The following is a 72,089-nucleotide window of genomic DNA, read 5'->3' as shown; positions in this document are numbered from 1 at the left end:
ATGCTCTTCTCCTTCATGGCCTTTACCTCCTCCACAGTACCTCTCAGCAACACCATTTCATTTTTTAACAAAACTTTTGCTTTCTCCACAGCACCTTGCAGCATTTTTATGCTGCTTCCTCTCATATCAACACCATTTCAGTCTTCAGTGAATCTACAGCAGTTCACAGCTTGCATTCTCATGCTGCCATTTCTTGTGTCTCTTTCAGGAGCGTGTCCTTCTCATCTGTAAACCTTTTCAATACTGTGAGAAACATCCAACCCACAGATCCTGCTGCCTCATTGGCACTCTGTTTCCTAAAGCATTTCAGTATTATACCTAGGGTCACCCCTACTGCCTCAGGTGTCACCTCCACCTTCCTCCAGTCTTGGGGTGGGGCCCAGCCCTCTAGGAGGCAAGCCACCTCAGATCACATGCCCGCTGGGGACACTTGACTGTCTCCCTATTTATAGGGGGAGCCCGCTGAAGTGCCGCTCCCACAAGGGCAGCCTGTTCTGTTCCTCAGTGAACAGTGAATCCTGCTGACATTGCCAATTGTCTTGCCTATGGGTTTCAGCCCCTGGGCAAGTACACTGTGGATTCAGTGAGACTGAGGAATGACAATGGAACATTCATGAGGTGAAAGGGTTTATTACCTGGCTTGTTCTCCTGGCGATAGGTTGAGAAATAGAATTACATCTGCATTCAACAGTCTGCAGGTCTGAAATCCTCCTTTGTCTCTGCCTCTGCCAAGAGCACTGGGCAGAGCTCTTGATATATAGTGACTCAGTCAGTAATAGCTTACTGCCTGTGGGTGTGGAAGCAGTAGTCTAGCAGGAGGCCAGTTAAATCATTAAGTAGTTCAGGTTCATGTGAAGATCCTGGCCATAGGAACTTCAATTTGCCCCTTGCTCCCTAAGATCAGCCCTCTCAACCTGGCACACAAGTCACAGAACTTTGTCCCTGCCAATATTTTCTTCTCTAGTCTTACCTGCAGCTTCTTATGCCCTGAATTTTCTCTCTATTAATTCTAAGTTATTCTCAATTCACCACTGAACAGCTCCTGCTCTTCCCCTATTTCATGGGCCCTTTTCCAGTCCCATTCTCACCTTCTTTGCCTTTTTAATTCTTAATTATTATTTTATACATGGCTATGATGTCATCTCTTCTAGGGGGCATTCCTTTAATTCCCATATTGTGTCAGTGGCCATTTCTTAGCTTTCTGTGTGAATCCCTCCCATGGATTCACTAAACTGGATTGTATTTATCTGCTTATATTCAGCCTTCCACACTAGACTGTGAGTTTCTCTAGTTCAATGATTGTATCTGGTTCATCTTTGTATCCCCATAATGTATTTGTTTTGTAGTATTTCTCAGAAACATTTGTTAAGTTGAAAAATGAAATTGACCATATAAAGAGGATATTAAGTATGAAAGATGCCCAGGGAACTGGTTAGTACCTACAGAATGTCATAAACTGAGGAAATGCATGCGCATCCAGGAACTGCTCCCCCATAAGAACAAAATGTTGCTTGGTAAATGTAGTGGAGACTGTTAGCTGCCTACTGGGCATCATGTTTCCCTTCTTTCCCACCAGCCAGGTCTCCATTCGTCATCTATTCATTCCCTTGCCTCGGCACTTCCAGCTACAGAGCTGCACATGCTATATTAATCCATCTGCTTTGCCAATGACTGATTCAGGAGTGGCCGTGAGGCTCATTTGGGACCATGGACATTGGAGGAGAGAGAGGTTTCTGCATTATTCAGGGTGGACTTGAAGAGCTTATTCTTTCTCTCCCTACGTAAGGCCCTTCTTCCTGCTGAAGCCATTTATCCTGTTGTCTCAGCTTGGGGATAAAGATCATACAGCAAGGAGAGATTAATATTGAGGATCCTGAGGAAAAAAACTGGAATTGTACCCCACCCCTGTACTTCCAGATATGCAAGCCAATTAGATGTCTATTGCTATACTGTTTTGAGATATGAAAACATCATAATTAGTTAAGTAAGCCAGAAATCACCACAGGAAGACTCATCCACACCACTCTTGTCTCTTTGGCCTTCTTGCCATTCCTCAAACCACTGTTGTGGGTTGAATTGTATCCTCTAAAAATTCATATGTTGAAGTCCTAACCTCTAGCACCTTAAAAATGTGACCTTATTTAGAAACAATATCATTACAAATGTGATTACTTAAGCTAAGATAAAGTCATCTGTAGTAGTGTGGGCCTGTAATCCATTGTGACTGGTTTCCTCATAAAAGGGAAATTTGGGCACAAATCTGTACCCATGCCACATGAAATTGAAGGCAGAGATCACGGTGATGTTTCCACAAGCCTAGGAATGCCAAACATTGCCAAGAAACCACCAGAGGCTTGGAGAGAGATATGGAACAGATTCCTTCTCTCCGTCCTCCGAATGAACTAGCTCTGCTTATCTTGGACATCTAGCCTCCAGAAACATAGGACAATAAATTCCTATTGTTTTAGCCAACCAGTTTGGTGGTACTTTCTTATAGCAGTGCTAGAGAACTAGTACACCAATATAATTTCCAAGTTGGGACTTTTGTACTAGCTGTTCATACACTTAGAACACTCTCATACCTGATCTTTTCATTCCTGGTCCCTTCTTAGTTTTCAGATCTTAGCTGAAGAGTCCCCTCCTCACAGACACCTTCCAGCACTACCCAGTCTAGAACAGCTACACTTGTTACTTTTTATTATCACCCTACTTTCATTTTCTGCTCATCATTCACCACTCTGAAATTTTTCTTACAGATTTAATTGTGTGTTGATTGTGTTGGGGAGGAAAAATTTTCCTATTACCCTTCTAGGTTCTTTAGCTGGTCTAATAATTAAATTGACATAAAACAGGTCAACAGGAGAAAAACAAATTTAATTTCATACATATACAAACCCCTATAAAAATGTGAGATCCAAGGGCAAGTTGGGCAGTTGAGGCCTATGGCCATCCTGTGCGAAGAACTGGGATGGGGGCCTGGGCTTCCAAGGGGAGGACAGTAATTCACAGGACAGTAAGAGGAGCAGATGCTTGGTGATTAATTGTTTTCCCTGACTTACAGATGGGTCACACAGACAGAAGTTGTATCTGGTAATAGCCATCTCTGAACCATGTCTCCATCTATATTCTTTTTGGGTAGTTAAGGAGAGAGAAAAGTTCTTGAGTCTGGTGGGTCCTGATTGCTTTCAGCTCAAAATAATCCACATGCCAAAGTGGCATATTTTAGGGTCACACATTCTGCCCCCCTTCAATTGTCTGCTTCATTTGTGAAGTAGTTCAGGATATACCACCCCAAAATATGCACTTTGATACATTTTTAAAAATTTTGAGCTGAAGTCACTTAAAAAACAGCAAATGCAGGGAGAGGCTTTCTCTGAACTCTCCTTATCTGCCTAAAGTCCAAGCCTCTGAAAGGGCCTCAATTATATCACAAATCCCCTCCCTGGGAGTTTCATCAACCAAGAAGGATTGATTCCTATCAGAGAAGAGGAACCCTAGCTAGACAAACCTTGTTACACACTACCGCACCTCCCATCTATTCTCCCCAGATTCCATTCATCTTCATTTCCTGGAAATCATGTACTCTCCTCCGAGCTGTCTACATCCCTGTTTCCCTTACCCATCAGATGGTACATAAATCCTCAAATCTCACCTTTTTGGGGTATTCATATTTTTTTCTGTGATGCCCTTGGATACATTGTATTAAAATTTAAATTTGTTTACTTTTATCCTGTTAATCTGTCTGTAATTCGTTAGAGAGTGCACAAGAAACTAGTGTACTTGCCCTATTGGTTAATGTTACAAGTGGCTAATGAACGTACCTGTCTCAGTTGATCAGAGGGTCCTCTCACCTTGGGAGGTGATTGATTTGTTAGAGATGCTCCAATAAGCACTTAGTTTGAACTTCCTATATCCGGAACAAAATTATGAAAATGTTATGCAGTTGGCTGTCATTATTATTGTCCATTTCAGAATGATCTGTAATACTACCCCAGCCTATGAATCCAATAACCAATAGTCACTAAGAACTCTTCACTTTACTCTATACCATATACCATCAGAGGCAGGTAGCCAACTCTTCTTGAAGTTCCTTGAATTACACTGAGTGCTCCATTTGACATACTCCTATTTTGCTTAGGCCCTCATTTATTTTATTTATCTATTTATTTTATTTATTATTTTTAAAATTTGATATCAATAATGTACAATTACTTGAACAACATTATGGTTACTAGACTCCCCCTATTATCAAGTCCCCCCCACATACCGCATTATGAGGTTATTACCTACAAACACGGGTATCCTATAAGATCAAAGGTGAATTGCCTGAGATTAAAGAAAACTTACCTTATTGAACAAATAGACTCAAACAGAAAGGTGAATATGAGTTAGTAATTGTGATAATTTTTGGTGCCACAATCAATGGACTTCTTGAAACTATTAATAGATAAATAAGTGTGCCATGAGAAGGCTAAGCTAATTCTTTTAAAGACAAGGCCTGGTAAAATGGAAAGCTGGGATTTGGGAGTTGGCCCGGCCTACGTTTAACCCAATTCATTAACTCTATGCAATGTTTGGAAAGTTTCCTTCTTGATAAAAATGAAGATAAAAATAACCATATTTCAGTTGAAACTTTAGAAATAGTATGCAAAATACCTAATAAATTACCTAATACATAGTAGGCATTCCATTAGTTTATAAGCAGCGATTTTTAGAGTTGTTTATGTCGGCTTTTGCTGTCTAACCAACTACCCCAATACTAAATTGCTAAAAGATAAAAACTGTTTCTCATGTCGTTAGCTGGGCATTTTTCTGGTTTGGGTTACAGTGGGCCTAAATTATCTAGGGCCTCAACTGGAATGTCTAGGAAGCTAGGAAATTTTCTCTCCTCATGGTCTCTCATCTTCCAGGATAAGAAGGCTTCCAGGAGGCAGAAGGCTTCCTAGCAGCAATAAAGGGCAATCCCCAATAAGTAAACATTATTTATGTGTCTTCTAACATTTCACTGGCAAAAGCAAGTTACAAGGCCAAGCTCAGATACACAAGGCTGAGAAAAAGTCTTTACCTCTTACTGGGAGAAGCTATAAAATTACATTGCTAAGGGCATGCATAGGGGGAAAGGAGGAATTTCAGGTCATTTTTTGCAGTCTAACACAAAAGCCAATGAAAAAAATATAGCTAATTGATATAAGTTCACTAACTCCAGGCATGACTAGAAAAAACTTGGAAAAAATGTATATATAAATATATAAATCTCTATCAGATAGTTCATTCAGAAAAAAGGACTTCTTTGGAGAATCAACTTATTCATGTGAGTGAACACAGCTAATTCTAAACTTAATAGGACCCTTGTGTGTGCATCTAAGAGCAGAATTTGGCCCACTGTGTATGCCACTCAGTGCCTTTATTTACATCATAAATTACCACGTTTTATTATGTCTACTCCCATACCATTTCCATTATAGTCTATTATTTTAATATATGTTAAAATGGAATTAGCAATTAAATTACTACACCATTATTCATACAACCTAAAGTGTTTGACCTCAATCTCTAGAAGCAGGGGGATTTGTAAATGACTAAATCTCTGTCTATGTGTGTATGGACTCTTTTAATTGTACATATTTTCTTAGTGTTGATTGTGGCCAGAAATTCTACTTTAATTCTATCCTTTTCTCATGAGGGCAACTGAGTTATATTTGGGATATCATTTGAGTTCTTGTTTAGATTAACAGATTTGAGTGTGCCCCAAAGGTCCCTGTACTCCATTATATTCAAGTATCTCCACCGTGTTTTCTTAATTTGTTATATTATAAATACATATATATATGTATACTGTAGTTTCTACCACATGTTCATCAAAAAGTAGCATGTTGTTCATTATCCTTGTTAGTTCATGTACATATCCATTGGAAGCGCTTGTGAGGCAAGGGCCAGTCTTTTTATGTTGTTGCATTTCATACAATGTCAGTCAATCTGCTAAGTGCCTAGAATAGGGACGGCTACTATTAGGTCTTTAGGGTTGCTGTAATAAAGTGCCACCACCTGGGAGGCTTAAAACAATAGAACTGTATTGTCTCATAGTTCTGGAGAAGAGAAAACAAGAATCAAGGTGTTGCAGGGCCGTGCTCCCTCTGAGACCTGTTGGGGAATCTCTGTGACTCTCCCCAGCTTCCAGCCCTTTGCCCGCGACCTTGGGTGTTCCTTGGTTTGCAGCTGCATAGCTCCAATTTCTGCTTTACTCAGCACATGACTGACTTTCTCCCTATGTGTGATGTTTTTGTTTTTGTTTTTGTTTTTTGTCTCTACAAGGCTGTCCTCTCAGAAGGCCACCAGTCATTTGCACCAGTAAAATTTCATCTTAACAAATTATATCTGCCATAACCCTTTTTCAAATCAGGTCACATTCTGAGGTTCTGGAAGTTAAGACTTCAACATATCTTTTTTGAGGGCACCCAGTTCAATCCATATTTGTAGGTAAATAACAAATATTTGTGGAATAGTCAATAAGCATGGAATTTTGCTAGTGTTCTTTGTGCATTTCTACCAAGTCTCCAAAAGGAGTATTGATCCAGGGAGGGGATGAGGGAAGGAGAGCGTCAGAAAAATAGCAAAATAATTGACAAGGTCACACATTACAAAAGCCTACAGGGAAATATTCAACTTCACTAATAGGAAATGATACATAAATTAATACCACTATCATAGGCATCAGAAATTTGATTCCACAACATGGAGGATAAGAAATATCACATTCCTATTTCCTTTGAAATTTCAGCTTGACATTCTAGGGAAGTTTGTCCTGATGGCTCTTTGTGGGTTATCACTTTCTACTCTAGTGGTTTATGGACCAACATGTTCTTTTCATTGATTAAAAACTTGCTACAGGGTTGAGTCAAGATGACAGCGTGAGTAGGACAGTGGGAATCTCCTCCCAAAAACATATATATTTTTGAAAATACAGCAAATACAACTAATCCTAAAAGAGAGACCAGAAGACATAGGACAACAGCCAGGCTACATCCATACCTGCGAGAGCCCAGCGCCTGGGGAAAGGGGTAAGATACAAGCCCCAGACGGTGGGACTGAGCAACCGCTCCCCCCAGCTCCCCGCGGGAGGAGAGGAGTCAGAGCGGGGAGGGAGAGGGAGCCCAGGACAGCTAAACACCCAGCCCCAGCCATCCGCACCAGAGCACACACACAGTGCACGCATGGAGGGCTGGAAACTAGGGAAACAGGGCAGCAAGACCTCTGAGTGGGTTCCGAAGCCGGTGCCACTGTGACAAAGAAAAACGAGTGCTTTTTGAAAGTCTTAAGGGGACAGGGACGCCACAGCTGGATGGAAACAACCCAGGTCACAGTCAGTCCAGCAGTTGGAAAGTCCAGGGAACTCTGGGCATACTAACCCCCTGGGCAACAGCTCTGAGACCCCTCATGGAGGTAAGCAGCCAAACAGCCCCCCGTACATTACCTCTCTGGGGCATGGCCATAGCAGAGCAGTGTCTGAGGCTGGCCATGCCCTCAGCAAGGGAGCTTCCTCCATACCAGCCCGGCAAGACACAAAGACCCAGTCTACACCCAATTGCCCAACACAAACCACTAGGAGTCGCAGTTGTCCCAGTAAAGAACGGCCAGTAGCAAGTGGAAAGTTTGGCTCTCCCAGCTGACAGACAGTCAATAGCACCTGTCAACATGAAAAGGCAAAAAGATTTGATCCAGACAAGACTAACCCAGACAGCTTCGGCATCTGCTACATCTTCCCCTGAGAAGGAACCTGTGGAGATAGATTTAACCAGTCTTCCTGAAAAAGAATTCAAAACAAAAGTCATAACCATGCTGATGGACTTGCAGAGAAATATGCAAGAACTAAGGAAGGAGAATACAGAAATAAAACAAGCTCTGGAAGGACTTCAAAACAGAATGGACGAGATGCAAGAGACCATTAATGGACTAGAAAACAGAGAACAGGAACACAGAGAAGCTGATGCAGAGAGAGATAAAAGGATCTCCAGGAATGAAAGAATTCTAAGAGAGCTGAGTGACCAATCAAAATGGAATAATATCCGCATTATAGGAGTACCAGAAGAAGAAGAAGAGAGAAAAAGGGATAGAAAGTGTCTTTGAAGAAATAATTGCTCAAAACTTCCCTGAACTAGGGGAGAAAATGGCCTCTCAGACCACAGAGGTACACAGAACTCCCATTACAAGGGATCCAAGCAGGGCAACACCAAGACACAAAATAATTAAAATGGCAAAGATCAAAGACAAGGACAAAGAATAAAAGGCAGCCAAATAGAAAAAAAAGGTCACCTACAAAGGAAAACCAATCAGGCTATCATCAGACTTCTCAACAGAAACTCTACAGACCAGAAGAGAATGGCATGATATACTTAATGCAATGAAACAGAAGGGCCTCGAACCAAGAATACTGTATCCAGCACGATAATCATTTAAATATGAAGGAGGGATTAAACAATTCCCAGACAAGCAAAAGTTGAGGGAATTTGCCTCCCACAAACCACCTCTACAGGGCATCCTACAGGGACTGCTCTAGATGGGAGCACTCCTAAAAAGAGCACACAACAAAACACCCAACATATGAAGAAGGGAGGAGGAGGAATAAGAAGGGAGAGAAATAAAGAATCATCAGACCGTGTTTCTAATAGGTCAATAAGTGAGTTAAGTTAGACAGAAAGATAGTAAAGAAGCTAACACTGAACCTTTGGTAACCACAAACTTAAAGCCTGCAATGGCAATAAGTACATACCTTTCAATAATCACCCTAAATGTAAATGGACTGAGTGCACCAATCAAAAGACACAGAGTAGTAGAATGGATAAAAAAGCAAGACCCATCCATATGCTGCTTACAAGAGACTCACTTCAAACCCAAAGACACTCACAGACTTAAAGTCAAGGGATGGGAAAAGATATTTCAAGCAAACAACAGAGACAAAAAAGCAGGTGTTGAATACTAATATCAGACAAAACAGACTTCAAAATAACATAACAAAAGATAAAGAAGGGCATTACATAATGATAAAGTGCTCAGTCCAACAAGAGGATATAACCATTATAAATATATATGCACCCAACACAGGAGCACCAACATATCTGAAACAAATACTAACAGAACTAAAGGAGGAAATAGAATACAATGCATTCATTCTGGGAGACTTCAACACACCACTCACTCCAAAGGACAGATCCACCAAACAGAAAATAAGTAAGGACACAGAAGCACTGAACAACACACTAGAACAGATGGACCTAATAGACATCTACAGAACTCTACATCCAAAAGCAACAGGATACACATTCTTCTCAAGTGCACATGGAACATTCTCCAAAATAGACCACATACTAGGACACAAAAAGAGCCTCAGTAAATTCCAAAAGATTGAAATCCTACCAACCAACTTTTCAGACCACAAAGGCATAAAACTAGAAATAAACTGTACAAAGAAAGCAAAAAGTCTCACAAACACATGGAGGCTTAACAACACCCTCCTAAATAATCAATGGATCAATGACCAAATCAAAATGGAGATCCAGCAATATATGGAAACAAATGACAACAAAAACACAAAGCCTCAACTACTGTGGCATACAGCAAAAGCAATCATAAAAGGAAAGTATATAACAATCCAGGCATATTTAAGGAAGGAAGAATAAATGAATAGTCTAATGTCACAATTATCAAAAATGGAAAAAGAAGAACAAATGAGGCCTAAGGTCAGCAGAAGGAGGGACATAATAAAGATTAGAGAAGAAATAAATAAAATTGAGAAGAATAAAACAATAGCAAAAATCAATGAAACCAAGAGCTGGTTCTTTGAGAAAATAAACAAAAAAGATAAGCCTCTAGCCAGACTTATTAAGGGGAAAAGAGAGTCAACACAAAGCAAGAGAATCAGAAACAAGAAAGGAAAAATCATGATGGACCCCACAGAAATACAAAGAATTATTAGAGAGTACTATGAAAACCTATATGCTAACAAGCTGGGAAACCTAGGAGAAATGGACAACTTCCTAGAAAAATACAACCTTCCAAGATTGACCCAGAAAGAAACAGAAAAGCTAAACAGACCAATTACCAGCAACGAAATTGAAGCAGTAATCAAAAAACTACCAAAGAACAAAACCCCCGGCCCAGATGGATTTACCTCAGAATTTTATCAGACATACAGAGAAGACATAATACCCATTCTCCTTAAAGTTTTCCAAAAAATAGAAGAGGAGAGAATACTCCCAAACTCATTCTATGAAGCCAACATCACCCTAATACCATAACCAGGCAAAGACCCCAACAAAAAAGAAAACTACAGACCAATATCCCTGATGAACATAGATGCAAAAATACTCAAGAAAATATTAGCAAACTGAATTCAAAAATACATCAAAGGGATCGTACACCATGACCAAGTGGGATTCATCCCAGGGATGCAAGGATGGTACAACATTCGAAAATCCATCAACATCATCCACCACATCAACAAAAAGAAATACAAAAACCACTGATCATCTCCATAGATGCTGAAAAAGCAATCGATAACATTCAACATCCATTCATGATAAAACTCTCAACAAAATGGGTATAGAGGGCAAGTACCTCAACATAATAAAGGCCATATATGACAAACCCACAGCCAACATTATACATAACAACAAGAAGCTGAAAGCTTTTCCTCTGCGATCGGGAACAAGACAGGGATGCCCATTATCTCCACTGTTATTCAACATAGTACTGGAGGTCCTAGCCACGGTAGTTAGACCAAACAAAGAAACACAAGGAATCCAGATTGGTAAAGAAGAAGTTAAACTGTCACTATTTGCAGATGACATGATACTGTACATAAAAATCCTAAAGACTCCACTCCGAAACTACTAGAGCTAATATCGAAATTCAGCAAAGTTGCAGGATACAAAATTAACACACAGAAATCTGTGGCTTTCCTATACACTAACAATAAACTAATAGAAAGAGAAATCAAGAAGACAATCCCATTCACAATAGCATCAAAAAGAATAAAATACCTAGGAATAAACCTAACCAAGGAAGTGAAAGAACTATACCCTGAAAACTATAAGACACTCTTAAGAGAAATTAAAGAAGTCACTAACAAATGGAAACTCATCCCATGCTCTTGGCTAGGAAGAATTAATATCGTCAAAATGGCCATCCTGCCCAAAGCAATAGACAGATTCGATGCAATCCCTATCAAACTACCAACAGCTTTCATCAATGAACTGGAACAAATAATTCAAAAATTCATATGGAAACAACAAAGACCCCGAATAGCTAAAGCAATCCTGAGAAAGAAGAATAAAGTGGGGGGGATCTCACTCCCCAACTTCAAGCTCTACTACAAAGCCACAGTAATCAAGACAATTTCGTACTGGCACAAGAACGGATCCACAGACCAATGGAACAGAAGAGAGACTCCAGACATTAACCCAAACATATATGGTCAACTAATATTCGATAAAGGGGCCATGGACATACAATGGGGAAATGACAGTCTCTTCAACAGATGGTGCTGGCAAAACTGGACAGTTACATGTAAGAGAATGAAACTGGATCACTGCCTAACCCCATACACAAAAGTAAATTCAAAATGGATCAAAGACTTGAATGTAAGTCATGAAACCATAAAACTCTTAGAAAAAAACATAGGCAAAAATCTCTTAGACATAAACATGAGTGACCTCTTCTTGAACATACCTCCCCGGGCAAGGGAAACAAATGCAAAAATGAACAAATGGGACTGTATCAAGCTGAAAAGCTTCTGTACAGCAAAGGAAACAATCAATAGAACAAAAAGGTATCCTACAGTATGGGAGAATATATTTGAAAATGACAGATCCGATAAAGGGTTGACATCAAAAATATATAAAGAGCTCACACACCTCAACAAACAAAAAGCAAATAACCCAATTAAAAAATGGGCAGAATAGCTGAATAGACAGTTCTTTAAAGAAGAAATTCAGATGGCCAACAGACACATGAAAAGATGCTCCATATCACTTGTCATCAGAGAAATGCAAATTAAAACCACAATGCGATATCATCTGACACCAGTAAAGATGGCTACCATCCAAAAGACAAACAACAACAAATGTTGGTGAGGTTGTGGAGAAAGGGGAACCCTCCTATACTGCTGGTGGGAATGTAAATTAGTTCAACCATTATGGAAAGCAGTATGGATGGTCCTCAAAACGCTCAAAATAGAAATACCATTTGACCCAGGAATTCCACTCCTAGGAATTTACCCTAAGAATGCAACACTCCAGTTTGAAAAAGACAGATGCACCCCTGTGTTTATTGCTGCACTATTTACAATAGCCAAGATATGGAAGCAACCTAAATGTCCATCAGTAGATGAATGGATAATGAAGATGTGATACATATAGACAATGGAATATTACACAGCCATAAGAAAAAAACAGATCCTACCATTCGCAACAACATGGATGGAGCTAGAGGGTATTATGCTCAGTGAAATAAGCCAGGCGGAGAAAGACAAGTACCAAATGATTTCACTCATATGTGGAGTATAAGAACAAAGGAAAACTGAAGGAAGAAAACAGCAGCAGCAGCACAGAACCCAAGAATGGACTAATAGTTACCAAAGGGAAAGGGACTGGGGAGCATGGGTGGGAAGGGAGGGATAAGGGCGGGAAGAAAACAAAGGGGGCATTACAATTAGCATGTATAGTGTTGGGGGGGCCACGGGGAGGGCTGTGCAACACAGAGAAGATAAGTAGTGATTTAACAGCATCTTACTATGTTGATGGTCAGTGACTGTGAACGGGATATGGGGGGGACTTGGTGAAGGGGGGAGCCTAGTAAACATAATGTCCTTCATGTAATTGTAGATTAATGATAACAAAATAAAAAAAATAAAAAAATAAAAACTTGCTACAATTGTGATTTAACATTTATTTGTGTGAATATTTGATTATTGCTTTCACCAGTGAAACTTAAGCTCCAAGATGACTCTGTCTATTGCCATTCTTCTTTATATCTGCAACACTTAGCATGGCTCTTGATAGGAGGTACTTAAGAATGTTGTGTTGATTGGTTGATTGACTAAATGAATAGATGAATTGGTGAGATGGGTGGAAGTTTACCTTTTCAGTGGCTGTAGAAAATATTTGGTACTGCATTTTTGTTATAAATTGCTATATTCTTACATAATGTTACTATATTCTAAATGTATAAGTTATTATGCATTGTTACAATGTTTATTCAATATTCTTAAATAAAATATGAGCAAGATTGCCAGGGCAATGTTTATATACTTAGGTAAACAAACTTTGTTCAAGCACTTTACCAGCACTCCGTTGCATACAAATATTTAGTATGCTAATTACAATTAGTAATTATGTATTTATTGTAGGAACTCTTTCTCTTGGAAGGACTATAAGTAATCCCAATTTAAATTACAATATATACTTGAAAATTATGATGCTAAATTTTGTATGTACATTTTATTACATTAGTTTTTTTAAACTTCTGTTGGCTTGTTTCTTCCCTATGCAGTGCAAGTTAGTGTTTTCATATACTTTCAAATTAAAATAGGATGTGCTTTTACACAAGCGCACACACACACACACACACACACACACACACACACACACACACACGCACACAAGCATGCCAGGGCCAGAGTGACGCTAATTAGTCCTCCTCAGTTCCAAGTAAATCATATTCTCCTTAGGATTTATGGATCCTTCCTAATCCTTGCTGTTAAAAATGAATTAACTTGCTCTGATATTTTAAAGAATGTCTAATTATTTAATTATCTCCATTATGTGAATAAAGCTTTGGTGAATTCCCTTCCTAGAATCATCATGTGCTTCCTCCGGGCCAAATCTCATTTGAATGTACAACAAGTACACACACATACACACACACACACACACACACACACACACACACACACACCATGGTGATAAGACATTACAAGCAATTCTAATTAAAATTATTGAGACTACGTTGTATTTTAAGATCATCTTCCTCTGAGAGTAACATAAAATGGTGATGTATATACTCCAGCGAGAGACCCAGTACATGTGAGCTTTCAGTCATTTTCCTGAGACCAGGCAAGAGTTCATCTCCAGTCCCTGGTTGGCCTCTTGTGGGAAAAGAAATACTGCGCACTTGGCTTGACATCGGTGCCATTTCCAAATGTTACCATGGTGATCACCTATGCAGTATCACTAACCCTTCTCACAACAACTCAATTTGAGATTCAAGTTTCACGTTTCCATGATTATGGGAAGGTAATTAGTTCATTACTCAAGGGAAGAAGATTTAAGTGCTAAATAGCTCTTCATTAAATCTTAAATGATTCTAGTTTTTTGAGACACAGAAATGCCAAATATTAAAGTGATGAAATTCAAAGAGTAAAACATGACTGGGAATTGAAAGAAATTCAATTTTTGTGCAGCATAACCATAAATATTTTTCCTCTAGTGAAAACATCTTGCATAAAGTAAAAGTATATTGTGTCAATAATTCATGATTTAAAATAATTTCCATGTAAAATAAATGCATGGAAATGTTTGTGGGTATACTTGAATAGAAATGCCTATAAAAAGAGGGATTTTATGAACTGAACTGAGAGGAGGTAGTGTCATGTTTTATAAGGCATACTTTTTTCTATACATCTAAATAAGAATTTCATTGTAAAAGAAAGGATTTTCATTGTACAGATTATCCTTTTATAAAGAATGTTGCCTTTATTTCCTGTTAATGAGGATTATGGAGTTGAAAATAAATATTAATGTGTGATATTTTCAAAATATCTTTGATTTTATTAAATGTCACAAGGTAGTTGTGAATTAAAGATCCTTGGATTCTTAAATATAGAAATAAGTGGCCATTTAGGCTGCTTTGCCCAACTGCAGTGCAAGAGGATGCCATGTGCAACTTAACCATCCAAACCATGACTCCCCTGGAAGGGACTTTGAAATGACAGGGAATATTTTAGGCCAAAAATGTTTGGCTGACCTATACTGCATTTTACTTAGGTTATGTCTACTACAAGACAAACACTTCTAGCCACACCATGTTCTTTTTAAGATGATTTTTCTTTTTTTCTGTTCCCTTTTTGATTGTGTTGCTTCTGAAAAAAAGTCCATTAAAGATTTTCAAAGAGAATTAAAGATACTAAGAAGGTTGACTCCTGTATTTGACAGAGGATGTGCAGTTCAATAGTAGTGCATACATCAATCCTGTAGATGTATGACTGAGAGAGGACAAGGACGAATTCAAACATAATTATTTTCCCGAGGAAAGACTGTTTTAAGCCTATTTTCTCCTTTCTTGGTCTTTAATATTTCCTAATGCTGCATTAATTTACTTATAGTGGTGACAGGCTTTTTTTTCCTTTTCTTTTTTTTTTTTTTTTTTTGTTTAGTGGAAGGAAAATTAGTCAGAATTGATTGTTGGAAGGCTCACTGATTGAGTAATTAATTAATTAAAAATTATTCATTCATGAACGTCTGGAGAGGTGGAATGAGAAGGTTAAGAGGTTCAGAGGGGCTACAGTCATCAGTGCCTCTTTGCTTGGTATTCATATAAAACTTATTAAATCATTAAAAACTTATCAAAGGAATTCCAGCTTGCACACCTCTTAGTAGATAGAAATTGGAAGATGGACAGGCACAAACAAGACCTGTACACTACCAACAAAGTCATGCAAGTCATGGAAATATCCAATAGATATTAAGTTTTCAAAAGCTAGATCCAGTATTCTAATGTGACAGAGTCTTCCTGAAATTTGCAGACCACAGCGGGGGATCACAGTCAAGCGTAGAACAGGCAACATCTTAGAGCGGAGCCTGATGAACTGACTATTCCAATGGTTTTCATTCCTTGTCTTTACCTGGAATTTGTCATGGTCCTCAGTCTTCTCACTGAATTTTACTTTCTGACACTCACAAGTGCCTTCCCCCGACTCCCTCCTGTTCCCCCAGTCCCAGGGTCCAACTGAATGGACATTAAAAATTCCAGTCACTTTTTAAGCAAAGCAATTTAGAAATTTGTCCAAATGCTGTGTGTCTGTGTATGTGAGGGTTTGCGGTGGGAACTTGCCTTCCATCACAAAAAGGTCCTGAAGCTGTTTATTTTCAAACAAAAGCCATATTTCTTTAAGATAAATTTCTTCTGCTTTATTGGTACAGCCAGTTCAAACTACAGCTGGTTTTTAAAATAATGTTTTTCTCTACTCTCAGTTTACTATCTATACATTTTGGTTAAAAACATTATGATGTACACTTTAAATATCTTACAGTTTTGTCAGTTATTCTTCAAAAAAGCTGAAAAAAATTTTGTTGCCTTTCATCTGAATTGCAATAAATTTTTGCAGGCTTGTGCAGAGTGTTGTGAGTATTAGAAATATAAATGGATAAGGCGCTTCTGAATCAATAAGCCGAGAAGACTCAGAGTTCTTTCTTCAAGTTCTTTTCAAGGTGCATTAGTAGGCTAAGCTAAATTGTGCCATAATATTAAATGACACCACACAGCAAAATGTATTTCTCATTAAGGTAAAGCACTCTGTGAGTCTAGGTGGCACTTCGGGACAGCTATCTTCCACGTGATGGCTCAGCAGATTTATGGCTCCTTCAGGGGTGCTACGACAGAGGGACAGAGAGTGGGAAACTGGGCAGAGGCTCTTTATTGGCTAAGCCTGGAAGTCCATGTGTCACTTGTACTCACATATTGTAGAGAACTTTGAGCTGAAGGTCCCATCCAACAGCCCTGGGCTCGGGCCCAGGAAGGAAATGGGAACTGATACTGGGAAGTCCTAGAGGAGTAGCTGGAAAACGGAAGGAGAATGTATAGGCAAGGGGAGAAATCCTAAGCCACAGAAAGACATTTCAGTCTCATGAGCCATCACTGGAGGCTTGACTATGGGGTGCTACGGCAGGTTGGAGTCTGTTGTGAAACAAAGGAAAAGGCTTCTTCAGAGAAAGAGAAAGCAGCCGCACAAAATCAGTACTCCATAGCTTTGAGGAGAAAGGGAAGAGGGATATCGCAGTAGTTTGAAGGACACCAAAATGTCACATTTTGAAATTTTAAAAAATTGTATCAAATATGGTGCCTACCAAATAAAGTAGTGTGAGAGGTGCAATGGCATTATCCATTCAGTTAGTGTGGATTAATGGCTACTATCATGTCTCCTGAGCAGATGGATTTACTAAAATAACCTCTTAGCTTTATTTTGTGCTAACAGCTCCACCAAATACCCTAATTAATTGCCCAAAAACTGTTAATAACCACATCATCATAGACCATCATGTAAATGAGCTTTAAAAAGTAAAATCTGAAGAGCAATCTTGCCATTCATTTATCTGAACTAATTATAATGTAGGAATAATTCTCACAGCAGGTGAAAACTGAGAAAAAGCATGCTTTTGCAGGAAAGCAAAACATTTTAGGTTTGATCTAAAAATTTTAGAAGAAACAGAGCTTCCTTTTTGCAAGGCAGAGTATTTTAAGGGTGTTATTTCTGTTACAATCACATTCTTAATGAAATATTTGTAAAAAAATCCAAAAGATATGGAAGATTATACTACTAAGTTACTAAGGATTTTTTTTAATGGTAATGAAATGGCCTATTCTCATTTTATTTTCATGAGGAACTTATTTCCCAAACAAACAAAGCAGAGAAGGCGTCATACTTGAGAGTCAATGGACAGTCAGAAATTGGTTTTCTCCTAGTGCCACTGTAATTTATAGCTAAAATGTAGAATATATTATTTCTTAGGAAGACAGCTTGGTGTAGTGGAAAGCAATCTATAGAGTTTTGCATCCCACATGTTCTTTTTAGCTGTGTGAGGCTGGATTTGTTACTTTTTACTTCCTGGAGCCAGAGGATGCAGAATTAGTGTGAAGTTGAGCTATCATGATATGTGATGGGCTCATCACTGTTCTGGACTTATGGTAAGTATTATTTATTGTAGCTATTACTTTTTATTTTCTGTGAAATGTTTTCTTTTTCACATTTGTAACAGGTTACTCATATTTTCTTGAGTTTTATGTAATACTTTACTTTTGGGGAAAGTCCTGTGTTTATAAACTATTTTTCTATGTTAAACAGTGTCAAAAAGACTCCAAAGGGGAAAATATTTAGAAAATTAAGAATAATCTGAGTAAGAAGGAACCTTAAAACTCTTTCTAGATGCAGGTGGTTGTTTTAAAGTCTGCATCTAGTGAAATCAATTTTTAAGAAAGATAATTTGCCATATGTGAGAAAAGTTGCCATCAACACAGATGGAAGAAAAGCTAGCTACATATACACTCTGATAATTTAGTTATCCAAAGAAGTATATCTAAAAGAAACTCATTAAAGTTGTATAGAACAGGAAGACTCTCATGAATTTCACTTATACTGCATATTCTGACCTGTGATAGATAGAGATGTAGGACAGCATAAGGAATCTTAAGTCACAGAAAGGCGTTTTTAATAAAATATCAAAGGAGATTTTTACCATGATATCCTTCTGTAGGATTTTGCCCTCATTTTGATTTCAGTAAATGAAAATGTGGAGGGTGGTGTAGGCTTACTAATAACTCCATGCAGCCCAAGTTCATACTCCATAAAGTGTCAACTACTTTTGTTAAGAAAAATTATCCCAAACTTTGTAAATAAAGCAGAGAATGAAAGAGTTTCTAGGGTCATTGTTTAACAGACTCATGCAGGAATTTTTTAATTTTATGAGAGAATGCGTCTTAACTATTAGCTATTTGCTACTTAATCATGTTTTCCTATTTTCCATTTACCTTTTAACATGTGTGTTTCTGGCTGGTAGAAAAGATGATGACAAATGTTATAATTTTATTTCTCTATAGGACATTAGGCAGTTTTTTTAATCTATTAGCAAATCCATTTCAGCATTCCTTTGACTGATTGACTGTTGTTTAAAAAATTTATTGTGACACTTAAGGAATGGGAAGGAAGACTTTTCCAGGGACCACTGCGGTGAGGTTTTATAGTACATCAGAGAGAAATTGGGATCAACTCCAAATACAAGGAGAAGCGGGAGTTTATAGCCAAGCAGCAGGGTAAGAAGTCAGTGGATAAGAGATTATTTAGAAGAGATATCAAGGTTAGAGGAGATTCTTGATTAAATGACCTAACAGGAATATGGCTGAATTCAGGCCAGGGTGGTCAGATAGCGCTATGGTGGCAGGTCAAACACAAGAATTGTGATCAGATATTGTGAGTGATCAAATATGGAGGGTGGAGGGTGGCTGTTCCTCTTAAACTGACTTACCAAAATTCTTGCTACAACTAGGTGACACAGGACTCACAAGGATGGGCATGAAAACCCAAGGTCAATGTCTAGAGGTCTTAGAGGAGACTGAGTAGAATTTGACCAAGGAAAGCACTTTGTCATTACACAGTCTCTGTTTCTCAAAATTTCGTTTAAACTATCCTTTCCATCTTACTGAAATTTGATTGATTAATAAATACATATTATAAATTAATTAATTAAATCTTTGTTCTATGTTCATTTTATGTTTATATGAGAGTTATCTTTTGAATTTTTTTAAAATCATGCTTGAGCCCCTCAGTCATGAGCTCATTCTTATATGAAGGTTTCTGAAAAATAACTTTAAAAGTTGGAGAGGAAATACTGTACTTCCTCAGGAGACTAATTCATCTCTATGCTATTAATCAGTTTTGTAACTGATTCAGAGCATTATTGTATACGTATAGTGGGAATGTCAGCATCTTTAATAAGAATATGTCCAATTAGGCAATAGCAGGTCAGAAGTTCCTTTTAAGAGCATTTCCACATTTTAATATTTTAGGAGACAAGAATTATCACAAAAGAGCTAAGTAAAATGATTTGATGTGCTCAGCAATGTAACGTATGGTATGATACACATGTGACCAATTATTGCTTAGGCTCAGTGTTACATATTTTTAAGCAACATTTTAATAAGGAGAACAGCATAGTATAGAGATAATAAAGTGTCTCTGCATAGAGTTTGCATTGCCAGTAAACATGATTTTGGAAAATGAGATGGAATACAGGTGAAACAGTAATGAGCAGACCATAGATTATTTTATTTTTCTAGTGTTTTGTATTCTACTCCTTTTTTGTTCCTTCATGTTTTAGCTTGGGTCCAAACTGGAAAGAAAGTGGCTAATTGGAAGAGAATTAGTTATAAAGGGATGGCTTATAAAGGTGTGAGAATAATATAAAGAAACTACAGGTGATAGTGTAGCAGTGACTGTGTGCCCAGTGAGGGGACACCCAGTGGGTGCTGTGACCCTTGGCTAAGGGAGTTGACCTGTTACGGAAAATACTGGAAAAACCTGGACTGGATCACTGATGGAAGAACCAAGCGGCACTCGGAGGTCTTGGAGTGCTGAGGTTTATTTTACACCGGCAGGCTCAAAGGGGAGTAATCTCCCAAGGTCTGAGCCCCAAACAAAGGCAAGGGGAGAAATATATATCTTTCTGCTTCCTTATCTGCGACATTTCTACGGGCACAGCAAGCAAGCAAGGGGGAGTGAGTTTAGGGAGCGTGCTTATGGAGTGAGTGCCTGGTAGAGTGGGAATTAAGGGAGTGTTTTGTTGTCTTTGTTGAGAAGAGCAGCAGAAGGGAGCCACCTGGACTAGATTGCTGTCCTCGTAAATTTTTCCCTATCCGACCCCGCAGGGAGGGAACTGTGGGAATGGCTATTGTGACTTTACTCTCCTCCTTTCTCCATCTCCTGTGGGTGCTCCCAATTGGCTGAATTTAGAGCCAGAAACCAGAAAAATTTGCACACTGGTGCAGTCCATATTCATCAGCCTCCTGGGGCACAGAGTAGGGTGAAAATGCATAGAAACAGGTCTACAAGATAATATAGAAGACGTCTTGCACATCTGGAATATATTCAGCAGGGATGCTAGTTGCCAGAATATAAATAGGCGAGGCCAAGACTGGAAGTCTTTTCTGGCTGGGATCATAGGTTCATGCAATCCATGTTTCAGGCCAAGGGAACATTTAGTATTGAATGAGAGCTCTGCCTGTTCAGATAGGGAATCAGGCCTGGAGGGCAGCAGTCAGTAAATCTGAGATGCAGGTAAGTTCATTCTGGAACCAACTAACCTGGTGACACTGGGACAGTCCCTTTAACTTGTCTAGTTTTACACTTCTTCATGTGTAAAATTAGAGAGTTTTAATAGAATGAATATTTTATCTTCATATGAATTTTAGTGGGAAAATAAAAACCAGGACAAACTTTTTCTTCAGTTTTATATTGCCTTACTTATAAGTATCGTTTTCCAGAAGCGCTGCTGAAGCAGTATCTTTTGTGTTCTCATATTATTATTTATCAATGAATTCTCCCCGAAGGAGGCAATCAACACCAGATTGTTAGGGTCACTTTAATCAGAGCTGTAATGGTTTACTCTATTCTATGAAGTTGATATTTATTCTATATGTAATGAGGAAGCAAGAAGTGATAAAATTGTCAGCTAAAAGAATTAAGCATTTATATCCAAACGCAGAGGAAAAAGTCTTTATTTTAATTAGATATTCCTCTCAAGTATAAAGGAAAAGGTAACTTAGTGTCCCCATTACAAAAGAAGCAACTCAAGGTTAAGTAATTTGCATGTGGACTAGTTGACCCAAAGAGAGAATGAGGGGATTGGTATTCAACCTAAGGTTGTGTGCATTCCCAGCCTGGGGCCTAGAAGCCCTTTCTGAATCTCACTGAGGAGAGATGTCCTGTACAGCTTGATTGCTCCTGTCAAGTGTGTGCTTGGCTTGCTCTCCAGCTCACATGCCTCTGCTGATTACTGGCAGCTTGAAATTGTCCTGAAAGAGAATGAGGGCTCTTGATTAATCCCCATGCACAGTGTCAACATATTATTGATTCATTATCAGCACATCATGTTTTCTTTCCCAGCAACAGGGTTGGCGGGAAGGCTAATGTAACTTCAAAACAGATGCAACCCAGTGAACGTTCAAGATGGGTAACTAATGTCCTTTTTCTGGGTAAAGTCCTTCCAATACATAAAATGCTGAAAATACTCCTTTTCTCTAGAGAACTGTAGAGTTCAACAGTTCCAATTTAACAACTATCAAGTAATATGGTTTATTTTATTATTTATGTGTTTAGTTATAAAAGCAGTAGATAAGTCCTCTAAGCTAGTGTGGCTTCAATATTAAGCATTTTATTATCTACCTTTCACCTCTGTCATTAAGTACATGGCTTTAAAGAGACACAGTAACATAGCTTTATTCATTAATCATTCATTACTTTATTCGATAGTCCATTTCCTGAGACCTACTATATTCTATACTAGGCACCAGGAATACAAAGCTGAAAACGTCACAGTTAGATTCAGAGTTCACAAAGAGAAGGAGAGTTGGTATGTAAAATATATGTTTAGTAGTAGAAATACATGCAAGGTAATGAAGGAATACTTAATTTTTACGATGGGATGTTAGAGAAAGTTGTCACTGTGTGAGGATTTGGGAAATGAATAGGGGTTCTCCAGGAAGAAGGCAATAAGAGAGAATTTGGGACAGAGAGAAGGGTTTGTGAAAAGGAACTAACGTTTTCTGTAGGGTTTCAATAGTAGTTGAGTGTTTCTGAAGAGTACATTTCAAAAGGGAGTTGATTATTAGGCTACAAAGGTAGGTAAGGGACAGATTTTTTAAGAGTCTGTCTTGTCTGCAAAGCAGGATGGACTCCAGTTTAGGAGGCAATAGGGTTCTGAACAATGGAATCAGAACTACATGTTCAAAGATCACCCTGATATCTTTGATTATATCATTGGAATTGAAGATCATACTTACAGGCTATTGAAACAGGGCAGTTATGGAAGGTGAAAGTGTAGCATGCATCTAGGAGATGTAAATAGAGAGACTTAGTTCATTGGATGTTGGGAATGAAAGAGTTGTTGAGGATAGCTCACAGTTCTATTTTCTGTCTGTTCCCTCCCAACTGAAGTAGGAAAAAGCAACAGAAGAGGACCATTGTGGTGGCAGGAAGCAGGGACAAGAAAGGGTGTGGGGGAATAACTGCTGAAATTTTCAGCTGGTTGACTTTCAGGGCTGGATTGTTAAGTCCGACAGGCAGGCATAGGAATTTAGCTGGGTAATGGAAAAGCCCAAACCACAGGCAGACATGAGTGCAGTCCATATTGCTGTTAGTCATAGGAGTGCTGGCTCTGTCTCAAAGACCATGCCCAATTGATAATCCACAATCACCTCTTTTTATTAAGTTCTAGTGATCATATCTTTATTTTAAATATAAGACCACAACTATCTAATCACTGAAAATGAGGCTTTTGCTATTTCCTCCTTAAAAACTTTATTTTGAAACCATTTTAGGCTTTCATAGAAGTGCAAAAATAGTGAAGGTGTATCCTTCACCCAGTTTCCCCCAGTAGTGTCATCTCGGAGAATGTTAGAATTATCAAAATAAGGAACTTGATATTATTACATTATTAAGCAAACTACAGACCTTATTCAAATTTCACTAATTTTTACACACACTTATTGGTTTGTGGTGGTGGTGTGTTTTTGCGTGTAGGCCTATGAAATTTTAACACATGTATAGATTCATATAACTACTACCATGTGTGGAGGACTTCCATCACTCCCAAAACTCTCACCTTGTATCACTTTAGAGTCATCCCCTGACCCCACTCCATGGCCTAACAACCAGCAATCTCTTCTTCCTCTCTGTAGTTTTGTCTTTTTGAGAATGTCACAGGAATGGAATCACGCAGTATGTAACCTTTTGAGAATGACTTTCTTTGTTCAGCCTAATGCCTTTGATATTCATCCAAGTTGTTAGGGGTATCAGTAGCCAACCATTTTTAATTAGAAATTAAACCCAGTTGAAAAGCTTGTCTCTGGCCTGCAATTACTTTGAGCTTTTGGTCAACCTAATTAGCCATGACTAGTAAATGGTAATGATTTGCTTATCTTTCTAAGATTGAGATTTGATCATAACATATTCACATGCAAAGAGCCATAAGGGTCACCCCATGGAGGCAGCCATAGTGGTACAAGCTGAATGCCTCACCTGAAATCAGAGGCAAAATAGGGAATGGGTGGAGCCAGTTTTCATAAGGGAAATACTTAGAGGTGGTGACAGATCAGGACCTGAGTTTCCATTGGCTACAAAGGCAAGAAATGCTTCCAGGCTAAATTCCACTCAAATAATGAGACTTGAGTTGCAGAGGCTAGCGAGGAGGCATACTTGTGATCTGAGCTGAGACTGGAGCATCTCTGGGGTCCCCTGCAGGTCTGGGCTTCCCTGACAAACTGGAAAGAGCCTGTGAATAGTACGTGAGCTTTGTCTACAGCAGACAACTTCCTTTGCATGTATAAATAAACATTCAGTCCTGGCAACTGTGCAGCAAATGCTTTGGCAACTGTTAGAAGTGCTGGGCAATATTTCTGGATGCCAAACTAGGTGGATCTCAGACTAAATGTAGGGGAAGAGGCCCAATGTTCCCTTTGTAGGGCTGCCTATTAAGTTGAGGAACAACCTTTCTGCACTTCCATTTTTGCTGCCTTTAAAACTCTCAAAACCAGGGCTTGAAAGCTTCTGTTTGGGATTAACCATCATAAACATAATATTGATCCAGTTATGGCACAGAATGATGAAAACATAATGAACAGCTAGAATCTTATGGAGTACGTCTCATTTGGTGAAGAACATTAAAAATGGTGGCTCCTGAAATAAATGAGTGGAGGTAAAGTTGTATAAAAACTATGATTACCTCTTACTTTCTTCCTTTGAGATACTAAGGGTTGAGCTCTACAAGTGAAGATTGACATTAAGACTAGACAAATACCTGCTGAGAGATACAGCTGCAACCTTCTAAGATGGGGAGTGTAGGTAAAACACGTCTTCACACATTAACAGCCTCTAGAGATGAAAAACCTACTCTGGAATTTGCATTATTTGTTAGCTGTCACGGGAGGTTACAAAGTAATAATTATTCACATTTATCACCACTATATACCTACTGTCAGCAAAGTGCCAACACTATACTAATTCAACATGCATGTGCTGAATGGAATGTGGAAGGCTTCTGGACTTCCTAAGATAGGGTCAGGTGGCCCAATATGCATGTGTTTCAGCTTCAGAGCAGTGATCACATTTCACTTTAATGGCTTCTTTTTTTTTTTTACATTTTTACATATCTTTTTAATATTTGCCTGAACAGAAGATAGGTTCTCAGTGGCTGAAATATATGAAGAAAATAGGAGGCTTTAGAAGGAGAATTTAATAGCCTTTTCAGATAATTGTGGATATTCTTCCCGGATACTTGGAAAATTTGACAAATGATGGTTTCTTAAATGTTATTTGCAATGAGTGACACAAAACCATATCATGGAAACTTCTGCGCTCTTGTTTCTTATGTACACACACACCACACACATCTATCCATTGGTATACTAGCACTTTGGCTCTTTTATCATGTATGATTTTGTAACATCTTGCATTGGTCATCTGGAAAATACTGCTTCACTATATCAAGTAGTGACCTCCTTACCTGTCTATTTCACTGGACTGTTGGCAACTTGAAGGCAAGGACTGGGTTGTGTTCACTGATACATTCCTTGTGTCAACCTGGCACAATAGTCCCTGAGTATTTGTTGAATTGATCAATGCATGAATGGGAAGTAACTGAGGGTGTATATAAATCAATCTTCAGAAACATTGAAATTCTCAATATTATTCAAACTTCTTGATTTCATCTGACAAATCAAGTCCTGGGTTATAAAAATAGGCAAGTTTTTAAGGTGAAGAATAGGTTATACAAATAGGTAAGCTAGGGGGAAGGTGGTTGGTTTTTTCAGAGCACCTATCTACATGTTTGCAGGACATGACCTGACAGGTTCAGAATTTGTGTTCCTTTGACACGCATGACAAAAATAAAAATTTGAGACAATTGACATCCACTAAAAATAGCCAAATTGTAAAAGAATTACATGGGCAGTGGGAGATGAAGATATGAACATTTGTTCTTGAGCATTTAGTATGCATGTAGTCATTGCTAGTGACTAAAAATAGGCAAAGAAACAAAAGCATACACACCTGGAACACTTAACTTAGGGCCATTCATGTACTCTTCAGAGAACTGAGATATCAATTATATGAGAATTCATCAGAGAAAAGTTTATTTTCCAGAATATCTGCAATGTGGTACTATTTTTTCACAATGAAAGAAATGGTTTAAAAGGACAAAATAAAGAAAGCACTTTGAGATCAGGTTGACTATGAGCACAAGAAGTCTATTTTGTGTGCAGTGTAGAGTCACTAAAGATATTGGTCTGCAGAGGGACATGATGAAAACAGCATTTTAGTGAGATTAATCTGGCAGTAAAGTCCTCAGCTAATGAAAGCTGGAGCCATTGTATCTGTCACAAGTGATCCATCCATGCAACTAATATAAGACAAGATAAGATCTTGATCTAGATTAAGGGCGGCCAAAATTAGAGATGAATACGTAGCTTATAAGGAAGCATCTGTTGCCAGTTCTGAGAGGGCAGTGGAATGCTTTGAACTTTTGAAAAACTGTGTTACATGCTTTCTTATTTATGACATTTTAAAGTGTGTTGGAAGCTATTATTTTTTTAAAGATTGTACATGTATGTACTTCTATCAAGAATGAATTTGAAGTTTTATTTCTATCCTTATGGATTTCTCATGTCCTTATATGAGTTCTTACTTACATTGATGTCTCAAGTGTGCATTTTGAAGTCATTTGACACACTGAGGCTGTTTGGGTCCTGTCTATGAATGGATCAGGTTCACCCTCCAGATTCAGGCACCGACTCATACTTAAACCCAGCCACATATAGTGACTGAACATGTCAGATATTCAATCTGAATACCTATATCAAAATGAACCATACAGAAGTAATGCCTCAGCTTAACAGGAATGTTAGAAAAACCTTATCAGTAGACTCAGTTCACACTCTCACTTCTGTAGAGTCTCTTTTATAATACATTATAATCAAGCAAAAATCGATGAGTGGTGATTAAAAAGAAGAGAGTGATGCTTTTGTTGGTGATGTTGTTACAAATTCAAGCATATATAATCTGTCTTGAGACTCTTTTTCCTATTAAACAAACACAATCTAGTTATCTGTGATATGATATATGTACCACCAGTGTACATGTCTATTTTTGAAGGTAATAGCTGGCTTGTAATGACCCTCCATGCCCAGGACAAATTTCTCTTGTTCTTGGGTGTCCAGGCTACAACTGCATTCAAAACAACATGCCCATTCAGGATTACAAAAGAATTACTCTTTCTCATGGTTTTAATATAGAAAGAAAGCAGTAGAAGTAATTATCTTAAAACTTGAAGCATGGATATTGAATTAGGTTTAATGGGTGTGGGTAAAATTGCAGTATTTCCAGAATCTCTCGCCTGGCCTTAGCGCATCTCCCTGTCAATAGGTATTCCCAGGGGTGGAGAAAAGTAGTCCATCCCCATATCAATAGGTGGAGCGAAGGCATAGCTGGACCAGAGAGGTTAGGTGAGGGTCCTTTTTGCAGCCGGGTCATGAGAGACGCCGGCAAGCAGAAGTGGATGACTGCTTGTAAGCAATAAATGGGTTTCTCCCACTTTATTTCTCCCTTTGACTGATTTTGATTTCAAAGGTTATTTGCCCCAGGCTGGAAACATATTCCCCCCACCACATTCCAGAGTTACAATGGGATTAACAGAAATAAATAAATAGATAATTGTTACTGTGAAAAAAATGTATGGGTTTTAGAGTAGCTATCAGCAAAGGTACAAGACATTTTAGTTAATGGCAGGCTATTGAAGCCAAAAATTCTGAAGTGTGAGAAATTATAATGCAATGAAAGTTCCCCTTGCATTTGGTCTATATTACATGGGCTCACATGTGGATTTACAATCCATAGGCCGACCAGTCTGTCCCAGCTTGTCTGGAACTTTGTTTAGCACTGAAGGCCCCATCCTGAGAAACCCCTCCTTGGTTACTCTAAATCTTCGTGTGCTTTCTTAAGTGACACAAGCATGGGTCTGTTTCCTCCTTCACTTCACCTTCCTCTACTTCCTTCCCATTGTGGAATTCGTCTATACATCGGCACCCTCATGGTAATTATTGATGCCTCTAACTGCAAAAGGCTGGTGATGGTTAAAGACCTTCTAAGTAACAGAAGCAAGAGGCAATTATTTGCACAAACTCTTATATTACATAGTACCTCCCAAGTTTCATGGGCCTCATGTTGATATCAAAATCCCCTAACACTATTCTGAATTGCTAAACTGAAAACCCCTGTTGCATTTAATCTGAGATTAAACAGCAGATCATATTGTAGTCATGAGAGGTGAAGTAGGGAGGAAAATTGACTTGCGTAAAATTTGTTTTACTTTAAAGAGAGCAACTTCTATGTAAAATTTATTTAAAGATCTATGTTGTTGGAAACATCTTCAGATGTGCTAGAAGTACTAAAATAGATACAATCTGGTAACCTGTCAGGAAAGCAAAACAAAAAAACTGCTGGGTCAGGAACACAGCTGTTTGTGGAGGGCATTAAATTTTTTTTACAGTCCTTCCCATAGGCCAATATGCTTTTATGCATTGATTTATATTTTAATAATGACAGACTCTCCTGGCATGAGCATTTCAGTTGCTCAGAAATTAGATAAAATCATAATTTAGACCCAGGATAAAAGGTGGAGGGAATTAGCATTTGGCAGCATTAATTAGCTCACTTGCCCTTGCTTATTTCTGATCAAATGGAAGATGCTTAGTGCGGCCGCAAACAGGGTGATGAAGTATCCTTCAATTGTGTGATATGACACTGATGTTTCTAATGCATGGAAATTCAATAGCTTTGCCTTGATTTTAAAAGTATGGTTTTGAAAACAGTGGTTCATTTTAGATCACTAGGGTAAGCAATGACAAAGGGAGCTATTGGATGTAAAATGTAACATTGAAAGGACTCCTACTGAAAGAACGCCCAAACATTTAAAACACATCTAGAGAATGCACAATTATATGCAAGCCCTCTTCCTGTTAGGTACTCTTAATTTCTTCCCTAGCATTTCACTGTCATGTCTTCATTATGACTCAAGGTTGCCAGAAGAAACTGGTAACGCTAGGAGGCGGGCAATTCATTTTTAACAAATTGTTGGTATTGCTTTCCAAAGCACACCAACTTTAATCTTAGTCCATCGGCTCCTCCCTGCCCCCATCCCTACCCCAGTAGCTCCTCCTGTATCATCTCAACCCATGCATTTTCTCCACTGTCGTCTCCCAGCCCTGGGCTGCTCACTTTCCCTTTCCACATGGCTGCTTGGTCTGCAGAAGAAGCCTTCTTACAGATGTATTCCCTCCCCTGACAAACAATTACTCCTGCTCCCCCCAGTGGGAGGCCATTAGGACATCATCACGGGTTCTGCTAAGTCATCTCACAATCACAGTTTTGTGCAATCACCTCTCATCTGAGACTCTCTAGGCATATGCCATGCAGGGAAACTAGCAGTCACAAAAGGCAGCACCTCCAGGCATATTTTATTTTGGTCCAGAAGTGTTACAGATAATGTCTAATATACTAATGTCTGAAGGTCTCATTGGATGCTTTGACTGGCACCATTTGCACCAAACTTGCAAAAGACTGAATGGGTTGTCATGTGCTATGTGCTAGGAGGAAAAAAAAGAGGCATTTCACATTTTCATACCAATTACACACAATGGTTTGAAAAGACATGACAATAGTGATTTTACAAAGTTACTCTGTTTGTGCAGACTTCCAGCATTCTGTGCTTTGAAAGAGTAAATTACCAGATATTAGTTATTTTCCTGGAAAATGGTTAGCCATTTTTATGTTTATTTTTATTTTAATCTCCCAGATCCAGCTTATATGAATACACATAGTGAAGAACTACCTAAAAAGTATTTCTTTAAAGTCAGTGAAATACACAAGCAACTGAATGCTCGTGGTTCTTTTTCTTCAGGTGTCTCTGACAGCTCTACCTATTAAATTCTCATTTGAACAGGAGCAGCTCACAGACATTTTGGTAAGTCTAAGCTCAATATTTAATAAATTATGAAATAAGTGGATTTTGGCATGAAGCCACATTAACACTTGGGTTGTGGTTTGTTGATTCTCGAGGCTAGTTTACTGCTGCACTGGGGTGCAATGTGTCTTTGTGTAAAAATCAAACAATGTGCTAACAAACTAAGACTTCCACAGAGGCCCAGAAGGCAAATGAGGAAGGGGGCGCTGTTCTCTCCATCAGAAACCTCAGCAGTGCATGCGTTTCCATCAGTGGTTGACATGAGTTCTTCACCTCACCCCCCAAAAGCCTCCCAAATAAAATGTCATCAGTTTAGGTTCACTGAAGTGAAACCCAGTCAAGATTAGTGTGAATATCTGAATTACAGGATCTTTGGAAGAAACAGTTTATTTTTGTCCAGGACACATAGGTAATTGAACTAAGCACTGAACACAGAGACCCAGTCTGGCACAGCATAGACACTCAATAAATACCTATTTAATTGAACTGAATTGAATTCAAGAGTTGTATAGAAGCCCTACTTTCATAAGCAGGTGAAAATTGTTTGTAATTGGAAAAGCAGAGCATCAGCTACAACAGTCAAAGGCTCTCCTTAAATTTTAACTAGCCTCCTGTACTTGGAAAGATGCTCTCAAAAATATTTGACTTCAGTCTGCTTTCTTAAGTAGCCAGATAAACATTTCTGTTCAACGTGCCTTGTGCTGCTCATTTGCTCAAACTAGTCTTCCTTGCCTTGTATTTTTCCCTTCTACGGAGAGAAAAAAGAGAAACTATAGACCTAGTTTTCCTCTACACCTAGATTTTCACAAATTCTAAACTGGGCAATGAGAATTTGGACTTTGTTCTCCATTTTATCCCTGTCCTTTGTTGCCTCTATTTGAAAGATTTGCTAAGATAAAAAGAGTTCCAATTGAGTTGGTCAAATGGTATCGGTGACATAAAAATGCAGGAGCTTTACTCCTGCCTTGGTGCATCTCATTTCAACTGTCAAATATGTCCAACTTCCAAATCCAGTATCTTTGAAAGACAGAAAGAGAGAAAGAGAATGTACATTGCTTTGTTTATGTACCTGGAAAGAATAATTTCTGAAAACTCCAAAAATGAGTGTAAAGACTTACCCATTCTTTCTGAGCCTCAAATACTTTATTGTCAATTACTCAACTCAATAAATATTTGTTGAGGCTCTACTATGTTCAAGACACTATTAGCTGCTATAGGTGGAAACAAAACAGAGAAAGATAGGATATCTGCCATTATAGGACCCCCAAATAAAGGGGTAAGATAGGAGAAGGACACAACTACATAAAACAGAACATCCTGCAATTTACTGCTTAAAGTTTAAAAGTCAAATGGACCTGAGTTTGATCTAAGTCAGTATGTCCCCGATGGTGCCGCTTGACTCCTCGGACCTCAGTATCACATCTAAAAATGTAGGCTCAATAATTATGTCCTTCTTTCAGTAAAGATTTAATGTGCAATACACATGAAGCATGTAGTGTAGTGCTGGGACACAGTTAAATGTTCAAACAAAAAAATAAGTGGGATTTATTAAATGGTCTGAATTGAGGTCTTCCCTAGAAAGATGGCAAATGAGATGGGCTTTGCCATGTGAACAGAGTATCACCAGGTTTACCTAGCTGAGATGGGTGCAGGGATATTCATGTCTGAGATTATGTGCAGAGTCATTATTAATCCCTAGCATATTGTTGGCCTGAACCACCCCCCTAGGTGGTACATTGAGAGCAAAGGGAAGACAGAATTGCAGGAGAAAGAACTAGTAGAGACTAAGAGAAAGAGAAGTCAAGCTGGAATCCCCTGCTGGATCTTTGCACAGCACAAGACAAGGGGAAAGTTTATTCTCGGTCTGAGTAATGCATCAGTGGTGCAAAAACATTCACATCCTAGGAAGGAATACAGGTTGGGGAGAATTATAAAGAAGACATCATGGACTTGGGGATTAAACTGGGTGCTGCAACTGTTGAATCAACAGACAGAGGAAATCAGAATGGCTTTCAGACCTGCCCCCTGAAAACTGGGAGCTGATAGGACCAAGGGGAGGGTGCACACTTATCACTTGTTCACCTGCCTGGGCTCTGCCTTAGTCAGCAGGATTTGGAATTTAAGGTGCTACGGGCAAAGGAAAGGAGAATCAGTCATCCCCTCAACTGCCTGGAATTCTATCTGAAGCCAGATTTGAAATCTCCATCCATCATTAGGCTTTGGTTTAGGAGAAGCACAGTATATAGTGTTAGGAGCACAATGTATTCTGCCCAGGAGAGAAGTACAGTATATCCTGCACAGCTGATATGGGGCCAATGCTAAGGAGAAAATAGAACATAGGATTGAAAACTCAGGGGGAAAGCAAATACTTTAATACTTTAGTTTGGAGTAGCTGGAGGAGCCCAAGAAGATTAGGTATAGCAATAATGATGCTAAAAACGTTAAGGTCAGACCACTGAGGTATGTTTGTTTAAGTCAGAAGGAAAGGGCATTGCTCTTAGATAATATTGAGAGGCACAGGGAAATAACCAGAGCCTGTGCCTTTTAGAGATGGACCAGAAGGAAAAGAAACAGAAAACCTAGAGGCAGAGAAATCAGTTAGAAGGCTATTAAAAAATGAAGTCCTGCTCTAAGTACATGGGAACAGAGACGAATGGAGATGAAAAGACAACTGTGTGGAGGGAGGACAAACAGGAGGCCGTGGCTGGTCAGAGCAATGAAGGGCATGGCTGCGGTGCTCACAGGCGACGCCTCTGAAGTCGGACTGGCCATATGGCCTTGGAAAAGTTCCGAAATGTCTGTGTCTCATTTTTTTTCTCATCAGTATAATTGATATGTTAATAGTACCAACTCAGATAGGGTGGCTGAAAGGATTAAATAGCAAATACATGGAAAATGCTTTGAAAAGTATCTGGTGTACAGTAAGTGCCACATAATTTAGAAATATTTTGGGGGCTTCTCCCCTGAGAAATTGGTGGATGTAATAGTGCCATACACTGAGAAAATAATCTGGGGAGATGAGCATTTTGGGGGGTAGAGGAGAGGGTAAGATTCAGAAATCAAGTTGTTCAAATTCCATCCTTAGCCACACCAAGGTGTAGATCACCCTGTCAGTTACCTAGTCTGTGAGGGGAAAGCTGATGGCAAAAAGCCAGAGAGAATAAGATAGAATCATTAGAATCTTCTTAGGGTGTGATGGTGGGGCTAGACTTTGAATGGGGAAGGATCACCTCATCCTCCCAGAGAGTGTAGTCATAGAGATGCTTTAAGGTCAAGAGCAGGGAAGTTGAAGGAATTACTTTGAGTGATTTTGGTAATGAGAGAAGTTTAGATCCTTTAGAAGTGTCAAGGATCTGGGGCATTTGACTGGCAGCCGGAAGAGAGTGAGACATTTAGAAATAATAGCTGTAGGAATTGAAATAGTCACCTAGCAATGAATAAAAGAAATGTAAACTCACCTGCCTGTGGAATCCTTTAGCAAAATCTCTTTTCAGACTTCATATTCCACATGGGTGATAAGATTTAAAATTTAGATATTTTATGTCATCCATGAAACCCTAAGCTTTTCCCAGATGAATTGTAGCAATCCCACTTGGCCAAGTGTTAAAAATGATTTTGGGTTGTTGAAAGGTGTGTGATATGCCTGTATGGATGCTCAAAAATACATGCATGTCTGTGTTTGTGTGTGGGTGTGTTTGTGTGTTGCACTGGGGGGAGTCGTATGATGGTATAAAATAACACAATTCTCACAGTTTAATTAACTTTGAGTTATTTCACCTTTCACCAGGAAGTGTCCAGTAGTTTCTTGAAGTTTATGCTAAGTAAACGATCAAATTATAAACCAATTAATTGACTTTTACAATAATTTAACTACCTTGAGGAACCTAGTCTCACAAATTTTACCCTCCTTAACTATCCTTTCCTTCTAATTCAGGAAATAGGGCAGGGCAGAGTGAAACATCCCGGCTTTTCCTAGGTATCTTGATTAAGGTCCAAAAAGAAAAGGAGGCATTAATTCCATGTCACTTATGGATATTAGTATATGGAGTAACTGTTTGGATTTTAGCTTGACTTATATTCTAGGATGGCTTTCAGTATTGTGCATAGTCAGCACTGTTCATTTTGAGGTGTTTTCCATCTACTTTACATGTACCACTGTTCAGCAACTGGTGGGTTTACTTAGTTCAGTATGGGCAGTCTTAAGGCAAAGAGGAAACCTATGGACACCGAATTATTTCCTTCAGTTTCAGCCTGTGGTGTTAGGACTAGACGTTGATGTGTGACTGGCACTGCTCCTAGCAATTTCCAGGACTACTGGGTACCTCAGTAAGCTTTGGATGGCTCGTTTTAGGTTGTTGAGATCGTCCTGTGGGAAGGTAGAGGGCCAGCTGGTTTTAAAAATACTCTTCAAATTTCTGTGGCATCTCCAATAAACCCATCCTATAGAAAGGGAAAGCAAAGTTTATAAGAAGTAACTTGGGCTCATTAAAATCCCATAATATTTAGCCATAGACATTTGTATACTTCCTGGATGCTAATGATTAGGTCTATGTGAACTCAGTGGGTGAGGATAATGACCCACTAGAATAACAATAATCACTTAGTGTGTACCACCCATGTGAATGAGCACCTTCTAACTCTCCCAGTAATCCCTTAGGTTAAATACATTTATTTCCATTTAACAACTACAAAAACTGAGTCTCTGAAAGAAAAATTACTAGTAATTACATATCTGGTAAGTGAAAAATTCAACTTTAAAAAAAACCTATTTGTCTCATTGCAATATACTACTTTGCCTCTCAATAGGAAATAATGGAAAAAAGGTATACGGCTCCAGTACTACATGCTAGAAGCTATTCACAGTTATGGAAGATTGTTTCTCCCTCTTCCTTATGCTTGGTGAGTCTAATACCCCTTGTGAGGATACCAGAAACCGTTAGAGCTATAGTAATGTCAACATGCACAAAAACCTAACTAGTAGATTTCATTGTGATATACCTCAGAAATGAGAAGTATGAGAAATTTATTTTAAAAGAGGCCATTAATTTTTGACTAGGGTAAAATATTTTTAAATAATTTATCTACCCAACTGCCTTTAATTAAATTCAGGGGCCATGTTTTTGCTCTGAATGAACTGCTATTATTCCTAGCATGTGAGAGGGCTCTTGGAAAATTTTAAGAATATCTGATTTCCTAACTCCCTTTCTTTCAATATTTACACTTGTAGGTCACTTGCAACAGACTTACACCTTTCCCAGCCATGAGATCCATCTAATTCCTTGCCAGATGGAATCTGCATGGTTTAGGTTAATGATTTGATGGTTTAATAACAATTCAAATCTTTTGTTCTGCCCTTCTAGTTGATATCTTGCTATGACCATATAGTAAATGAATGGAGATAAACTTAGTTCAGTACTTAGTTCTAGAAACTGTCCTGTCACCTTGCCGAATGCATACACATTCCTTTCTTGTTGCTGACCTCAGCGTCACTGCCAGATTGGTTCTGTTTCTCCCTGCCCAGCTTGCTTCTGCCAGTCCTTCCGGAGACTGAAATCTAGTCTTCCAGCTTCAAACCTCATAACTGGTTCTCAGATGCCTGCGACACACCTCTGAAATGCCAACATCCGGCATCCCTAGACCTCCATACCTTTCCTACCACACTTTCCTGATTCCAACCCTTGTCTAGAGACCTACGACTGGCTCTGCCCTAACCTCATGTCTATTCAGGGGAATTTTTCTTCATCTCCGAGTCTTAATCTGTGATAAAACATCTGACCTGAACTTTAATTTTGACATGAATTCTAATTGAAAGATAACCTCCCATTTTAGAAGTTTGTTCACTAGGATATTGAATTATGCTTTCTTTTGGAAAATTTGAAGGCAGCTAATTGCCTTTCTGTTCTCAATAGCCAAGTGGTAGGGAAAGATGTAGCTACTCTTTCTCCTTTAAAGAGAGGAAACTAAGGCAGAGACAGCCATGGGTATTTCAGATATCTAATGCATGTCTATACACAATGAACATGGTCAACATGAGTCTCCATTAATAGGCTCTTAGGGTACCCCTGTGTGCTTACCAGAGGTTAACCCAGTGAAACCATCAGAATAGAAGGAAATCCCTCCATAATCAATCCAAAATCCATGAAGAAGATCTTCAACAACCAACTGACAACTATTTCTTAAGAAGCTTGGTAGGGCATGTACAGGTCTGTTCTTCACTGTCTAGGGATTCACTGGTAGTGTATGGGTTACACATGGCATTGTATTTTGTGTTACCATGTCATTAGGTAAAATGAAGAGGAGAGCAAGGAATAATTCCCTTTTCAAAGCAGGCCATAAAAGAAAGGGTCACCGTTTAACTGCCCACCTAGACTTTATGCCTGACATCTAGTGGCCGCTCTAGGAATCACACTGCAGGGTACCAGACTGATTTTACTGTTGGTAAAGGACACACTTAAGATACAAGACAACTGAAGAGAAAATGTTTTCTCACTAGCTTCCTCTCTCACTTCTTGGACCTACCATGTACATTCTTCCTTGCACTGCATGTTCTAAATACTATCCTAAATGATCATTTAATTTTAGAGCTAGAGGTCTCTCACACTTTATATTCTAATCAATGGATGAGACTATGAGGAAAAGCAAAACTCCAGAATTTTTTACTTTAATGAATGTCTTGTATAAAATCAACCTATTGGAAAGATGAATCCCCACCTATCTACTTTCACTATTGTTTGTCACTTTTCCTTCTTGGGAAAAAAGCATATTCATTTACTATTCTACCTCACAGGAGAATGTCAGGATATCTTTGTCTTTAAAACAATGAAAATAATTATACCATAATTCTAGACTTGCTTTGCGGATTTAAGTTAAATCATGTCACTAAGTTTGTACAGTGCCTGAAACATAATGAGTGTTCAAGTGGTATTTGCTATTATTATTTTTTATTTGGGTGATGATAAGCATTTAACAGTTTTTAATGTAGGCACATTAGTAGCCTTATTACCTTCAAGGAGTAGAATTCCCCCAGATATTAAGGTCTACCTATTTGGAGAATTCTAATGTTATATGTGATATTCAATTATCACAGAGATTCAGAGTTGAAGGGACATTCCCAATCTCTAGTCCAGCCCTCTCGTTTACAAATATGGAAACATGACTTGAGATGTTATGCAAGTTTGCAGTGTTACACAGATAGTTAAGGATGAGACTAGAATCTGGGTGTTCTCATTAAGTTCAATGCATTTACCAGTACCACATGTAGCTCATTTATATCTTCAAATTAATGACGACAAGTGAATTTTCTGTCACATAGTGAAATGTGAGATACATGGTGGTGGCTTTGTATTATACAGATATAATGCAAAAGTTTGGCACATTTCTAGAGTTTGAAGCAATATTTGTAATTTTGATAATATTATTAAAGTAATTCTTTGTCACTGTCAGAAAGTTAATAATACAGGTAAAGAGAAAAAGGCTTAACTAGAAACAACCATAATCCCATTGCTCAGACATACATATATGCATATGTATGTATATTCATTATGTTCATTTCTGTCCTTTTATACTATTCTTTTTTTTATTAATTTTATTTAGGTATCATTAATCTACAATTACATGAAGGACATTATGTTTACTAGGCTCTCCCCTTCACCAAGTCCCCCCCACATCCCCATTCACAGTCACTGTCCTTCAACATAGTAAGATGCTGTAAAATCACTACTTGTCTACTCTGTGTTGCACAGCCCTCCCCGTGCCCCCCGCACACTATACATGCTAATTGTAATGCCCCCTTTCTTTTTCCCCGCCCTCATCCCTCCCTTCCCACCCATCCTCCCCAGTCCCTTTCCTTTTGGTAACTATTAGTCCATTCTTGGGTTCTGAGCTGCTGCTGCTGTTTTGTTCCTTCAGTTTTCTTTTGTTCTTATACTCCACATATGAGCGAAATCATTTGGTACTTGTCTTTCTCCGCCTGGCTTATTTCACTGAGCATAATACCCTCTAGCTCCATCCATGTTGTTGCGAATGGTAGGATTTGTTTTTTTCTTATGGCTGAGTAATATTCCATTGTGTATATGTAACACATCTTCTTTATCCATTCATCTACTGATGGACACTTAGGTTGCTTCCATATCTTGGCTATTGTAAATAGTGCAGCAATAAACATAGGGGTGCATCTGTCTTTTTCAAACTGGAGTGCTGCATTCTTGGGGTAAATTCCTAGAAGTGGAATTCCTGGGTCAAATGGTATTTCTATTTTGAGCATTTTGCAGAACCTCCATACTGCTTTCCACAATGGTTGAACTAATTTACATTCCCACCAGCAGTGTAGGAGGGTTCCCCTTTCTCCACAACCTCGCCAACATTTGTTGTTGTTTGTCTTTCGGATGGTAGCCATCCTTACTGGTGTGAGGTGATATCTCATTGTGATTTTAATTTGCATTTCTCTGATGACAAGCGATGTGGAGCATCTTTTCATGTGTCAGTTGGCCATCTGAATTTCTTCTTTAGAGAACTGTCCAGCTCCTCTGCCCATTTTTCAATTGGGTTATTTGCTTTTTGTTTGTTGAGGTGTGTGAGCTCTTTATATATTTTGGATGTCAACCCTTTATTGGATCTGTCATTTACGAATATATTCTCCCATACTGTAGGATACCTTTTTGTTCTATTGATGGTGTCCTTTGCTGTAAAGAAGCTTTTCAGCTTGATATAGTCCCATTTGTTCATTTTTGCATTTATTTCCCTTGCCAGGGGAGATATGTTCGAGAAGAGGTCACTCATGTTTATGTCCAATAAATTTTTGCCTATGTTTTTCTCTAAGAGGTTTATGGTTTCATGACTGACATTCAGGTCTTTGATCCATTTCAGACTTGCTCTTGTGTATGGGGTTAGACAGTGATCCAGTTTCATTCTCTTACATGTAGCTGTCCTGTTTTGCCAGCACCATCTGTTGAAGAGACTTTCATTTCCCCATTGTATGTCCATGGCCCCTTTATCGAATATTAGCTGACCATATATGTTTGGGTTAATGTTTGGAGTCTCTGTTCTGTTCCATTGGTCTGTGGCTCTGTTCTTGTGCCAGTACCAAATTGTCTTGATTACTGTGGCTTGTAGTAGAGCTTGAAGTTGGGGAGTGAGATCCCCGCCACTTTATTCTTCCTTCTCAGGATTGCTTTAGCTATTCGGGGTCTTTGGTGTTTCCATATGAATTTTTGAACTATTTGTTCCAGTTCATTGAAGAATGCTGTTGGTAGTTTGATAGGGATTGCATCGAATCTGTATATTGCTTTGGGCAGGATGGCCATTTTGATGATATTAATACTTCCTAGCCAGGAGAATGGGATGAGTTTCCATTTGTTAGTGACCTCTTTAATTTCTCTTAAGAGTGTCTTATAGTTTTCAGGGTATAGGTCTTTCACTTCCTTGGTTAGGTTTATTCCTACGTATTTTACTCTTTTTGATGCTATTGTGAATGGAATTGTCTTCCTGATTTCTCTTTCTATTAGTTTATTGTTAGTGTATAGGAAAGCCACAGATTTCTGTGTGTTAATTTTGTATTCTGCAACTTTGCTGAATTCCGATATTAGCTCTAGTAGTTTCGGAGTGGAGTCTTTAGGGTTTTTTATGTACAATATCATGTCATCTGCAAATAGTGACAGTTTAACTTCTTCCTTACCAATCTGGATTCCTTGTGTTTCTTTGTTTGGTCTAATTGCTGTGGCTAGGACCTCCAGTACTATGTTGAATAACAGTGGGGATAGTGGACATCCCTGTCTTGTTCCCGATTGCAGAGGAAGGGCTTTCAGCTTCTCGCTGTTCAGTATGATATTGGCTGTGGGTTTATCATATATGGCCTTTATTATGTTGACGTACTTGCCCTCTATACCCATTTTGTTGAGAGTTTTTATCATGTATGAATGTTGAATTTTGTTGAATGCTTTTTCAGCATCTATGGAGATGATCATGTGGTTTTTGTCTTTCTTTTTGTTGATGTGGTGGATGATGTTGATGGATTTTCGAATGTTGTACCATCCTTGCATCCCTGGGATGAATCCCACTTGGTCATGGTGTATGATCCTTTTCATGTATTTTTGAATTCGGTTTGCTAATATTTTGTTGAGTATTTTTGCATTTACTTTCATCAGGGATATTGGTCTGTAGTTTTCTTTTCTGCTGGAGTCTTTGCCTGGTTTTGGTATTAGGGTGATGTTGGCTTCATAGAATGAGTTTGGGAGTATCCCCTCCTCTTCTATTTTTTAGAAAACTTTAAGGAGAATGGGTATTATGTCTTCTCTGTATGTCTGATAAAATTCCGAGGTAAATCCATCTCTCCTGGGGGTTTTGTTCTTTGGTAGTTTTTTGATTACTGCTTCAATTTCGTTGCTGGTAATTGGTCTGTTTAGATTTTCTTTTTCTTTCTGGGTCAGTCTTGGAAGGTTGTATTTTTCTAGGAAGTTATCCATTTCTCCTACGATTCCCAGATTGTTAGCATATAGGTTTTCATAGTACTCTGAAATAATTCTTTGTTTTTCTGTGGGGTCCGTGGTGATTTTTCCTTTTTCGTTTCTGATTCTGTTGATTTGTGTTGACTCTCTTTTCCTCTTAATAAATCTGGCTAGAGGCTTATCTATTTTGTTTATTTTCTCAAAGAACCAGCTCTTGGTTTCATTGATTTTTGCTATTGCTTTATTCTTCTCAATTTTATTTATTTCTTCTCTGATCTTTATTATGTCCCTCCTTCTGCTGACCTTAGGCCACATTTGTTCTTCTTTTTCCAATTTCGGTAATTGTGACATTAGACCATTCATTTGGGTTTGTTCTTCCTTCTTTAAATATGCCTGGATTGCTATTTACTTTCCTCTTAAGACTGCTTTTGCTGTATCCCACAGTAGTTGGGCTTTGTGTTGTTGTTGTCGTTTGTTTCCATATATTGCTGGATCTCCGTTTTGATTTGGTCATTGATCCATTGATTATTTAGGAGGGTGTTGTTTAGCCTCCATGTGTTTGTGAGACTTTTTGCTTTCTTTGTACAGTTTATTTCTAGTTTTATGCCTTTGTGGTCTGAAAAGTTGGTTGGTAGGATTTCAATCTTTTGGAATTTACTGAGGCTCTTTTTGTGTCCTAGTATGTGGTCTATTCTGGAGAATGTTCCATGTGCACTTGAGAAGAATGTGTATCCTGTTGCTTTTGGATGTAGAGTTCTGTAGATGTCTATTAGGTCCATCTGTTCTAGTGTGTTGTTCAGTGCCTCTGTGTCCTTACTTATTTTCTGTCTGGTGGATCTGTCCTTTGGAGTGAGTGGTGTGTTGAAGTCTCCCAGAATGAATGCATTGTATTCTATTTCCTCCTTTAATTCTGTTAGTATTTGTTTCTCATATGTTGGTGCTCCTGTATTGGGTGCATATATATTTATAATGGTTATATCCTCTTGTTGGACTGAGCCCTTTATCATTATGTAATGTCCTTCTTTATCTTTTGTTACTTTCTTTATTTTGAAGTATATTTTGTCTGGTACTAGTATTGCAACACCTGCATTTTTCTCTCTGTTGTTTGCATGAAATATGTTTTTCCATCCCTTGACTTTAAGTCTGTGCATGTTTTTGGGTTTGAGGTGAGTCTCTTGTAAGCAGCATATGGATGGGTCTTGCTTTTTTATCCATTCTATTACTCTGTGTCTTTTGATTGGTGCATTCAGTCCATGTACATTTAGGGTGATTATTGAAAGGTATGTACTTATTGCCATTGCAGGCTTTAAGTTTGTGGTTACCAAAGGTTCAGGGTTAGCTTCTTTACTATCTTACTGTCTAACTTAACTCGCTTGTTGAGCTATTATAAACACGGTCTGATGATTCTTTAATTCTCTCCCTTCTTATTCCTCCTCCTCCCTTCTTCATATGTTGGGTGTTTTGTTCTGTGCTCTTTTTAGGAGTGCTCCCATCTAGAGCAGTCCCTGTAAGATGCCCTGTAGAGGTGGTTTGTGGGAGGCAAATTCCCTCAACTTTTGCTTGTCTGGGAATTGTTTAATCCCTCCTTCATATTTAAATGATTATCGTGCTGGATACAGTATTCTTGGTTCGAGGCCCTTCTGTTTCATTGCATTAAGTATATCATGCCATTCTCTTCTGGCCTGTAGGGTTTCTGTTGAGAAGTCTGATGATAGCCTGATGGGTTTTCCTTTATAGGTGACCTTTTTTTTCTCTCTGGCTGCCTGTAATACTTTGTCCTTGTCTTTGATCTTTGTCATTTTAATTATTATGTGTCTTGTTCTTGCCCTGCTTGGTTCCCTTGTCATGGGAGTTCTGTATACCTCTGTGGTCTTAGAGGCCATTTCCTCCCCTAGTTTGGGGAAGTTTTCAGCAATTATTTCTTCAAAGACACTTTCTATCCCTTTTTCTCTCTCTTCTTCTTCTGGTGCCCCTATAATGCGGATATTGTTCCGTTTAGATTGGTCACTCAGCTCTCTTAAAATCCTTTCATTCCTGGAGATCCTTTTATCTCTCTCTGCATCAGCTTCTCTGTGTTCCTGTTCTCTGTTTTCTAGTCCATTAATGGTCTCTTGCATCTCATCCATTCTGTTTTGAAGTCCCTCCAGTGCTTGTTTTATTTCTGTATTCTCCCTCCTTAGTTCTTGCATGTTTCTCTGCAAGTCCATCAGGATGGTTATGACTTTTGTTTTGAATTCTTTTTCAGGAAGACTGGTTAAATCTATCTCCCCAGGTTCCTTCTCAGGGGAAGATGTAGAAGATGTCGAAGCTGTCTGGGTTAGTCTTGTCTGGATAAAATTTTTTTGCCTTTTCATGTTGATAGGTGCAGTGGAATGCTATTGACATGTCTATCAGCTGGGAGAGTCAAGCCTCTTTCCTCTTGGCTCCTGGCCTTTTTTTACCGGAACAACTGCGACCCCTAGTGGCTTGTTTTGGGCAATTGAGTGTAGATGGGGTCTCTGTATCTTGCCCGGCCGGTATGGAGGAAACTCCCTTGCTGAGGGCATGGCCAGCCTCAGGCACTGCTCTGCTATGGCAGGGCCCCGGAGGGAGAATGAACGGGGGACTGTTTGCTTTTTACTTCCGTAAGGGGTCTCAGAGCTGTTGCCCATGGTGTTAGTGCGCCCGGAGTTCCCTGGAACTTCCAGCTGCTGGACTGTGACCCAGGATGCTTCCGTCCAGCTGTGAGTTCCCTGTCCCTTTACAACTTTCAAAAAGCACTCGCTTTTCTTTGTCCCAGGGGCGCCGGCTGTGGGACCCGCTCACAGGTCTTACTGTCCTGCTTCCCTAGTTTCCAGCACCCCACACATGCTCTGTGTCTGTGCTCTGGTGCGGATGGCTAGGGCTGGGTGTTTAGCAGTCCTGGGCTCCCTCTCCCTTCCGGCTCTGACTCCTCTGCTCCCGCCGGGAGCTGGGGTGAGGGATGCTCGGGTCCCGCTGGGCTGCGGCTTGTATCTTACCCCCTTCGCTAGGCGCTGGGTTCTCGCAGGTGTGGATGTAGTCTGGCTGTTCTCCTGTGTCTTCTGGTCTCTCTTTTAGGGATAGTTGTATTTGTTGTATTTTCAAAAATATATATGTTTTTGGGATGAGATTCCCACTGTCCTACTCACGCTGCCATCTTGGCTCCACCCTTCCTTTTATACTATTCTATAAACTGATGCACATATGTTTCGACTACAGGGGAGGTTTAAACTGTGTGTGCTGTTTTGTAATTTTGGCTTTTATGTTATGAGCATATTTCTACATCAGTATTCATCTATGGCACCAATTTTATTGGCTGTGTTATATCTATTATATGCTTATACCAAAATTAGTTTAATTAATCGCTCTCTGAAATCAATGACCAACAAGGAAAACTAGGGTCATGGTTAGTAGGGAGCAAAGAAGAATGAGAAAAAAAATTGGTAGTACTATTGAAAGCCCTGTTTCCTCCCTCACTCTTTAGGTTAAGATCTTTATGTGCCAGCACTTGGTACCAGAAAACTGAGGGAGAGCATTTCTAGATGAGGATGTGCCCCTGATGGGACAGGAAGTGGAGTGTTCAGCCAAAGGAATATCAAGTAGTAAACGTGGAAACAATGGTTCCATAGATGGCAGCAAATGGAGCATACTACAGAGTTCCAAAATTGAGGGTAAAATCCTACAGACGGAGTAAGCCTCCATCTTGCCAGTGACAGTGGCATAGCTCTCAGTTTATATATGCCTCTGTAAACTTTGTATTGGATTATAAATGTACACACTTTAAATATGCAGGCATATACCTTTCCATAATTGTTCTGGAGAACCCAGTGGACAGCTGACCAACAAGGGCATGTACTGAAGGTGTTGGGGGGAAGGGGCAATGCTAACTGCGCATGAGCTACTCTAAGGAAGTGACTCGTCCAGGGTCTCATGACCAAAAATTCTACATACAGTTGGAATTTTAACTGTGAATAGTCCACCAAATTTCCATATTGTAAGAGGAAAACAAAGAATAATATAAAATTATATGGGAATATGACAAGAGCAGAATTCCAACCTTTCTTGTCTGCCTGTGCACCTCATTTTTTCTTTTCCACCCATCATACTTTCACAGTTGAGTAACTATCTGTATGGAGGGATCTAGAAGTTTCCCAAATCATGCTGTTGCTTTCTTTCTTGCATGTTCTTCTACAGCGCTGTGTGACTCTTTTGAATCCAACATAAAAAAATATGTATTGCATATATTTTTCTTATAAAATGTGTTTTTATCACTCAATAGTCCATTCCTCACTTTTTCTGCAATACTAATAGCAAATTATTGAGAACACTAGTAATGTTCCTTGGATCCTGCTGAGTATACCACAGGCACTGCCTTTGATCCACATTATCTGTCTTGTGCGCATCCTGTCACAGTGCAAGTGAATAGGGGAAGCTGAGCGCCAAAGGCCCTGTTAGTGGACAGGCACATTGTGAATGTCCTGCCAGCCATGCTGGCCTTGTGGTATTAGAGCACAGGTGGACTGTCAGGTCCATACCTAGCACGCTGACAGGTGGAAGCACAGGAGAAAAATTGGCAGTTTTTGTCTTCCAGGAGGCAAAGGCATAAAATGCCTAATTTTCACCCTTCAAAGGGACACTTCCTGTTTCTAACAGACAAAGGTAGAAATACTAATAGTTGTAAATAGAATACTATAATTTACTCACCTCTGACATTCTTCTTTGTACTCCAAATTCAAATTTGTTTTCTTTGATCTAAAAGAAAATTCCAGGGACATTATATAGAAAGATACAATGAAATCATAAGCAAAGATTCATTACACTGGCTAATAAAGGGTATTTACTTTAAAAAAAAACTCCCCTGTCCTCCACTGCTTGCTCTATTAGAAAAAGGCAGACAGCTCTGCTAGTGCAGCCTTATTGAAATAGTATTCACACCCATTCCAGTAGATGATTCACACACTTTAATTCCTGTTAAAAAACTTAATTAAATTGCGTGATTTATTAGCTTGTGTTAAATGTTGAGAAAAGCGATCTGGAAAACCTGTACATTCTGTGTAAGACTGAGCCAGCTGTCTCAAAGGAAAGAGTAAAAGGTCTTGGGTAGGTTTGGCAAACTACTGAATTGCTAATGGCTCTTTGTTGGGTGTTCTTATACTCTTAATAGACTCAAGATCACTTGAAAAAAAAAGTGGTGTTCTAAAGAAAGAAAAGGCACTGTGTATTTTGTTAAACAAATCAGCGTAGTCAGTATTATTTTTCTTTGATGTCTATCGTATTCCACTGCATTTCAATAACTATTAGCCTATAAAGGTATTTTGTAACATAGTCCACCTCTAATTTTAGTTTCTCTGAAGCCAACTGTCAACTACATTTATCTTCATGCTTTCAAACCTTCTACAAATGCACATCTTTCTGTGATTGCTTTTAAGAGCACAACCTTAGATCAGGCTTTCTATACTCCTTCTGGTTTATGGTGATATTAAACTCGAGCAAATTCACTCACTGAAATCAATCTGGGGGGAAAAAAACCCACTGGTATATAATTTAAGATTATTTGGCTGTTCACTGGCAAATGATTAGATAGCATAATCATTTACTGAGCCTCCTTCTGCATTTTCTGAAATACTTTTACATGCTATATGGTAGATGAGAAAGAAGAGAAAAATAGCAGCAAGCACCAGACCACTGAGCCATGATACAACCCTTTAGTTGCATGTTTAAGTTAAAATGCCTTTGGAAAGATTGAGAGAAGACTGATTAATAGAATTCTCTAAGATATTTCATATCTGTGGGTAGAAATATACATGTGCACACCCGTAGATATACACATACAGTTTTTCAATGAACTTACCAGCGAGCTCCTTTCTGCTTTAGGCCCAAGCTTGCAAAGAAGTCAGTTGTTTTTTCTTTTTCCTGACACTATTACATCAAAACAGTATCCAGGCACTAGACAGTATTTATTACCTTGTAAGGCCAGAGATAATGATCCCATTCAATCAGAACACATGAATAATTCAAGAGTCTCAACTTCACATAATTTCTGGCTCTACTTTTAAAACGAGTAAAAGAACCATTTGTATCACTTATTTATTTTTGGTGACAAGGGATAAAAGACAAAAGAGGTTTAGTTCCATGTTTGTTTTTTCCAGGAAGGAGAGCCTCTTGGCTCTTTCACTCCAAACTAATCAAAGTGCCAAAGTAACATGTATATGTATGTAAATATGAGAAAAGCATGATGCTAAAGGAGACTTATAGCAATTACCTCTCTGGATTATTTCTATATAAATTTGTTGAGGGTATTTTAATCACTGTGAATGGTTTCGTATTATTTTACACACTATTGCTAGGAAACAACTATGGTTTCCACAAGACTGTCAACACTATAATTTCAGGGGTCATTTATGCAATGTGCAACCTGAAAAGTATGTTTGAAAGAAGATGGACTATTTTAAGAACTTAAGATAAGTGGAAAAATGAAAATGTTCATCTTATAACAAAATCTTGCCGCTTCTCATTTTCTAACATAAGCAATGAAAGTCAATGGAAGAGGGTACCATTTTCCCTCTATAGCTCTTCTGTGCTGTAGGGCTTTCTGCAGTGAAGGATGTGGTCTGTATTACACTGCCCAATATGGAAGCCATTAGCCTCATGTGGCTACTGAGCACTTGAACGTGACCGACTAGTGCAACCAAGGAAGTGGATTTTAAATCTCATTTACTTTTAATGAAATCTCATTTCCTTTTAGTGAATTTGAATATGAAGAGCTGCACATGGCTCACTGTTGGTCACCACAGACCTTCAGTCCTCAAGGAGAATGACTATTGTATTTATAAATATCAACAGGTAGATACATATTAAGATAGTTTAATCCTTCTTTTCAATTTACCATTTCTATTGTAACTTTCACTTTCTTATTACGTTCTGTTTTCTCCACAGATATTTGTGATTAAGCCATCATGTCCTTTCTTTTGCCAAATCATTTGGCAAAATCGGTGTGATGTAGTGTTCCAGATGCTGCCTTTGGTAAGATGTATTATAATGAATGATGTATGATACAACTATTAGAATGAATCAAGAAGAAACATTAGATGAATCGGATGAGAAAAAACTTTTATTTACACCTCAATGGCTTAACCATAGGCAAAAATATTATCATTTTAAAAGACCTTTGGAAAAAACTGAAAAATATTTCCTAAGAAATATATTGAAAGAGATATCATCATATATTTCTTTCAATAAGCTAATTAGCCTTTCTAAAAATATAAAATGACTATACTTTAGGAATTATAGAAGTGTTGGACACTTTATAGAAGTATGGACACTCTTGTCTTTATTCTATTCGTATGGTGTTTTTCCCTCACCCCATGTAGAATATTCTGAAAATGAGGGGGAATCAGTAAAGAAAAATTAAAGGATAGAAATCAGTGAGATCAACTGATATACCTCTGCGGTTTATTTGCAGTTTGTAAATAACTACTATATGCATTGTCTCAATCAGCTGTCCACAGAAGGAAGGTCATTATCAAATCCCAAGATACAGATGCATTTGTTAACTTTCAGATGCAGTCTAAGTGCATGATGGTGCATTCATATTAGCCATTAATTAAGGGCCACTTGGGGGGACTTTAAACTCTTAAACTGGATTAGTAAAAGTGATCAAAAGGCCCAATCGAATTTTGTAAACTGAGTTTTACAAGATAAGGAGTAGACTTTGAAGGACTTCCTAAATCAGATACCATTGATTTCCTCATTACAGCCTTAAAATGAGGCTGTTCATTAAGAGGACTTGAGCAAAATCATCAACAGAATGTTGACACTATCTCCACAGTACCTGAGATGTGATGTGTTGTACCAACAATCTGTCAAAATTCCAGAAGCAAAATCTAATGGCACTTTATGATTTAGAAGTTAAGTTTAAAACAAAAGGTTCCCTTCCCTATAACAGTGGCTGATTTAGAATCTCATTGCTGTTCTCAGGAGGCATTAATAAATATTTTCATAAGCCTTAATTAATGGAATTCTGAGTTGGATAATTGAAGTATTGTTAGACACAAGTACAATGTTTATGTATATGTTCAACTACTATTGTTTTGTTAAAAGTGCCATTTTTTTGTTTCAATTTTGTATGCATTATTTCTAATACTCACAAACTTGTAGGGGTGCACAGTCTATTTTGAAAATGAAGGGTAAGAAAGGGTTTAGAGAGATTAGTAAATTTCTTTATGTTTATACAGGCAGCAGGTGCTGCAATTAAAAGTGAACCCAGGATCATCCAGCTCTGAAGCCCTTGGGTGTCTTCAGTACCATGCTCTCTCTCTAATATTGAATATAAAGTACACAATATTTAAGTTTATTTACAAAAATAAACGTCTGTGTTCTAGGTCACCCATTTTGGGAGACTTTTTATTAGTATTCTTTCCATCTTATCTATGGAATTGGGCTATTGACCATTACTACTCATTTCCAAGAAGCACAGAATTCTCCAAAGGTTAGGCCCAAAGAAAGCTATTTTTGCCAGTATTTGTCTTCTGGCCATTCTGTGATGTGCATTTTCTGATTCAGAATCAATGGGTCTGATGTACCTCCAAGGCCCCTTTGAGAATTGGATGACTATTGACTATTTTCTCTGAAAAAATATATTATTTTTCAGTGCTCAAGGACCACCCGAAGTGCAGGTTCATCAGGAGTATAACTTTCAGTTTTCTGTCAAGGAAGATAATATTGTGAGTTCTTTATAGGAACAAAGAATAGTCAGCATATTAGCTTCCTCGGACTGCCATAACAATGAATGCCTTAAAACAACAGAAATTTATTCTTTCTCAGTTCTTGTGGCTATAAATCTGAAATCAAGATGTCAGCAGGGTGTGCTCCCTCCAAAGGCTTTAAGGTAGAATCCTCCTCGGCCCCTTCCAGCTCCAGGGAGCTCCAAGAATGTGGCTGTATCACTCCAATCTCTACCTTTGTCCTTACATGGCCCTTTCTTCCATGTGAGTATATTCTCTTCTGTCTTCTATAAGGTCACTGGTCATTGGATTTAGGGCCCACACACGTAATCCAGGATGATCCCATCTCAAAATCCTTTAGTTAATTACATCTGCAAAGATGCTTTTTCCAAATAAAGTCGCATTCAGTTTCCGTAAGTTAATATGTGAACATATTTTTGTGAGGCCACCATTCAACTATAGTCAATAAGGTCTATTTTCTTTTTGAACCTCACTGACTCACATAACTTGTCCAGAAAGGTCTCAAAATACTCCTACTTAGAATGTAATTAACTCATGACAATCGATAGAAACAAAAAGCAGGAAGGCAGATTATAGAACTAAGCAGGAGGCATTGTATATAGTGGTTAAGGGCCCAGACGTGAACATTGGATTGACTGCATGGGTTACAATTTCACTCCCAAGCTCTGTGACTGAGGACAAGCTGTGAACCTCTGGCGTCCTCACTGTCTTCCTATGGATAATAGGATAAGCATCTCTCTCATAGGGCTTTTGTAAAGATTAAATGAAAAATCCCATCAAGACTTTAGAATAATGCCTGGCATGGAGTAAGCAATAAGTAAAGCTGTCTGGGCATCAGTATATACTCCTCTGAAGCATTCTTTGCTGTTTCTCAGGTATAGTTATCTATCATCTATCTATCATCTATCTATCTATCTATCTATCTATCTATCTATCTATCTATATATATATATATATCTATCTATCACCTCTCTCTCTCTCTCTACATATATATATTTATATCTACTTTTCTATGCATCTTTCATTTCACTGTTCATCTACTTGTTTGTTTGTATTACTAAAAATGAGTATAAATAAGAATGAATCAAACTCCCAGAAATATGGAGACTTTCTTTTTAGAAGTCATCTTTGTTGGCAATTACAAGTAAAATGACCATGTTTTTTGTGCCTACAGAACTTAAACATGCATCATCCATTCACCATTTACTGATCACTGTTATTTCAGGGCTTGTGGTAGAAACAAGATACCAAAAGATGATTTGGAGAATTCCAGCTGCCAAACTGTTTACATTGTATTCAGGGTGACAAATGAATTATACAGTAATTGTAATCGATCATCATTAGTGCTTTAAAGATGGAAATGCAGGAAGCATGCAATTTAAAAGGGCAGGGGAGAGGCAGGTCAGAAGAGACTTTCCACAGAGACTTATGCTATTGTAGGAGGGGCACATAGATCCAGAAATTATGGAGAAGTTAAAGGAATGAATCCTATTCTTATCACTAATCAGCTATTCCTTAAACTCTCAGTATCCTCATCTATAAAATGAGGCCAATAATCTATATCCTTGATGTGGAAATTAAACAATGTATTTAGAACAATGCCTGGTACCTAGCAAAGGATATATATATACAATTTAGTTGTTGTTATGATCACTATTAATCAATTTCTTTGTGCACAGAAATTGAACAAGTCTTGTTTCCTTTCTTTCCCTGCATGGCGACTCCCATTTCAGAATTATCTCACCAAGGATGCCATCTGTCCCTGCATCTCCCCTCTTTGCCCATTTTCTATACTCTATGATAATACTACATATATGTTTAAATAGTCTTGTTTCTGAGTTTCTCTTCTCTAGTATGTTATAACTTCTTTGAAAACTGGAAACATATCTTATTCATATTACCCCAGCATGTAATAAAATCTTTGTCAATGAATGTTTCCTGAACTGTTAAGATTTCAGATACACACTTTTCCTGCCCCTCCCTCTCCTAAATATCTGATAGGCTATGAAATTGTTTTGATACTTTCCAAGAGGAATTCCATATAGATAACTTTATATCAGAAGTTTAGGACAAGTTCTATTTCATGAAATTGTATTAATTTTCTGTTACTGTGTAACAAATTGCCACAAATACAGTGACTTAAAATAACATACATTTCTTGTCTAACAGTTGGGGTATGACTAAGTTGACTAAGCTGGGTTCTCTTCTTTACGGTCCTACAGGTTGGAATCAAGGTAAAGGTTGGGGCTGCAGTCTCATCAGAATGACTGGGAAAGGATTTGCTTCCAAGTTCCCTCTGGTTGTTGGCAGGATTCATCTCTTTTCAGCTTTAGGATTTGTGATAGGTGGCTTCCTTCTTTAAAGATAGCAAGGAAGATGGCGCCTCTCAAGCACTTTTGCTAACAAGGTGGAATTTTATGCAATATAATCACAAGAGTGACATCCCATGACCTTGGCCATGTAAGATAACATAATGACGGCAGTGATATGCCATCATCTTCTCCATATTCCATTGGTTAGAAGCAAGTCCCACCCACACTCCAGAGGAGGAGATTGTACAAGGAGTGGAAACCAGGAGTGGGGATTACTGGGAACACCTTAATGTCTGCCCTCCACAGTAAAGTTCTGGGTGCCCGAGAGTTCTGGACTTTGGATTTGCATTATTAATCTCTATTCACTGGTGCTTTTATTGAAGATCCAGGCTTAAATAATAATAATAGTGTATATCAATGCTGTATGCACTAAGAAGAAAAAATATGTGAAAAGGAATGCTGAATATTTCTCCTGATAAAATTCTTGGGAATAAAAATCATGTAATGCTGAGGCCTATTATTCTCTGAACTTAGGAGTATCTTCTAGTTGGTATATTATGGTAGAGCCATCATTAGGAAGATAATTCATCAACTAGAAGAGTTGTACTGTGTATTATAAATTACTATAATAACACAGTGCACCTGATAGTTATTAATTTTAGTGCTATCTGATTTATCATAACATTAAACTGTTCTGTATTTGAAAAGAGACAAATAGAAGCTCATTTTCTGGGTGTTTTAAGATACAGTGAACACAAGATACTCAAGAATAATAATTAGAAGTTGAGAGTTACTATATTTTCTGTGCCAGAGTCTACCATTATATGGAAATAATAGTTAAATTGCTTACCTTCATTAACTTTTTTTAAGCAATCTGTTTTCCTGTATGAGGGTGGTTGGGAAACTAAGCTGGGTTGTGGTACCTGCCTAGGATACCACAGTGACTGCCTGGACGATTCTCCCAATCTGTCTGCCCAGGTAAGGGGCCTCTTCCCTCATTACTGCCCTTTGCAGGTCTCTTAAACCTGTGATCTAAATGGAAAAAGAGTACCTTCCCAGCTTGAAGAGTATTTTGCTAGTAGGTGTGCCTTCCTCATTGAACCTCTGAATCAGAGCTAATTCATGACTACAGGAGTCAAGGAGATGGAATTACAGAGTGAAAACACTGTGCTATCAAATATGTGTTAAGGAAATGCCCCATCTCTAGGGGACAAATGTTAATCATGCCCACTGGGTTCTTTGTTCTCAGGAACTTGGCTCTAATCATGTCCAACAAGACCTGGGTAGGGAAGTATCTATGATTTCTGCAGTTTAATTATCCACGTAGAGATTCATCTAGATAAACATTTAAGTTACAATATTTCCTTATATATTTTATATTTTGTGAATAAAATGCTACTCTATGCTATTTTCCAACCCTTATTTATAAATGCACTATGTAATCTTGACTACTCTAAAAAGGATGCTTGTAGCTAATATTAGACCCATTCTGGAGGTCTGGGCTTTTATTAGAGGAAAGCTTTGAATGGAATGATTTGGAAGCTGCTCATATTCATGTTGTGTGGTAAAAACATTCCGTGTTATCCTCTACTGCTCACTCATCTATGAGTGGGCACCTATTGTGTGCATAAAAACCATTCATTCTAGACATCAGAAATACAATAATGCATAAGAAAATGTCCCTGCTTTCATCATACTTACTAGCAAAATGGGAAGTGAGAGGCAGACAAAAATAAGCAATATGTAACATAATGTCAGATAATGAGGGATTCTGTGTTAAAAGGAAAAAAAGGTAAGGTGTCTTCGTTAGTTTGAGATTCTATAACAAACTACCAGAGTGGGCGGCTTTTAAATAGAAATTTATTTCTCACAGCTCTGGAGGCTAGAAGTCCAGGATCAGGGTGCCAGCATGGTGAGTTTCTGGAAAGGGCGTCTGGTGGGTTGCAGACTGTTAACTTCTCATTATACCTTCACATGGAGGAAAGCAAGCAAGCTAAGTCTCAGGCCTCTTCTTATGAGGCACTAATCCCATTCATGAGAGGTCCGCCCTCCTGCCCTGGTTACCTTCAAAAGCCCCACTTCCAAATGCGAACACATTCGGGATTCAATATATTAAAGTAATTAAATGAGGCAGCTGTTAGGCTGAGGTGAATCTAATGCCTTAGTAGCCCACATACATAGACCAAAACATAAGCCAGAGTCAGTGCACTGGAATCCAAGAAAATGGAACTTAAAGAACAACAATCACAAAGCATCAAGTAGTTTTTCCCAAATAAGGCAACTCCTTAAGTTATAGCCAATCAAATAATTTCCTTGCTTTGCTTCTGAGTCTACTCTATAAAAAACCCTTCCCTCTAGTTCTTGTGGGTGGAGCACTGCTAAACACTTTTGCTTTGGAATTGCCTGAATCTAATTGATGTGTGCTCAAATAAACTCTTGGAAAATTTTAATGTGCCTCGGTTTATCTTTTAACAGATTTCAACATGTGAATTGTTGGGGGACACATTCAGTCCATACAGCAAAATATGAGGTTAAGAGGATGATAGTAAAAAAAAAATTTAGGGTTATGGCAATGACTCTCAACTGGGAGTGTCTTTGCTTCCCAGATGATATTTGGTCATGTCTACAGACATTTTGATTGTCACAACGGGGAAAATGCTACTGAGACCTAGTGGGTGGAGTTCAGGGATGCTACCATGCACAGGACAGCCCTGCCCTCCCAGCAAAGAATTGTTTGCCCCAAAATGTGCAAATATTGAGAAAAATCTGATTTAGAGGTAAGGTGAAAGGACAAGTGGGCAGTTCTCAAATAACTTGAGGAATGGAACTTCACATTGCTTGGAGAAGAACATCCAGGCAGAGATGAGCACAATGGTCAAGGCTCCAAGCCCGGGTATAACTGACACGACTGAGGAAAGGGTTCTCTTTTCAAGAGATTTTAAGTGACATCTTGCAGGTCTTTCTTGATACTTGTAAGAGCCCAAGGCAAGAATGCAAGTGAAACTTTCCTACGAGACATTATAATACTTAGGACTTGTCAATCAAACTAACAGATTATTAAATAAAATATGATCTGTTCCTACCTTAAATCTCATAATGGCAAAATTAAAAATATAATTATAAAATTGTAGTTTTCATAGAACTGAAATCTAGCAAAACACAGGCAACTGAATTCCACTATGCACATATTGAAATGGTGACTTGATGGACCTGTGGTATTCAGATGATTAATAAAATGAAGATGTGATTTAAAAAATGCTATGTATTTAAAAATATTTTTAAACCACTGGTTCAACAAGATCAGTAATCGTGTTCTTATAACACACATTTTTACATAATTTGCATATTAAGGATAGAACTACACAATTGTAGTTCTTTCTTAAATGAGTGTAGATTTTTAGATAAGCTTGAATTTGGAAAAATTCCACTCTGTTGATGAGATAGAAAAATGCAATGGTCAATAAAATTATTAAATTTTTAAAATCTAACCATGAATTGAAAATAAACCATGAATTTTACAAGTCATATTTAAATTGCAATGGGGCCACATATGACAAAGCCAGAAAGTTTCTTAAGACTGACTGAAAAATAAAATCCTTTATTTCTTACAATTGCAGGACTGAAATTTCTGAAATAAAAACTATCTCTTCAGATGGTTTAGTTACAGTGTAAATTGAATTCACAGCTTGCATGCTCTCTTATGCTCAAGGTAGGGTGTCACCAGGAAGAACTGGAATATAGAAAACTGGAATGAACTCTGGATCTCCAGTGATGCAGGTATTTCTATATTCTTTTATTCTTTTAATTTTATAAAGGTAGGTGTAATATACTGTTTAGCAAAATATACAGATAATTCACATACAGTGAAATGTACAGTTGATATACAGTGAAATGTACAGTTGTTTAAGTTTTGACAAACCTATGCTTGTATAATTTATACTCCAATCAGATTTAGAACATTTTCTTCAACCTATAAAAGTACCACGTCTCTTTCTAGTTAATCCCTGCCCTACTCCCAAGAGTAATAACTACTCTGATTTCTGTTATCATAGGGTAGTTTTCTTCTTTAAGTTGGAAGGACCAAGGGCAGGCTAACCCCTGGATGTTCCATTGTGACATGCAAATTATTTTGAGCCATAAAACCAGAAAGGGCCAAAAGACTCAGGAAGAAACTTTGACCTCCCATCCCAACTACATGAAAGGAATGTAGATGGAGGGGCTGCCCCAGGAGGAGAGCTGTCACCGTAGAAGCTGTATTACAGCATGAACTAGCGGGGGTAGTCAGGGAGAGATGCGGTAAACCTGTTAAAATCCATCTTTGTGCTCCTTCATTGTTTCTGTGTGACCCATCAAGTTTTTTTTATCAAACATTTACTTTTTTCATGTTCCTGTGAATTCCCTTTTCCTTTGAAGTCCCAGACCCGTATCCCTTCTCCTTGGTTCAGGATAACATATATACCTTATTGTCCCTGACTGTCTTTGGTACCCATGTCTATGGCTTCCCCTTGTTTAATTAAACTTTGGGTTTTTCTCCTGTTAATCTGTCTCATGTCAGTTTGATTCTTAGACCAGCTAGAAGAACCTCAAGGAGAAGGGGAAATTTCTTCCTCCCTAACAGTGTCATGTGGTGGACAATGTAATTATCCCCCATAGATGTCCACATTCTAACCCCTAAGCCTAGAACCTGTGAGTATGTTAGGTTACAGGGCAAAGGGGAATGAAGGTTGATGATGGAATTAAGATTGTTAATCACTAAACCTTAAAATAGAGAGATTATCTGGAATTATCTAGGTGGACCCTATGTCCTTAGAAGTGGAAAAAGATGGCAGAAAAGAACACCAGAGAGAGACATGACTATAGAAATATGGTCAAAGAGATGCAGTGGTTTTGGCTTTGAAGATGGAAGATGTGGGTCACAAGCCAAGGAATGTGGATAGACTCAAGAAGCTGCAAGGTAAAGGTTCTATGAATTATGAATTCAGTTAACAATATGGATTGCTAACTAATCTAAAACCTACAGACAGGAATAAAAATCTGTTGATAGTTTTTGACTGTAGCTTCGTCAGACCTATGCCAGACTTCTAAAACACATAACTATAAGAGAATTTTATATTTTTTAGGCCAGTAGTTGTCACATCAGCAATAAAATACTACACTATGTATGCAGATTTATACTGTATGTATTCTTTTATGTGTTGTTTTCCTTCCTCAGACTAATATTTCTGAGATTCACTGATGGTGTTTCATATATAAGCATGTGTGTAGCTGAATAGTATTTCACTAATGAGCATATTACAATTTCTCCTTTGTATGGACATGTGAATTGTTTTTAGATATTATGAATAAAACATGTTTTTAATTTTTGTGTGTGTTTTGATATTTAGGGCTTCCCAAGCAGGAGGCTGTGGCTGTACTCCCAAATAGAATTTTTCCAGTTAAGTGCCACCTCCTAAAAAGACTTTTCTTTATTACATTGTGATATGAAGTTCAAACTTTTCTTCAATGAAGCAACTTAGAACACTAGTTTTATGACTCTTTCTTTCTTTTTGTTTACATTGATATACACTCTTATGAAGATTTCACAAGAAAAACAATGTGGTTATTACATTCACCCTTATTATTAAGTTCCCCGCCCCCATACCCCATTGCAGTCACTGTCCATCAGTGTAGTAAGATGCCACAGAGTCACTGTTTCCCTTCTCTGTGCTACACTGTCTTCCCCGTGACCCCACACACATCATGTGCACCAGTCATGATACCCCACCCCTCCCCTTTGGCAACCGTTAGTTAGTCCCTTATTGGAGTCTGTGAGTTTGCTGCTATTTTGTCCCTTCAGTTTTGCTTCATTGTTATACTCCACAAATGAGGGAAATCATTTGGTATTTATCTTTCTCTGCCTGACTTATTTCAGTCTATTAATAAAAACAATAACAGCAGTAAGTCATCTTTATAAAGTTATATATAATCTCTTCTGATTCTTATAAAAATATTCTGAAGGAGTCAGACAGAGATGGCAAATGTCTTTCTTAAGTTGCTCCGGCAAGCAGAGCTGGAACCTGAATCCAGGTAAGACTTTTGACTTAAATTCTTACATCGTTCCATTGCATTTCTTCACTTCATACATTCACTCATTTATTCATCAAATAGTCATGGAATGCCTATAATATGCTAAACACTAGCTGCCACCACCTGCAATAGCACACATATATTTATTTTAGCATGTAATATAGATTGATAACCTATTAATACATAGCAATACATTAATACATAGCAATCGTCACATGATATATTCTATTTTCCCATTTACTCATTGTTATAGGGAAAGGGCAGCGTTTTGTGAGTTTCCAAACTCCGTTTTCAAAAATGTGTCCAGTTTAAACATGAAAAATAAAATAGAAACTCTTCATAATCCTGCCCATGTACACAAAGTTAAATAATTCTTTTATTTGCATCACATGCCTTAAATTTCAGTCATTTCACATGGAAGAAAAAGAGATGTATGGTTTCTTGATAAGAATAGCAATATTTAATTAGCTTATTTCTTTGATACAGTGTAAATGATCAGGCTCCTGATTCCAAGTCTAAGACTGATCCACTGTAATTATCCACCAATGAATTATTCTTATTCAAATTATCCAGAACAGCATCTCCTAAAGTTATTTAACCATAAAACTTAAAAAGTTATCATGTATTTCCCAAACACCAAAGACTCATGAACTCTCATGTCTGTTTGCATAAAGGAACAAGCAAAAAGTTGTCTCACAGTAAAACTTACACTTCACAGTAATGGCTTCATGGACTGCCACAAGAGTTAATTCATATGTTTAATATAATAAACACTGGATGTGTCACAAATACACAGTTAGAATCAGCAGTCATTTATAAGATGACGAAGGATGAGATGGTTATTGGAAGGGTTTGCCTGGATGCTGGGTGCTGCCGGGCAGTTCACATGTCATGTCTCTTAGCAATTTTGTAACTTTCTCTGAAGTGGCACTCCTTAGGCAATTTTGCATAAAAGCAACTATCTAAAGTATGTAATTTTTGAACCCACCTATATGATACCTTTTAGAACAACAATATTACTAGCATCATGCTCCCTTGAGGTTTTGTTTGTTTTTCCACAGCACATATAGATACCATACAGAGCAGAGTTTGGGAAAAGCTGGTCTCACTGCTCCTTCTTTGCTGTCTCTAGTCAGGTTGCCAAGACAGGGAGTTTCGTAAATGTAAAGTTTGGATCTCTGGCTGCACTCCAAAATGTCTATATAATCATTCCCTTTGTTGCTTTCCACTGGCCTAAATATTGATAGCATTCTGTGGACAGAGTTACAAATGACAGAATGATAACATCATGCCAATTTTTAGGTACTTACACACTAAATTTCTTTCTAAAAAAGTCACAGTTGAGCACATAAATATAAAGACTGGATTCCCACATATTAAGTGAATAGAAGCAATTTCATGATAATGCATTGCCTCTACACAGAAAAGGGGAAAATTTGATGTGGATAATTGAGCTCGTCTTTATCAATGAAATGTTCCTCATCACTCTCACCTTTCTCATTGTCTAACATCGGCTAACTGACTTTTCTTGACTTCCTTTCTTGATTCCCAAGATCAGATTAGCTATGTCTCCACTCTACTCCTTAATATACTTCAAGTTTCCAATAATAACCCTTTATCCCTCTGTAATGTGATTTCCTCTTTGTTTTTTTTTGTGTTTCCTACTCGATTGCAGAACCTCTATAAACAGAGATTTTTTTTCTCTGGTTCAGCATTTCTGTTCTATTGCTGGTGCTTAGCGTGGTATCTGGTACATAATGTATATTCAATAAGTATTTGTTAAATTACTAAGTGTTCTCTACCCCCTCCTTTATATATATATGTATATATGTATATATATATATATAAAAAATATATATATAAATATTAAATATATATATATGTATGACTTGCCAGCCTCCACAATTAGATGAGCAAATATATATATTTATATACATGCATATATACCAAAAGGAGTACAGACCAAGGATTAACAATTTTAAGGACATAATGTCTCATGTTGTTATAATTCTGGTGTTGATAGCATTGAAGAACACAATGTCAATAATATGATGTCTTTGCTATGTACATTGCTGGATACTTGTGAGTATTAGATTGGCTGAAAATGTCAATAGTCAGTTTTCCTAAAATGAGTATTAAGTATCATTGGCTATCAGCTCAATTACAGTTTGGCTATGCACATGCTTTGTTGAAATACCTATTCTTCTCTTCCTTTTCTTCCTTCTCTCTCTCTCTGTCTCTTTTGGCTATCAAACAGTTAAATTCTGGGCAGCACTGCTGAGTTTGGATTCTAGGTCACTGATATTTTTATTATTAACTTGAAATACATCTATGGTATGTGGCTGCTGTTATGAAATAAAATTGTAATTTTTTTTTTCAGGTGCCCCTTTGAGTATCTTGAATATTTCTCTTTGAATAGAATGCTCTGTTTGAGTATAATCCTATATTGTGGTGATAGATTGCTTTAGATTGCTAGGAGTTGAAAAATGGTGTGGCCTACAATGGGAAAAGTAGATGAGACTTGATAGTCTATGTATTAGTCAGGGTTCTCCAGAGAAACAGCATAAGTATCCAGAGAAACAGCATGAGTAGCATTGATGGATAGTTGATAGATTTTTTTTTTTTGAGGAAAGTCATACCTTCAACTGATTGTGAGACCACCCACATTATGGAGAGTAATCTACTTTACTTAAAGTTTACTGCTGTAAATCTTAAATTCATTAAAAAAATACTTTCACAGAAGCATCTAGAATGAGGTTTGAACAAATATCTGGGTACTGTGGCCTAGCCAAGCTGACACATAAAATTAACCATCACATTCCATGTAATACATCTCTTCTTTCCCCGTAAGTAACAGACGTAAACAATTTAGAAGAGCAAAGATGTTATGTGAATCCTGGTTGGGATTTCTTCCACCAGAGTAAGGAGTATTTAGAAATTAGTAGTCAGTCTCACCATTAAATTTAGATCAGGCTATGCCATCAACTTGTGTGGCTATAGGTATTAAGTTGTTCTGAAACAGTGTACATCAGTGTCCTCATTACCAAAAACAACTATAAATTCTCCCGGATGGTGGTAAGTAGCAAACACATTGTAGCATGCAATCATTGCTATTGCCTGGTTACTTCTATGATAAATGCAGAGAATCTGATATTGAATATCAGAAATGGAACCCCAGAGGCTAGAAGTTGGCTCTAAATTTACAGTATAAGATCTAATTGGGTTCTAAATTTGACAAAATGATTGTTCCTTGTTCCCAATCAACACTGAGTACTAAAAGAACCATAAACTACACACTACATTTTCTTTTACATTTGTAAGCACGCCAATTGCTTTTTATCCATGTTGGAATTCTTCCACAAAGCACGATCAAGAATTCTTATGAAAATATTTGTCTACATGGCAGAGGGAAGTCTCATGTTTTGGCCATGTGGATAGACAGGTGACCATCTGGAAGCGGTCTGCTTCTGCATGTCTTAGGTGAGGATGGCCTTCCCGTATGAAAAAGTGCCCAAGTAACTTGTTCAGGTGCTTTTCATAAGGTAGACCAGGTTACAGTACCATATAGGAAAGCTAGTATGCAGTGATGTCTGTTTTCTCCTTGATGCATACAAGTAGCATATGAACTGCAACAAGAGAAGAAAACACAGGAGTGGAATTTTAAAAGAAAGCAAAAGAAAAGGAAAAAATACGAGAAATAAAATTAAAAAAAAGAAACCAAACATATTTTGCTTCTGTACTCCTATGGTGATAATAAAAACTGTGGATGCCGGAAATGAAAGCTTACAATTTTAAAGAAACTAAATGTGCTTACATGCCCTCCCACCTATGTGTAAGCTCAGATTTAAGAGCATATTTGGCAACTGGTACGTTAGCTATTCATTTACTTCCACAAAACAGTAGGTATATTGCATGGGGGTGTTGACTTTATTTTTCTCTTTTTAATTATTTTTTTTCAATGATTTAAAAATATTATAATTATAAATTCTTGAATTAATATAACTATATAAATATAAACTGTTTTTTTTCCCTATGTAGAGACCAGAAAATACAAGCTATGGTGAACACTTATATATCAAACTATTCTTCAAATGAAAACAATACTCATAGATAGTATCAGAATATATTCAAGATCACAATTTTAGGCAATAGCTGTTAAGAATATAAATGAGTTCTTACTAAAACAGGTAACATCGAAAATTCAAATAAGAGTGGTGTTTCTCTGACGTACATAAAATTTTGGGAATGTGTAAATATTTTGAATTCTTGCCACATAGCTAAGTATGAATTCCTAGCATGGATAAAAATCTTGCCAAGAAATATTGGCAAAACAAAAAAACCCAGAAAAATAGTAAGGCAGTCCCATAAAAGGCAATAAATAGACTGCAAATAGAAATAGCTTTATTTCTAAGTCAATTCATTTTGGCAAACTGCATGGTAATAATATGTCATTTATATGGTGTTGAAAGAATAGTTTTTAGTTTGAGTTGTGAATAGACTGTTACTAATGATTAACATTTACTACATGATAGTTAATATTCATAACAGAATAGATATGGTTTCTGCAATATAATTTAATCAAATGCCATAAGAATTTTCTTTTTTTTTTTTAACTGACCAGCATCCAATTATCCCTGTGTGTAGTTTCTTTGTATAAAGGGAAGATAGTGTTTCTTTCACATTGTCACCATAACCCCTGGGGCTGTAAGAATTATGAAGATCACAGCCACAACTTATATTTGCCTAGGCAATTAATAATTTTGGAACTTTTCTAGCCCTACTGGATGGATTTTCTAGCGTTTTAATAATAAAGTTGATAAAGATAACTATGATGATGGCATTTATAAAGAATCTGCTCTATGCTCCACATAAATCACTGTTCTTTCCCACAATAATTCTCATAGAAAAATACCTATTATAAATGAGGAAACTGGGCTCAGAAAAGCTAAGTAACTTTTCCAAGATTGTACAGCTAGAAACTCTAATTGTCTGTGACCTTAGCTACATTTCTCTTCCTTTACCATGCTGTCTATATTTATGTGGGTAAATGCTTATCTTATAATCAAGAATTAAGTGACTGTATATTTGAGGTGTTCAAAATATAATATGCTACAATGAAAATTTAATATGCCACAACATATTTTTAAAAGAAAAGAGAAAAAAGAAAAAAAATATTTGTTACATATTTTGTGATATAAAAACTTCCTTCCGCTATGCTGATGGACAGTGACTGTGAAGGGGTATGTGGGGGGGACTTGGTGAAGGGGGGAGCCTAGTAAACATAATGTTCTTCATGTAATTGTAGATTAATGATACCAAAAAAAAAAAAGTATTCCAGCAAAAAAAACACACACACACACAAAAAAAAACCTTCCTTCTCTTTGACCCAGAGTGGGTTTCCAGATGTCCAATTTTAATATTGTCCAAATAAAGACCTTATGACAAATCACATCACTATTTTGTTATGTTTTTAAAAATAATGTAATGATTAAAAATTTTATTGCAGATGAAAATGCCTTTAAAATGTATTTAACACCAAATATATATGTGCTGTGCATATATGTTGATATAGAATGCTTCAGCATATTTTAAATTCTGGAATTGAAGGATGTCTATTAAATTAGGACATCAAAGTACTGAGTTAATTTCCTCATCTCAGCTGTTGTCTAAATTTATCACCAGAAAAAACAACGTGTCAATATCGCTAAGATTCTGGGGCATCTATTTCCTGATTAAGTGCTCCATATTTTATAGTTCCCTACAAATGCACAAATATTTGTAGTTTTTGCTACCAGAATAGATGCTAGGTGCTTAAATTTTTTTGTCTCAACCTTTTTGAAATAAAAGAAAACTTCCTTCTGTTTGACCCAGAGTGGGTTTCCAGATGTTCAGGGTCAGAGGTTGGAAATGAAAGTATCAAGTTTTGGCCTACTTTAAGTGGACAGCATGCCTAAATGTGGGAGTGCTTTCCCACAGGGTGTTCCTTTGTAGTTGTATTTTTTATCTTGCCTCCCTTGGTAAGAGGTCCATATTCACTCTGTTGAATTATGCCCTTCTAATTCTACCCTGTAAGTGGTCTAGGTCTCTTGTGTTTATTCTTCAGTAACTGATTGCATTATAAACCCTTAAAAATACCTGTGATAAGTGCATACACTTGGAAAATTGTTAATTCTCTTCTTTCCAAGTTTGACTTGCCATGTTCTATTTGGTAACATTTGATGTTCTCTGTCTTTGTTAACTAATTGCTAATATAAAATGAGAGATAGAAGGTGAACTAATAAAAAATAGAGACAATAGAGACATAATGAACTTGATTCTTTTTTGCTCTGCTGAATGGTTGACCTTTAATAATTGTTTTATATTTTAAGGATATATATATATATGTGTATATCATATATATATATATATATATTGCTGGCCATATTTATCACAAAATATAAATATTCTGGAAATCAAAATTTTACCACATATTATAATAGAGGATTCCTTTTAAAGGCTATTAAGCATTTATTAAGATGTCAACCTGGAATACCATACTATCAAAAATAAACTTAGAGCAACACCCATGATTTATGCTCTCCTTAATTCTTTATGAAGTAAACTAAATGATTTATTATATTATAATTAGTAACTCTACAAATATACACCAAACACATTTTAGAGAAGGACCCAACATAGAGCAGGAAAAAAAAATTGGTCTCTTACCTTCTGATAAGTTTAAATTGAATTATTATATATGCTTTTTTTTTTTTTCCTGTAGCTTATTCTAGTGTGTTGGGCCTTTTATATGGGTTTTAAAGCTCTGGGACATCTCATGAAAGAGTCTGTAAAGTTATAAGTTTAACCAATGCCTCACAGTCCCATGATGAGGAAGCCACAGAGAACAGTGAAAAAAGACTGGAAGGACTGGGAATGAAGAAAAATAAAAGTTATGAGGGTAATAAAATAGCAGCACCAAAATTAATCCATGATTTGTTATCAACCTGGGAGAACAGACATAGGAAACAATATGTTGCAATTGCAAACACACCAAAAATCTGGGCCCTGTTCTCAAAACCTCAGACTTCCCATTCCAAATGATACAAATGTGTCCATGTTCAAAACGAGAGTTTCCTGTATGTTTCCTTTTTAATGACCCTTAATGAGTCACAGTTCAGACTTTTGGTAAGATCTGCCCACATCTTTCAAAATTTGTATTTAACCAAGGACAACTGTTCTTTGTTCTCCTAAGAGTTTGTTGGACCCATTCAATATTACTATCTTAGCAAAATGAGATACTTAAATGCATTTCTCATTAAAAACATGAATAAATTATAAAATGTGTTAAGATTTTATTAATAACCAAGTTCTACATATTACCTTAATAAAGGGCCCAATGTTTTCAAATGTTTGGACCTAAGTTGGGTTGCTTTGGACAATTTATCAAATCAAGTAAAAGGAAATATACTGGCTGTAAAAGAACTTAAGAATAGTTGAATGAAGCTACTAAGGGTGTAGTTTTAGGAGTCAGATAGCACAACTATTCAAATCCTACTGTCCCAATTTGGCTAGTGATATTACTTGCTATGTTACTGTTTCCTTAACTGAAAATATCTCATAGGTTTATTGTGAGGAATAAAAGAGGTGGCATATGTAAAGCACTAAGAAAAGGGTCTAACAAATAGCTATTATTATTAACTAGAATTTAAACTCCATGGGGAGCAGGGATTTTTTATTTCATTTGCTCATTGATATATTCCAAACCTTGAGGAAAGTGAGCACACAATAGAAGTCCAAAAAATATTTTGGAGTAAATAAATGAATCTTCCAATTTAAAGAATAGTTTTGTGTTAATTACTTACACTTATGGTAAAATGACTATTAATTTACATTATTAAATACTATCAGTAGAGGTCGAAGAAATAAAATCCCATTCAAATGCAAAGAAAATGAGAATTTGATTCACTTATTATTGAAAAGAACTTGTAGATTCTAGTTTGAAAATTTAGTTTAGTAACTTTTCAAGAGATACATGTAAGGGTATAATATTACATAGAGTAATACAAGAAAAATCAGTACAAATATGTACATTTTGCAATCTTTAAAATCACACTATTATTAAGTTCTTAAATCTTTTGATGTATTTCTTTATGCAATTTCTTTACGTTTCAAAATATCAACAAGGAGAGAGTAGACAGATTAAACATGCTTATTATCACCCTTCTTAACCCACTTCTACTCCCAAATCACCTCCTCACCCAAATACATAATTTGAGAAAAAAATGTTGATTTTAATTACTCTTCAGTATTTCAGTTAAATCTTTACCATGGTAATATCCCCCCTTGATGTTTTTCCAACCCTCTATCCACTCACCCCCTGGCCATATTTTGTTCTGAAATTTCCTTTTACATTATCTTGTCCAGTTCAGCAGTGTTGATCTTCGATTACTGCTCCAAAGCCTTCCTTCTTCCCAACTCCAATTCCTCTCCTTTATCTTCTAGATCACTGTCATCTTGCTCACATGATCAGATCATTCTGTGAGAGGCAAGGATTCATCCTCAGGGAACCAAGTGTCTTCCTAAAGGTAAGACAGTGGCTCACTTGGGCAATTTACTAGAACAAAGGCATTCGAGGATATCACATACTCTAGATCTCAGTCCCACCAGGTGTCTTCCACATGCTGAGGCAGTGTGCTTCAAGACCTAATCCTCATTAACTCTGAGACTTTTGGAGATGGACATCTATATTTTAAAATCATATAATGGTTAGAGTTTGGGAATTTTAAAGTTAAAAAGTTAACCTAACCTTGTTTGTGTCCAACTCCAGTCCTCTTTTGACTTCAGTCATTTACACAGTTGAAATATTTTCTAGATAAGATATCTCTGGTATTACAGAGTACTAAACATTGCTGGATAATGTTTTAAAAAGCCTCAGGCCACCAGCAGGCTTAAAATGGGTTTACGTCTCATATCTTTGCTTTCAAAGTCCTGCGGTGACCTTTCATATATTTTTCTAATAATTTAGATATCATTGAGCTGGAGACTCCATAGTGAAAATCTTTAATAATCTTGAAGAAAAATAACTGGTACACTAGAAAAGCCTTTTTCTCTTGCTTTCCCTGGACATTAAATCTAAAACAATTAATCTCAACCCTTCACTAAAATCTCTAAATGGAAGTTTTGGGCTTGCTTCTGGAATAAAGATGTATAATAATCTGAAATACTTTAAAAGTATTCAGTGTTTTGAACTGTTTCTAATATGACACAATTAAAACTTCAAAGAAATGGTGATTATGCAATAAAACAAGCTGTGTGGTTTTCAACGATGGCTCAAAGGACCTTTGCTGGTCCCTGATTTCCCTTAAATCTTGGACTCTCTTATTTCAACTTGAGAGCTTGCCTACTTTTTTTTCCCCCTTTTGTAGCCTTTAGTCACTTCAGTTTTAATGTTGAATTTCTTAAGAGGTGCTGAAAGATTTTCTTTAAAAATTGTCAGTATATTTACATTGGTACATTATATGTAAAATAATTGTCTTTTGAAGTGGGGATAATAGCCATAGTTATACTGAAAATCAGCACCAGTTTGAAAGAAATATCTGAAACAATTTTCTAAATGGGAATTTTAATAGGAAACAAAAACAATCTGTGAGAACACATACCCTTTTCAAATATTAAAAAATATTATTTTACTATACATTGTATTGTGGCTTAAATCAATTTCTTAGATTATTAGATTTAGATGGTGATAATTTTCTTCAAAATCATCATTAAAGTTATTGATCAAGCCTTTGCTTATGCAAAGCACTTACTGAAACTACGCAAAGTTAGTTAGAAAGATAATCTTTGAACACTTAGAATTAAAGACTCAGCAAAATTTTTTTCAAGCTAAGTTGTCTTCTAAGGGTATATAGTTAGTAAGTGAAACAGGATTCAAACTCAAGAGTCCCTGATCTTAACTATTATGGTATATAGACTTCAAGAAATCAACTGACTTGATTGAACACTGTTGATATTTTTAAGTATTAGCTTTAGAGAGATCACCCAATATTGGTATGTATGGAGAAATAGAAACTAGCAGTGAAACTCCAGAAAAAGAGAAGGGATAATTATATGCTTTTTCTTGTTGAGGATATGTGAGAGTCTGGGAAAAAGCTTTATTACTATTTTAGAACCAAAGTCTTCTAAAACTGAAATGCATTTATTTTAATTTGACAATGATGATTTACCATCTACTTTAAATATACCTTTTGTATTTAATATTCACCAAATTAATATATATATTTCCCCCATCAGGAAGTCTTCTGATCTTTCTGAAATGAAGCTTTATCTCAATCCTTTAAGAGTAATTTTTAAAAATGTATGATATTTTTTTCTGTTATTCTGTGAACAATAACAACATCAGTCTGGCAGAACCTTAATGGAATAAAAATGGAATTGAACTGCTACTCAGACAAAAGGCTTTTATAAATTAGTTACTATTATGCAAAGATCACAAAGCAATTTTTCCAAGAACAGAAACTGCCCTCTTTCCTGTATTATGACTCAGACTCTGAGCTATAAATAGAGACACAGATTGAGGTTGAGGTTTACAGATGACAGTAACTGATAACATTGCTGGCTATGAATTCAGTACTTAACTACTATCCAACTGACTGACAGTTTATAGAATTTTTAACACTTTTTTTAAAAGAAGTACACAAATTTTAGTCAAATTCATTACTCAATCTACCACAAGTCACTTGGGATTTCTGTGCATGTGTATATATACATGTATGCAGTCAATTATTTTATGGCTATAGTATACCTTATGTTTAATTTTAGTTGGCCACCAATTGCCTTTGAAAGTAAGTATGCAGATATGTATATGTATATGTATATGTGTGTGTGTGTGTGTGTGTGTGTGTGTGTGTGTGTGTGTGTATAGATATAAAGCGAATTTGGAGATACCAAGAATTATACTTCTTGGCTTGTAATTGATAACAAATATATCTGATTGGTTCTTTCTATGATGGAATTACCCTCTTAATCTCCATTTATCCCAATTCCATATACTTTTCTAGGAGAGAAAAATTAGACTTATCAATCACATTTTTATATATTCAATAATTTAGAAAATGTAACCAAACAACTTAAAAATTTGTACTCATATTATGATAATTCTGGGCTTTTTTACACAAAAATGCATCTCCAAATATAAGCCAGAGATAAGGAACAATTACGTAAGTGTTTTCTAAAAACACAGTAGAACCAACTGTTCATTGGTTCTAGTAATAGAAGCAGCTAGACTATGGATAATTGCAGCCACAATGTCTAAGAAAGACCTCTTATTTCTAGTCTTCTGGCTCACTCACTGCCTACCCTTTGTGTTAGCAACAGTACTGAATTGATTGTCATATCATTTCTGTTTTTATATTTTTTTTACTGAGAAATATTAAGAGACAATGAGATGTCCAAAATTTTTACATACATGTGTTTGCCATGAGGTCTTCTCCTTGACATTGTTTACCTGCACGTTATTCCACCTACTATAGAATGACTCAACATTAACTTTTGCCAGGTGATGGAGGACTGAAATAAATCCCAATTTTTTAAGCAGTTCTAATTTTACCTGGAATAGCCTTCACTATTGACTTTTTCCTGAAACTTCTCCTCCCCCAACAATATAACAATAGCAGCAACTAAAGTCTTTAAAAAATAATATTGTTATGGCTTTTTCTTCTAGAGTGACTTTATGTCTGCACATTCAACCAATGGCTCCTGTCTCAATGAACCATTGACTGCAAAGATCTGTTTTCACCAGATGGGGATGTTGCATCAGGAAAGAGCACCCCTGCAGCATGAAACAAGGATTTTCCTACAACTAACATAGTACAGAGGCCAAAATAGCATTTTCAAGATTCAGACAAGGAATAAGAGACACTTACAAATATTTTGAAAATATTTCTTTGTGGTATTGTAGATGACTTATATTAGCTATGTATTTACAAGTTGGACTTGATTTATTATTTTTTTCTTTGTATTGTTCTAGCAAAAATGATTTTTTTATCAACTGCTTTTTCTCCATGCAGGTAAAGCATTTATGAACATCTAAATAAATGGTATTTAAAAGAGAAGAATAAGATATGGTGGATTTCTTCTTTTTTTGAGTTTCTTGAGATGGAACTATATGTCTGATCTTAGATCCTATTCTTAGGATTTCTAGTGGATAGCTATTCACCAATATAAGTAGTAACTATTGATGTATTTTTGTTTATATTACATTTTAAGTCCTATTCTTTTATCACATTTTAAAAGAAAAATAAGTAAAGTTGACAAAATAAGCTTTGTTCATTTGATGAACATTTCATATATGAATCAATTAAGTGGTATAGCAATCTTTATTGTGTTTGTCTCTGAGATGAACTGTGAATGTTTAGGGCTACAGAAAAAAATTAATTTTCAGGAGAACTTCAGTTTGAGGAATTCTTTGAAGTGATTAGCTTAAAAATACCTATGGATGAGAACTCACAAATTTACATATAAAAGGGCAAGATTTCACCTAATTTTCTGCCTATTTAGTTCCATTGAGAAAAAATATATAGGACCCAATGTTAACTCAGAAATTATTTATTAACCATAAAATAAGCTATAAATATTATGGATTTATTATTCTGTTCTTCCAATCAGGAAACTAAAGAAATTCTTCAAATCTGATTGTAATGCCTTGCTTTTCACATTGTTTTGTCACATCTCTACATATTGGATATTGGAAATAAAATAATAGAAATAACATAGCAAGAAGCAGAAAAAGGAGGAGGAAGAAGAAATGTATCCTAAATACTTGTAAGGATAACAAGCCTTCCATCTCCACCTCCCATATATCCAGGGCAGTTACTTCAAGGAACCTAAAGGGGGAGCTCTACCGGCTTCCAAACCTGTCCACTATGGTTATTAGACATTTTCCATCTGACCTTTTCTCCTGTTGTGCTTTTCACTTATCTAAGTCTGTAGCCTGAAAAACAATTACTCATAATGAAACTAGAAATGACCATGCAGAGGGAAACATATTTTGTTTGGCTTCTGCCTGACTTAAAACATTAAATTAAATATTATTTGAAAAATTAAAAATGGGAAAATTGCACATTAAAAATTTATATTTTCAGTACAAAGGGCTGAGCTGAACAGGAACAGCACCTACGTCTTAGGAGTTGGCCTAAGGACACATGAGATCATTATTAACAATAACTAACATTTATTGAGTGCCTACTGTGTGCCTAATACCAGACATACATTACTGAATCTAGTCTACATAAAGTTCTGCCATGGTGTATATCACAGAATAAGCATTGAAGAAATCATAGTCATTATTTTCATTGTTAATTTTCCCAACGTCCATGAAAGATATATATTATTATCCCCATTTCTTAGATGAGAAATTTGAGGCTCAGAACAAGTAGATTGCTCAACAAATATTATGAAGTTTTACTTTATAATGGCTAATTTTTATTACTACCTCACAAGGTAGGTACCCCTATTTTGCAAATGAAAACTCTGTGGTTCAAAAAAGATAATTTGTATGTGAAAGCCCAGGATCTGAACCTGACTTTGGGTCCAGAGCAACTGCTGGGCCACCCCACCCCAACTCACCCCACCTCCTGCTAAATCTTATCTGCTCTGTGCGCAGACAACTCACTTTGTCATTTTTTACCCATGAATTATAGATAAGCTCCTTCAGATAATTAGTAGGCAGTATGTGTGTTTTTGAATGGAAGGGTCGGAGAAAGCTCACTGGTAACACTAGCAGTAGCCACTCTAAGGCAACATTCATCAGGGTGTATCATGTGCCGGCTACTGTGCTAAGCATTTCACACAAATTATTAACTTAACTTTCAGAAAAATTCTGTGAAGTAAATATTATTATTGTCTCCATTTACAGAAAGATGGCACCAGCACTTATAAGACTTAAGTAGTCAGGTCACATAACTAGTAAGGGCCAGAATCAGAACTGGAACCAGATAACGCACCTCTGTTATTCAGACTTTATTGAGAACCTCGTTGGAGCACATTCCTCAATCCTAAAGTTTGATGGGGTTATAAAAATCATACACACACACATATAGGCAAAAGTGCATTACACTAAACACACCACAAAACTTCCAAATTAGGAAATGATTTTTAGATAACAGCAAAACTGGTGCTTAGCTTACAAACATTTTTTGAAGTACATGAACAATTGTTTCAAATTTCTTTGCTAGACTTTTAAACTTAACATTTGCTTATTGAGCATTTCTGTGTGACATGTATGAGTGTTTTCATCATATGATAATAGCATACCTGAAGCAATCCCAATTTATGAAAGGGATAGAAAAGAAGGAGAATGTAGTTTTCTGATGTCCTTATCATACCCCCATTTTTTTCCTATTTGAGAATAGTTCCTACATTGTGCCTATTCTCTTGGAATTATGTGTAATCACATTCCTGTAAATCAAATATACTATATATGTATGTTCTTAA

General features: G+C 37.2%; 1 long non-coding RNA gene across 1 annotated transcript; it reads right to left on the bottom strand.

Annotated features, from left to right (window-relative positions):
- Positions 1-21,401: 21,401 nt before the first annotated feature.
- On the bottom strand, positions 21,402-46,409 carry LOC118918021 (uncharacterized). Its single transcript, XR_005026958.2, has 3 exons — positions 46,347-46,409; positions 45,200-45,247; positions 21,402-21,834 (listed from the first exon to the last, which is right to left on the bottom strand). It is a non-coding gene; the product is annotated as an uncharacterized LOC118918021 (long non-coding RNA).
- Between the last annotated feature and the right edge of the window lie 25,680 nt (positions 46,410-72,089).

This window comes from Manis pentadactyla, chromosome 1 (genome assembly GCF_030020395.1).
Source record: "Manis pentadactyla isolate mManPen7 chromosome 1, mManPen7.hap1, whole genome shotgun sequence".
NCBI classification, from domain to species: Eukaryota; Metazoa; Chordata; class Mammalia; order Pholidota; family Manidae; genus Manis; species Manis pentadactyla.
Note: the sequence above shows the minus strand (reverse complement) of the source record. Positions and strands in the feature narration are given on the sequence as shown.